The 72,089-nt window shown below is 44.4% G+C and overlaps 1 protein-coding gene across 1 annotated transcript; it reads right to left on the reverse strand.

Annotated features, from left to right (window-relative positions):
• Positions 1-16,942: 16,942 nt before the first annotated feature.
• PRSS23 (serine protease 23) lies at positions 16,943-57,587 on the reverse strand. The gene is made up of 2 exons (XM_066587173.1): positions 57,337-57,587; positions 16,943-18,480 (listed from the first exon to the last, which is right to left on the reverse strand). The coding sequence occupies exon 2, from the start codon at positions 18,463-18,465 to the stop codon at positions 17,338-17,340; it is 1,128 nt and encodes a 375-aa protein (XP_066443270.1). The 5' UTR covers positions 18,466-18,480; positions 57,337-57,587; the 3' UTR covers positions 16,943-17,337.
• Positions 57,588-72,089: the final 14,502 nt, after the last annotated feature.

A 72,089-nucleotide genomic window follows, 5' to 3' on the forward strand; every position in this document is an offset into this window, starting at 1 on the left:
GTTCCCAGTTGCCACTACTTTTCCCGATGTGCCGTCCCAGCCCTGCACGACCACGTCTCCCGCAACATTGTACGCGCCCTCACCAACGCGGTTACTGCCAAGGTCCACTTAACAACGGACACGTGGACAAGCACAGGCGGGCAGGGCCACTATATCTCCCTGACGGCACATTGGGTGAATTTAGTGGAGGTTGGGACAGAGTCAGAGCCTGGGACCGCTCACGTCCTACCCACCCCCAGAATTGCGGGCCCCAGCTCGGTGCTGGTATCTGCGGCGGTGTATGCTTCCTCCACTAAACCACCCTCTTCCTCCTCCTACGTAACCTCTGTCTCGCAATCAAGACGTGTCAGCAGCAGCACGTCGCCAGCAGTTGGTGTCGCGCGGCGTAGCAGCACAGCGGTGGGCAAGCGTCAGCAGGCCGTGCTGAAACTACTCAGCTTAGGAGAGAAGAGGCACACGGCCCACGAACTGCTGCAGGGTCTGACAGAGCAGACCGACCGCTGGCTTGCGCCGCTGAGCCTCCAACCGGGCATGGTCGTGTGTGACAACGGCCGTAACCTGGTGGCGGCTCTGCAGCTCGGCAGCCTCACGCACGTGCCATACCTGGCCCATGTCTTTAATTTGGTGGTTCAGCGCTTTCTGAAAAGCTACCCACACTTGTCATACCTGCTCGGAAAGGGGCACCGGGTCAGCGCACATTTCCGCAACTCCAAGATGGACGCTGCCACCCTGCGGACCCTGCAACATCGGTTTAATCTGCCAGTGCTCCGACTGCTGTGTGACGTGCCCACACGGTGGAACTCTACGCTCCACATGTTGGCCAGGCTCTATGAGCAGCGTAGAGCTATAGTGGAATACCAACTCCAACATGGGCGGCGCAGTGGGAGTCAGCCTCCTCAATTCTTTACAGAAGAGTGGGCCTGGTTGGCAGACATCTGCCAGGTCCTTGGAAACTTTGAGGAGTCTACCCAGATGCTGAGCGGGGATGCTGCAATCATTAGCGTCACCATTCCTCTGCTATGCCTCTTGAGAAGTTCCCTGCAAAGCATAAAGGCAGACGCTTTGCGCTCGGAAACGGAGGCGTGTGAAGACAGTATGTCGCTGGATAGTCAGAGCACCCTCATGTCTATATCTCAGCGCGTTGAGGAGGAGGAGGAGGGGGAGGAGCATGAGGAAGAGGGGGAAGAGACAGCTTGGCCCACTGCTGAGAGTACACATGCTGCTTGCCTGTCATCCTTTCAGCGTGTATGGCCTGAGGAGGAGGAGGAGGATCCTGAAAGTGATCTTCCTAGTGAGGACAGCCATGTGTTGCGTACAGGTACCCTGGCACACATGGCTGACTTCATGTTAGGATGCCTTTCTCGTGACCCTTGCGTTACACGCATTCTGGCCACTACGGATTACTGGGTGTACACACTGCTCGACCCACGGTATAAGGAGAACCTTTCCACTCTCATTCCCGAAGAGGAAAGGAGTTCCAGAATTATGCTATACCACAGGGCGCTGGTGGACAAACTGATGGTAAACTTCCCATCCGACAGCGCTAGTGGCAGAAGGCGCAGTTCCGAGGGCCAGGTAGCAGGGGAGGCGCAGAGATCAGGCAGCATGTACAGCGCAGGCAGGGGAACATTCTCCAAGGCCTTTGCCAGCTTTATGGCTCCCCAGCAAGACTGTGTCACCGCTCCCCAGTCAAGGCTGAGTTGGCGGGAGCACTGTAAAAGGATGGTGAGGGAGTACGTAGCCGATCGCACGACCGTCCTCGGGGACACCTCTGCCCCCTACAACTACTGGGTGTCGAAGCTGGACACGTGGCCTGAACTCGCGCTGTATGCCCTGGAGGTGCTTGCTTGTCCTGCGGCTAGCGTCTTGTCAGAGAGGGTGTTTAGTGCGGCTGGGGGAATCATCACGGATAAGCGTACCCGCCTGTCAACCGACAGTGCCGACAGGCTTACACTCATCAAGATGAACAAAGCCTGGATTTCCCCAGACTTCTCTTCTTCACCAGCGGACAGCAGCGATACATAAACAATACGTAGGCTGCACCCGCGGATGGAAGCATCGTTCTCTATCACCATCAAAAACGGGGAAATTTTTGCTTCATCAATCTGTGTATTATATTCCTCCTCCTCCTCCTGCTCCTCCTCCTGAAACCTCACATAATCACGCCGAACGGGCAATTTTTCTTAGGCCCACAAGGCTCAGTCATATAATTTTTGTAAACAATTTATATACGTTTCAATGCTCATTAAAGCGTTGAAACTTGCACCTGAACCAATTTTTTTTTTGTTACTGGGCTGCCTCCAGGCCTAGTTACCAATTAAGCCACATTAACCAAAGCGATTAATGGGTTTCACCTGCCCTCTTGGTTGGGCATGGGCAATTTTTCTGAGGTACATTAGTACTGTTGGTACACCAATTTTTTGGGGCCCTCGCCTACAGTGTAATCCAATTAATTTTTTGCCCACCTGCATTATAGCTGACGTTACATCAGCTGTGCTGGGCACTGCAATGGGATATTTTTATGTACCACCGGTGGGTTCCAGGGAGCCACCCATGCCGTGGGTCCACACGGAGTTGTAACTACATGTGTCCACTTCTAAAGAGCCCCAGTCTGACTGGGGCATGCAGTGTGGGCCGAAGCCCACCTGCATTAAACATGACATTACCTCAGCTGTGATGGGCAATGCAATGGGATATATTTATGTACCGCCGGTGGCTTCCTGGCACCCACCCATACTGTGGGTCCACATGGAGTTGTAACTGCATGTGTCCACTTCTAAAGAACCCCAGTCTGACTGGGGCATGCAGTGTGGGCCGAAGCCCACTTGCATTAAACATGACATTACCTCAGCTGTGATGGGCAATGCAATGGGATATATTTATGTACCGCCGGTGGCTTCCTGGCACCCACCCATTCTGTCGGTCCACAGGGAGTTGTAACTACATGTGTCCACTTCTAAAGAACCCCAGTCTGACTGGGGCATGCAGTGTGGGCCGAAGCCCACCTGCATTTAATCGGACGTTACCTCAGCTGTGATGGGCACTGCAATGGGATACATTAATGTACAGCTAGTGGGTTCCAGGGAGCCACCCATGCTGTGGGTGCACACGGAATTCCCATTGCGGAGTTGTACCTGCCTGTGACTATTTATAAAAAACCGCGGTCTGACTGGGGCATGCATACACCTTGACAGAATGAATAGTGTGTGGCACATAGGTTCCCCATTGCTATGCCCACGTGTGCAGCTCCTGATGGCGGTGGCACAGGATTATATTTCTCATTGCTTCTGTACAGCATTGTGGGCTATCGCCCCGCCCCTTTTAAAGAGGGTCGCTGCCTAGCCGTGCCAACCCTCTGCAGTGTGTGCCTGCTTTTCCTCTGGCAGACGCACTTATAAATAGACATGAGGGTGGCGTGGCATGAGGGCAGCTGAAGGCTGGGCAGGGACAATTTGGTGTGCGCTGTGGACACTGGGTCGTGCGGGGGGGACGGGGGGGGGGGGTTGGGCAGCATGTAACCCAGGAGAAGTGGCAGCGGAGTGTCATGCAGGCAGTGATTGTGCTTTGTTGGAGGTAGTGTGGTGCTTAGCTAAGGTATGCCTTGCTAATGAGGGCTTTTCAGAAGTAAAAGTTGTTGGGGGGGGGCCCACTCTTGCCGCTATTGTGGCTTAATAGTGGGACCTGGGAACTTGAGATGCAGCCCAACATGTAGCCCCTCGCCTGCCCTATCCGTTGCTGTGTCGTTCCCATCACTTTCTTGAATTGCCCCGATTTTCACAAATGGAAACCTTAGCGAGCATCGGCGATATACAAGAATGCTCGAGTCGCCCATTAACTTCAATGGGGTTCGTTACTCGAAACGAACCCTCGAGCATCGCGATAATTTCGTGCCGAGTAACGAGCACCCGAGCATTTTGGTGCCCGCTCATCTCTAGTCCCTACCCTTACATGAGCTGACATCATGACAAACAACATCTTACCCTGCCCGATTCCGCGGGTAGCATGCACCTGCTCCCTCCTGCTCACTCCTGCAACACACCGCTCACCCCCGCCAGCACCCGAACCTTTTCTCACGAGCGGGCAGGTACTCGAAAAGGACAATACTCACTCAAGTATTTGTCCTTAGCAAGTACGCTTGCTCATCGCTAGAAGCAACGAATCTGCCTATAATATAGATACACGTTCTGTGCATGTGCCGGTCCATGAACTTCCATCGCATGTGTGATGCTCAAAGCCTACTCAAAATGACATCACACAGCAGTAGCAGGGTTGGGCGGGCGTATGCTAAAACCTGCGCCATCATATACAATCCACCTGTTACACTATCAATGAAGTTCTTCTAGAGAGGGGAGTCCTGCGCAGGCTTCAACAAGCAGGGCTGAGACCCCTCTCATCAATGGCCCGATCGCCGCATGCTCTGCCTCTACGGTACCTATGGCCTTGACTGCACCAAACTAAACTAAAGTGCACTAAACAAACAGTTAAAGAGAAAAATCGGCTCTGCTATATCAATAGTTCAATGAAATGCAAACCGCGGTTCAGAATGTGTGGGAACTAGTGGTTTGTTTTGCTGTGTCTTCAAGCTGCATCTAAATGCACATAAAAAAACAGACAAGAAAACGGTTTTAATGGAAGGATATAAAAATAGAACCTGAAAGACTCATAAAATTACCCTGCTAAATGATGTTCCAGAACTTTCCTTTAATTAGAGAGAACGCATTTCTGAGGAGAGAATTGGGCTGCCGAGTTCTACATTCAACTTTGGTGAGAGTTCTTAAAAAGGAAAAAAAAGTTGTCTTGTTGCTCGTTTTGCTTGTTTTTTTAGGCGTGTTGGGAATAATGATCAGTGTCAGCGTACCCTCATTTATAGGAATTTAACGGAACGCCATGAAGTTCTAACAAACCTCCGCAGGAAGATCCAATTTGCTGCACAGCATCCGGGCAAGCAACAGAGAGGCACCAACATACAGAGATCATCATCAAAAAAGTTGAAGGGAAACAGATCTTTTTGAAGATAAGTGGAAAAAAACGTCCTCATCTCAGTCCATGGGGCAAGAATAATCCTTATGTATTAAACATATTGGTAACGACTCACTTTTTTAAAAGTATGTGCACCCAACCAAAAGTTTATGTCCTTGCCTGAAAAGTATGTGCGCCCCTGAAAAGTAGGCATATTCTGCTGAAAAATAGCTGCCCAATAGAGATGAGCGAGTATACTGGCTAAGGCACATTACTCGATCGAGTAGTGCCTTAGCCGAGTATCTCCCCGCTAGTCTCTAAAGATTCGGGGGCCGGCGGCGGGCGGGGAGTGGCGGGGGAGAGCGGGGAGGAAAGCAGGGGAGATCTCCTTCTCCCTCTCTCCCGCCCGCTCCCCGCCGCAACTCACCTGTCACCCGCGCCGGCCCCCGAATCTTTAGAGACGAGCGGGGAGATACTTGGCTAAGGCACTACTCGATCGAGTAATGTGCCTTAGCGAGTATACTCGCTCATCTCTAGTGTCCACCAAAAATTATGTGCACCCCCATTAAAAAGTATGTGTGGGCACTCCCCCAAAGATATGTGCACCCCTTCCCCTAAAAAGTATGTGCAGCTCCCTAAAAAAATATGTGACCCCCATGAAAAATGTGTTTTCCCCCCAAAAGTATTTCGGGCACCACTCCTAAAAAGTATACCTTGATGATGTAAAAGTTTTTATTGTCCATGGATCAGAGTAACAGTCCTTTTGCATGGGCCAATCATCAGGCCACAACATTCCTCCAAACGCTCCTTCGCCTGATGATCAAACCACATAAGAGACACAGCTGATCGACTCATTTATGCGCGCATTAATGTGCTCACTGCTCAGCGGTACATCTCTCTATAAATACGGAGATGTACAGCCGGCCTATGAAGATGAACAATTAATTTTGGTGATCGCTTGTCCCCATAAAGCTGATTCTAGGTCCGTGTAAAAAAAAATTGATTTGTGTGCCGATCGGCGCTCATTACATCATCCCTATATGTAAAAATACCATCAGGCAAATTGCTTCTCAATCCTGTCTCACGTCTCTTGACCCGGGAGGATTGTCATCCTGCAAACGCTGGCGCATTTCGTATTTTAATGTTTCATGACAAATGATGGCCATGATGGATGGTTTTCTGGAGCTCGCTGTATTTTTTTACATAATAGCCTTCATTGCTAGTTTTATAATAAAAGCATGAAAATTCAGGTATCTCTCCAGTTATCTGAATGTTTCTCTCCTGTAATGTAATGCAATGACTTACAGAGGAACAAGAAAAATGAGGAGATATAAGGTGCAGTTCAGTGAAGTCCTCAAATGGGGGAGCTATCTTAGCTGTGCTTGCGCCTGCCATAAAGATAACATGGTGGTCACTGATGATTGTCTTTCTTGGCCCATCTAAGAGCACAAATATCCAACTATGTTACCCCTTAATACCAAACATTTATGTCCCAAGCTGACATTTTCGTGGGGTGAACTGGGCAATTGGTTAGGGTCCCCATCCTCAAAGGAGCAACCTCCCTTCAGCGCCGCTGCTCTTCATCTGCAGTGCTGCCCGTTCTGAGCAATCGGGAGGTGCGTAGCTGAAAAGCAAGCACACCTCATTGTAAGCAGGAATTGGGTGGCGGGCGCAGATTTGCAGAGGAGGTCAGGACTCACTCACAGACAGCCTGGCCCTGGGTTCACTTCCCTATGTGCCAATACCGCTGACTTGCTGAGAAGAATTGTGTAGACTTGGCTCAGGCCGAGGATCCACCTCCTCCAGACCAGCTATCAAGTCATAAAATTCTTATTTATCATCATCATTTAGTGCTTAAATCAACCCTCCAGTCGTCCCGGGACAAAAAAAGGAATTGTTACAAAATTCGGTCTGGGGACTGGAGGGGAGGAATTGTATTACCTGCCACCCTTCCTTTGTGCCATTGTCCCTTGGATCCGCCATTTTTATGGCCCTATTTCTATCTTACAAGATGACCACCACAACATTTTAACTACCTAGGCATTTCTGTCCAAGGCATTTCACAATGCTTCAGTCTAATTGGCCAACACTGATCACATGAGCAGTGCTGGCCAATCAGAGAGCAAATGTAGTGCATCGTTAGTATAACATATTAGCAATGCACAATGTGTATTAGGTAGTCAGAAGATTGCAAAGACATCTTGAAAGAAGGAAATGCAGCCCGGAAACGGCAGATCTGAGGGACAACGGTGCACCGGCAGTAGGAAATCAACTGCCTCCCTTAGTCCCCGGCAGAATATCATCCTGGGCCAGGAGTACTGCACTAACCATTCTTTACGTGGCCTGACCTGGTTCTGGATGGCCAATGGTCCTAAGAGTAGACCGTTTTGAACGGTCTGTAGGGTTACGTGACAGTTCGCGATGACCTATGAGGTGCAGAAAAATCACGACCATTGATTCCACATGGGCGCTAGATCGAGAAATATCTTGCCACTATTGTAACAATTCCGGTGGGATTTTCCTGACGATTGTCACATTGAGGTAGTTAGCCCGGGCTTAAGCGTGTGTCAAACACTGGCAACAAATTAAACCCTGCACTAAAGCAGTCAACCACGAGACTCCCGCAATGTGTTTGTTTAGCATTTTCTCACTTTGTACTCCAGATCTACTCGGACATGACTTGCATCAATTTTTATGAGTCTGCCACATGGTGTTTTGTGCACTTTTTGTAAAGTTTTGCTTTCGCTTGCACATCTCGTCCGGTTGCAGGGGGGCTGTTATTTTCGCAAACTTCTATTAAACATTCTGTAGCTGTTTTCTTGTCACATAGTTGTAGTCTTTGCACTTTTCTCCGAGATCAATGTTCTGCTTCTTCCTCATTTTCGTAGAGCTGGAAATAAATGTCCTCATCCACAAGAGTCCGGGACAATGGCTCCTTCTCAGCGCTGGCAGCTGTGTAAGACAAAGTGAGGGCATGTGACTCCTGGCATTTAGTGACTTAACAATTCTTTACTCCTTAAGAGTGACATTTTCTTCCCACTCCCCCTTCTGAGTACAACTTTTGTCAAGCTGCAGAACTGAATGTTGTATTTTCTCCTCAAGGTCATGAGGAATGGAAGGTTTCCCAGTCTTCTCAAACAGAGACTCGCTTGCAGCCTTCTGGTATTGTGTAACAATACTGACTGATTATATAAACTGTCTTGTTGCTGGAATGTTTCTGTCCTGGTGCAGATTTTATTTGGTGTCCACCATATTTACATGGCCCCATGTGAAGGTAATGTAAGTACAATACCATATACAGTATATAGTCAGTCATAGAGGTACAGTACATAAGGCACCATAATAAAGGAAAGTGATAACACAAGACATCAGAGAAAAGAAGTATAATACCAGATGCAACCTGGGATCAGTACATGATAAGTAATGCATGTATACAGTGACTCCACCAGCAGAATAGTGAGTGCAGCTCTGGAGTATAATACAGGATGTAACTCAGGATCAGTACAGGATAAGTAATGAATGTACACAGTGACTCCACCAGCAGAATAGGGAGTGCAGCTCTGGAGTATAATACAGGATGTAACTCAGGATCAGTACAGGATAAGTAATGAATGTACACAGTGACTCCACCAGCAGAATAGGGAGTGCAGCTCTGAAGTATTATACAGGATAAGTAATGTATGTACAGAGTGACTCCACTAGCAGAATAGTGAGTGTAGCTCTGGAGTATAATACAGGATAAGTAATGCATGTACACGGTGACTCCACCAGCAGAATAGTGAGTGCAGCTCTGGAGTATAATACAGGATAAGTAATGTATGTACACGGTGACTCCACCAGCAGAATAGTGAGTGCAGCTCTGGCGTATAATACAGGATAAGTAATGTATGTACACAGTGACTCCACCAGCAGAATAGTGAGTGCAGCTCTGGAGTATAATACAGGATGTAACTCAGGATCAGTACAGGATAAGTAATGTATGTACACAGTGACTCCACCAGCAGAATAGTGAGTGCAGCTCTGGTGTATAATACAGTAAGTAACTCAGGATTAGTACAGGATAAGTAATGTATGTACACAGTGACTCCACCAGCAGAATAGTGAGTGCAGCTCTGGAGTATAATACAGGATGCAACTCAGGATCAGTACAGGATAAATAATGTATGTGCACAGTGACTCTACTAGCAGAATAGTGAGTGCAGCTCTGGAGTATAATACCGGATGTAACTCAGGGTCAGTACTGGAAAAATAAAAGAATATGTCTTCCTATGTAGATGATATCTATTTGTAGACTGTAAAATTGTCTTGACAGCGGGACACACCCCATAATATTCTGTTGCACTGTACTTGTCGAAGCACAAATACAACTAGCATACTAATTTGTATGTGGCAGTTTTAGTGAAGCCCACAAATTGAAACCTTTGTGAAGGAGATACCCAGTGCCCAAGGCAGAAGACCGTTTACTACAGATAAGAGGCAGAATTCTCTGTGTCCATCTCCCCAGGATGACTTCTGATTGCCCCAGTTCTTCCGACAAAGACGCGATGCAGACTGCGTGGAATTTGGACAGGAGGTCTAAGAAAGGACAGATTAGGTGAAGAATGGAGCAGGAATCTCAAGCACGCAGCACACTTCACGGGGCGATGATAAAAGGAGTGTAAGCTCAGACTCATTGACAGTGAGAGGCCACGGTGACCATTCCAAGATTTTCGCACATTTCAAGATCTCTAATCCACTGTGTAGAACTGTCATATTCTTCAGCTATCTTTACCCAAGTCTCTTAAGATGCCAGTCTTTTTCTCTGCCAAGGTTTTGAAAAATTATATTTTACGCAATTGAATGAACTAAAAATAGGTCTTTTTCACCCAATTGGAACCTCTACCAATCAGATATTTATGTTATTTCCTGTGTATTTGGCTGGATGACCCTTTTAAGAAACAGTGCTCTTGAGAAGTTGCTTTCCAAATCCCACTGGGCACAATTGTCCCCTCTAATTAAAGGATCTTACTGGACTAATATTCCTGAACTGACCTCAGGATAGGTCATCAATTTACTATCTTTGGGGCTCCACAAATCAGGACCCCCGCCAATCAGTTGTTTTAAGAGACCATGGCACACAGGTAAGCACCGCTTGAACAGACAGTGGTACTCAGAAAGCACTGTAATTTTAAAAAAGCATCAAGAGGGCACTATAACTGTGTGGTCACATGGGGGCACTATAACTGTGTGGTCACATGGGGGCACTATGACTGTATGGTCACATGGGGGCACTATAACTGTGTGGTCACATGGGGGCACTATGACTGTGTGGTCACATGGGGGTACTATAACTGTGTGGTCACATGGGGGCACTATGACTGTGTAGTCACATGGGGGCACTATAACTGTGTAGTCACATGGGGGCACTATAACTGTGTAGTCACATGGGGGCACTATAACTGTGTGGTCACATGGGGGCACTATAACTGTGTGGTCACATGGGGGCACTGTAACTTTGAGGGACTACATCTAACTTGGAATGGAACAGATGGAAAATTGTAACTTTGCGTGATCACAAAAGAGTCACTGTAACTTTGATGAATCAGAGAGAACTATGACTTTGAAGGTCACAGTGGGGGAACTATTGCTTTACGGGGCTACAGAGAGGACTGTTATTTTGTGGGGCCACAGAGCAGGCACTTACTTTGAGGTGTACAGATTTTCACATTTAGTAATGGAGCCCCATGAGTTCACAGCTGATTACATTAGTTCTATTCAGAGACTTTGACTTTTCAAGTTTCTCTCCTAACAAGCAATGTCATAGGACAGCGCCAGCTTGTCTGTCCAAAACCATTGCAATGCCCCTTGTTCTGCTTGTACCCAATAAGACACAAAATCAGCATTGATTAAGGGTTTTTGTTAATCACACTCATCCGTCTGTGGGTCTGTGGATTTATGCCCAAGACATATGAGTTGGCTCTAGACCTAATATTACACCGCCCAGGATCACTACCCAAACATTTTAGTTGAGTACTTTTTGCCTTGTTGCATAAAAAGACCTCGCACACAGGAGACGGATTTCTCTCATTTTATCATCACTTTTATCCACTGGTTTACATTCAAGAAGAAAATCCTTTATATTAAGCGTTATATCCGAGCGCCGGCCCGTACAATTATGTACAAACAAAAACATTGGAACACATTTTTGAGAACTTTTTCTCCAGGACGACAATGAACAGAGGAATCAGCATACAACAATACAACGAGTCGGCTGTGGAGCTACACAATAAGTGGGGAACTCAATCAAAGTTGCTCAATGCCGTGACATGTACAAAAAGATAATAAATATAAAAGCACCATAAACCGAAGAGGATTATATAACACAATACGCTTATTAAATAGTGTTAGGAGCCTCACCATACACTTCCCTCTACCATTCCTTGAATCTTCTTCTATCCAGCTCTTTCTTAAAGGGTGTGTAAACTTTTGCAACCATTTCTTTTTTTGTTTTTGCCCCAGTGCAATGATAAATGAAGTAAATCTGCAAATAGTCTTGATAAAAAAAATCTTCTACTGTTTTTTCTATACGGGTCATATGCAGACGTATATGTCTCTATGGTTACGGATTACAAACAATCCCTGTGTAGTCTGTTCCTTCAGTCATCTGCCCTAGTTGTTGGTAATCTAGCAGATGTATGTATGAAGGCGGCTGTGTTTAGTGAACCAGTAGAACCCTGTTTCGGGTCAAACTTTATTGAAAGTTTGGTTCAACATGAGCCCAAACCAAACTTTAGCAAAGTTCTACCCAAAACAAGGTTCTACTGGATCGGTTCACTCAACATTAGTTATGAAGACTGGTGTATAACACTAAGAGCCATAAAGCATTCTCAGAGGGTAATGCAGGGCGTTTATGACTCTTGGATAGCGTTATACCCTAGTTTTAGGGGTTCTGGCAAATTTCCAGTTTGGTTCAAGCTAATTTGGACCAAACCAGACTTTTTTGAAAAAGTTCAGCGAACCGGCTGAACCAAACTTTTCAAAAGTTTTCTCATCACTAGAAGGGAGTTTAACTGCAGGTCAGACTACATAAGGTTTGTTTTGTAGAGCATAGCCAAGGCAATATATAGTTCTGTATATTAGCTGTATAGAGTTTCATTTCGGATGCATTTGAGACATGAAAAAATGGTTGTAAAGCTGTGCATAGCCTTTAGTCAGAAGTTTCTGGGAAATCTGGGTGACAACCAGTGTACAGTAATTTCCATTACAGTGGGCACAGTGGATGTCACTCAGCTCTCTCAGACTCCTGTATAGAAATGGTATAGACAAGTGAACAGGGGATATATGGCTGCATTTCTAGACAGATCTGACATTTGGGAGTATTCAAAAGCTGAATGACAATTCCTGTCGGAGTGACCACATTGTTGCAAATCTCTACAGGACCACCATTGAGCCACAAGCTTTGGCGCCAAAAGGAGGTTGATTAGGATGGACATATGGCCCATACAAGCTGAAGTGAGGCTGAAGGCTCCTAAGACACCTTTACATTTACAATCTGCTTGACTCATAGGTAGGAGCCAGTTATGTCTCAGTCACTCACATACTGCATTCTACACTTTGGTCAGTGTATACAGCAGTTTCCATATGGATGCATCTGTATGCAGTGATCTGGAGCTGAGAAATGCGTTGAATGGCTCATGGTTTTAGCTAGTGTATGGGGGTGTTAAGTAAGGCACATCTTGACATTAGAAGAACATGCTCAAAAAGACCATAAAAAGGGGTCCTAAGGAGGTCATTTTATCTAAAGCAACCCTCCAATTTGAGGGCAAAATTCTAACCCAGGACAGGAGTGGGAGAGGGGTAAACGACCTGCACTGCCGCCTTCTCTGCCGCCCCTTCAATCCCTCGATCTCAGTCCCTATATTCGACCAACCAAGATAGCTACAGCAGTTTTCTATTTACCTAATGTACACTGTGCACTGCTCACTGATTGACCAGTGTTGATCACATGAGCGGCTCTGGCCAATCAGAGAGCAAATATAGTGCATGGGTAGTCTAACGTTACCAATGCACTGTAGGGTTTAGATAGTCTAAATATTATGTTGGATATCGTGAAGGGTGGAAAACATGACCCAAAACAGCAGAGACGAGCAACTGTAAGGTTATAAACCCCCGCTGGTCCTGGGACAGAATTGTGTCCCGAAACTAGAGTGTCACTTTCACCAATTGGCCACCATTTACAAGCGAACTATCTGAGGATCACTCATACTTATAGGCACTTTGTTGGGGGTCAATGGAAAATATGTAATCAATTTTCCCTGTATTAAGACCCTTTACTCAGGCCAATAACCATGAATCAGTGTTGATAAAAAAAAAGCTCTTTCAACCAATCATTGCTCCGTGTAAAGAAAATGCTCATTAATTGGATGATCACATCAATCTTTGCAGCACGACGTCCCATCTAAATGATGGGGATACACTATGGGGATAAATGATCATAATCAGTCATCCTCTATAGAGTCTGGATGAGCCTGTGCCAAAGTGTTGTCAACGAGTGACGAGCTTAACGGTCGGTGCTCATCCAACATATATATATATTGTGATGCGTAAAGGAACCTTAGGTTGGGATGACTGTCTGCTTAATTGGGTAATATTGTATCATTATACAGGTAGAATGGATCAATTACTGTGTAATCCGTCATGCAAAATCCTGTCCTTTGTGTTGGTGAGTCAGGAGGTCAAGTCCAAACTTGAGGTGATTCCACAAGTTCAGACGAGAATGAAGCTGTGATGACCCTAAAGTAACGTTCGCCAATCAGCGACCGTCTCGTCCCGTCAGAGAAGTATGTCTGGAATTTTAATGTGACAATACAAAGTGCTCAATGTTTATCTTGACCTGTTCGCGGAGCGCGAGGTCACGGCTCATTCTATGTAATTCCATCTTTAATAAACATTCACATCGGTGACATTTCTTTACATTCATTTTTCATCATTTAGTGTAACTTTTTTAGTATTCCACGATGGGGAGAATACTTCAGAATAAATAGATAAAATATCTGGTGGGGGAGGAAAATGCATACAGGTTATCTGCTAAATCAACCTTAACACCGCATGATAAAAGCGTAGAATGAGAAGTGCAATTTTAAAAAAAAAAAAAAAATGAGTTTTTCAAAAAGATTTGTAAAAAAAAAATTTAGTTTTCCTGCAATATCAACACAATGAATATAAAGTCTGCGGAAAAGCACAAAAACAATAGGAAATTAGCTTTAAACGTAATTTTTATAAAAATGGTCTCACTCATTTTTCCATTTTGTGTCCAAATTAATTAAATTCGGACGTTTGCGATTATTTTGCACAAATTACTAAACGTCCACTAATTTGGTAAATAATTTTAGCAACAAAAATTAAATTGTTTGCCCTGCTGAATTCACTTCCAATATTATTCTGACGTATGATTATTTGCTGTACCTTTTACAACCACTAGGAGGCAATGTAGAACTATTACATTCAAAATATGAATTCACTGTTCTTTGTAGTTTGTAGGTTACATCAGGGCTGGATTTGTATGTACTAGACTTTGAGAGGGGGGAGACTAGGGGCTTTGAAAGCAATTAACACGCTTACAAGTGGTTCAGTCACTTTCAAAGTCTTATTGCCCTACTCTGTGTAGTTAAATGTAACTTGACTGATAACTTTCTGTAACAAGTTATCTTATATTAAGCCATTAAAAAAATATTGCAACATAAGCCATTGTAAAGCGATTTAAAGGGCAAATAAACTTTGGCACAGAAAGTTATCATAACTTTAAGAGTCAAGTTAAAGGAGATTTCTGGGACTAAACTACTGATGACCTATCCTCTGGCTAGGTCATTAACAGTCGATCAATGTGCGTCCGCCGCTCAGAATTCTTGCCGATCACCTGATTGAAGTGAACACCGTGGCTTCTTCTCAGGCTAGTAACGTCACATTCATTCATCACGTGGTCAGAGACCATCTCCATCCCATACAAGTAAATGGAACAGAGCTGCAACGCCAGGGCCCAGCTGCAATGTACAGCGCTGTGCCCGGTATGGACTGAAGTGTTAACGGCTCTCACCTTACTGCTGCTGTCACTTCAATCAGCTGATTTCCAGAGATCCCAAGTGAGGAACCACCACTGATTGACTGATGATGACCAGTCCAAAGAATGGGTTATCTGTAGTTTAGTTCCAAAACCCCCTTTAGACTTGGTTACATCAGTATCTAACAAGAGAGCTGTGCCATTGTCATTCCCCCATCACACACACATAAAAATGATTCTTGAAAATAGAGAGTGTTACAAGATTAAATACCCCAGGCGATTCTGCGGTGCTCCGTTGTGTTGTAATTACATTTCCAAATTCTAGTTGGCACCCATTCAATGTTAACTTTAATGCCTTTTTAGCTGCAGACGTCTATCACACTTTATACAGCTTACATCGGGTGTAATCCCTGAGCCCATGAAAGTTTTTGAAAGTCTTTATGTCAATGTTACTATATCACACCTTCTTATGGTAAAGCTGTTGCTTAGTTTGAGCCTCGCTACATTTACGGATTACTTGGAAGGATGGGGGTCACCTTGCTGTTGGAACCCCTCCAGTCGGTTATAATTTTTATGCTTGACAATGGATGGCCATTATTTGCTTTGGGCATCTATTTGGCATTCAAGTTCCAAGAAAGGTTGGGAATTGACCAAAACTTTATGGAGCATTCCTCTATGTGAATGGCACTAATTGAGCACAGATTGACACAGGTTTATTAATTGGGGCTTGTTACAATGGGCCACTTCTTGGGACCCGTAGCCAAAGGATTAACTAATGTTTGGTGTGCTACATTTGTTATGCACCGAACATCATAACGCCTCGAACACTGCACCATACAGTTGCTATCAGGCAGAGCAAATCGCATAAGCATGCTACATTGATGGCATAGGGCACTCAAAAGCAATTTGGGAAGTGCTACACCTGTAACTTTAATAAGATAGCCCTAAACATGGGAATTTAATTTAAAAGCTACCTACAATGTTCTCTGACAGAATCTTAAAGGGATTGCCCATGGTTAGATAAACATGGCTGCTTTCCTCCAAAAACTGTACCACACCTGGTGTTAGTGCAGCTGAACAATACTCACCGGAACTGCAATACTGGATGCAGTCCCATAATGGGTGTGGCACAGTTTCTGGAAGAAAGCAGCCATGTTTTTCTAATGGTGGTCAACCTCTTTAAATGTGGTAGATGAAAATGCAACCAGTAGAACTGTTGCTCCTCCACAGGAGCCGTTCAGGAGGGTTTTGAGGAGTCCTAAAGTTACCTTACCACCCCTGATCTGTTGGCTGCATCTGTGGCATTAGATTTAAATTCCTTTTGGCAAACAATAATATGTTCAAAGTTCGAGGTACCCTTTAAAAAACTTTTAAAGCAGAATTAGTGAAGAACAGGCAACCCTCTTAAGTAGTGATATAGCTGCTGCCTATCGTAAAGAACAAACCATTTACGGGGAAACAAAAATGTCCACTGTCTCATAAGGTTGGAGACAAAGTTTCAAAGACCCCCGTGTAGAGAACATTGGAAGGATGTTGTGGCAGCCAATTGAATTATAATTTTTGGCATAAGAGGGGTCAAAACATTGAGATTCAACATTTCCTTCTTCCTAAGAAAAAAGAATTATTCATCGAGTCCTTTGTTTTTCTACAGACAAGGGTTGATAAATTTTAATTCCTGTTCTAGTCTTATGAATTTCTTTTGTAAAGCTCCTTCCAAAGCGCCAACGAGAATTTGGTTCCCTTTTCACAAATCCTGAATGCGTTGAATAGGAAAAGAAATATATAAAATACAGCGAGCTCAATGAATTCGATGAAGAATGACATTCTAATAATACATTTAGGCTTCCATCTGCTTACTTTGTACATCCTGAGATTAAAAGCTATTCGAGGTGGGAAAATGGATAGTGTGACAAAAAAAACAACAAAAAGACTCATCGACAACAGTAATAAAAAAAATCAGTAGGACAATGGTAATTTATAAGAGACACATTAACAGTCTTACAATGAAGCCAGGAAAAGTGCATATTATATATTATGGAGCAATGGACAACCGACGGAAAACTTTCCAACTCTCAGTCAACCTTAAAAGAAAGCACCGAGTCAATATGTGACTTTATCTGACAGTCTTCATTAGCTATGCTGATGCTTTGAGGGGAGAAACCAAAGGCAAAAACTCCATTTGTCAATACACGTCTTGTAGACTTGGTTGAATTATTAGTAGCGTGAAAGAAGCTAAACGTTACCATTGTCCTAGGTGGACTTTCACGTCTCAACGAGCAAGGGTAGAAAGAACAGTACATTCATACGTTGGCTTTTCATATAACCAAATGGTTACATTTTGGTTATCCGTCCCTGCAATCTATATAGTTTCCTTTTATCCAGAAGCAGATTTGTGCATATTTAAGAGGCGTTATACGGACAGCTACATTAAAATCCTGCTTGTCACCATTTTTGTCCACCCATTGGTGTCCGGAGAAGATTCCAATTATCTTCCGCTCCCATCTCTGCTTGTCTCGTTTCCACATCCTGACATAAACTCCAGAACCACTAGCTCCGGGCTGGGCATCGCATTGCTGGTAAAGTAGGTCATACGTTTCTTCCTTGACATCACAGAATCGATACACCAGGTTTCCCGGTCTATCATTGTCAAAGCCGGAGAAGTGGATTCTTCCACTAGGCAACTGTCGGCCACTTGGACTTACACCGATCATCATGAACTTTCTTTTGTGAGGTTTTTTGAGTTCTAATAAGGCATAGTCGTAATCCATGCCAATATCATTGGCATTGCCTTTAATCCATCCTTTTGGTACATGGGTTCTTTTGACCCGAATCCATTGGAATTTCATTTTTTCGCTAGGTCCAGAATTGGTTTGGTTGACGCTTTTACCTCCATCTTTAAATTTAGGCTTTAAGAATCCCACTCGGAGCTTCTGTGCTCCTTTGACATAATTTTTGCCATCATGAATGCAATGGGCAGCAGTAAGGACATGCTTCTCGGCCACCAAGGTGCCGGTGCAACCGGTGGACAACTTTACAGATGTTGAAAAAGGATAATTAAGTAAGAAGTTTTTTCCATATATACTAAACCTGCTGTCATATCCATAGATTTGTCTTTTACGACGGGACTTCCCATGGTTTCTTTCAGTGTCCGCCCTTTTGGGAATAACATAAATCCCTACTTTGGTCAAAGTGCGACTTCCGTTGGAATACAAGGTTTCGTATGCCATGTTGTCCTTCAGTTCATCCAAAGTAGGCATTGGGAAATGTTTGTGGCATTCTGGGCCACAGGAGTTTGGTACATCAAGCCTTGGTTCTGCGTCAAAGTGTGGTTTCTCAAGGCCAGTTGTCAATTGAGGAAGAACCACTGGAACATTGAACATTGGCCAAGTTGGTTTTGAACTAGAGCTACGAGACTCCACACAAGAGATCAGAAACAGGAGGGCACAAGCCGCGGACACTTTTTCAGCCATGATTGCGTCTTCAATCTAGACAAATACAAAAAGTAGTTGATGAATAAGTATAATAGCATTCTCTATAATAAGAAGAAAGACATTTTATAGAACACAAGAACATTTTCAACTCATGGACAGATTATAAGATGCCCCACCAAGGGCCCATCTCCAGACAGTGATAAGGTGCAGCTGGTGATGACTATGGATGATTGAAGAACAAGGCGTCAACACCTAAATGAGGTCCCATTCCAAGTTTTTGGACATAGTAACTTGATGCAGCCATGCTCTAGGTATTATCATTCTACTGTGGCGTTGAATTTTGCATCTTTTTTGTGTTGTTACGTTACTTGCTATATTTTTCTTAACTGTGCATTATCCCTATACCCAAACTTCACTCTATGTATTATCCCTACAGTGTGATCACTGTTAGCATCATTAATGTGCTATTATTTAGTTCAGTTAATTACCTCCGTGCTGTGACACACCAGCATGTATTAGCTCTATATTGTGACATCACTGTGTGTATTATATCTATGCTGTAACTTCACTGTGTAGCTTGCCCCTCCCTGTATGGTGACATCATTGTACATTATCTCTCTGATGTGGCATCTCTGTGTACATTATATCTGTACTGTGACATCACTGTGTGCATTATCCATGTGCTGTGACATCACTGTCGCCAGGATTGGTGGACACAAATCCACCGAACCACCAACAGGCTTAGCTTAGGGGTCATTCAAGGACAAATCACCCAAGGGGTAGCATCCAACCATCTCTGATTTTTATAAAACTTTTGTTCATTACTAGAATTTATATGAAAATCTCATTTTTTAGACCCATGAATTTTCCAAAGGTCACCACCAAGAACCATCATTTTTGATAATTCATATCTTAGTAATTATTGATTGTAGGAAGATGTGCGAGGTGTCATTCTCTGCGTAATGATATGTAGATATAGAACATCTTTTTCCTAAGACTGTAATTCTAATATAAGTTAAAGTAAAACCGGAAAAGAAAATTATGTATGTAGCATCACGGCACAGGCATGACATTTCGCAGAGATGCCTGGATGACACCTACTACCGTACGTCATCCGTGTAGGAGGAGGTTAGCAGGATGGGATTTTTGGCTGGAAACGCAGGTAGCAGAGATGGTCTGGCCCGCCCAGGGGACCACTGTGCCTGATTTACATGTCACATGGGACATTTTCTACATTCGGATACTCATGTATGCTTTTAGCCAAAGTCATAGCAAAAACAATGTTGAAAAGAGTGCTGCTACATAATTGTACCGCTGTTATTAGAAGACAGGTTCCTTTAAACTGCGAGGTATAGGCTCTGTCTGGTATTGCAGCATAGTCTATAGGCTCTGTCTGGTATTGCAGCATAGTCTATAGGCTCTGTCTGGTATTGCAGCATAGTTTATAGGCTCTGTCTGGTATTGCAGCATAGTCTATAGGCTCTGACCGGTATTGCAGCATAGTCTATAGGCTCTGTCCGGTATTGCAGCATAGTCTATAGGCTCTGTCTGGTATTGCAGCATAGTCTATAGGCTCTGTCTGATATTGCAGCATAGTCTATAGGCTCTGTCTGGTATTGCAGCATAGTCTATAGGCTCTGTCTGGTATTGCAGCATAGTCTATAGGCTCTGTCTGGTATTGCAGCATAGTCTATAGGCTCTGACCGGTATTGCAGCATAGTCTATAGGCTCTGTCCGGTATTGCAGCATAGTCTATAGGCTCTGTCCGGTATTGCAGCATAGTCTATAGGCTCTGTCTGGAATTGCAGCATAGTCTATAGGCTCTGTCTGGTATTGCAGCATAGTCTATAGGCTCTGTCCGGTATTGCAGCATAGTCTATAGGCTCTGTCTGGTATTGCAGCATAGTCTATAGGCTCTGTCCGGTATTGCAGCACAGTCTATAGGCTCTGTCTGGTATTGCAGCATAGTCTATAGGCTCTGTCAGGTATTGCAGCATAGTCTATAGGCTCTGTCTGGTATTGCAGCATAGTCTATAGGCTCTATCCGGTATTGCAGCATTGTCTATAGGCTCTGTCCGGTATTGCAGCATATTCTATAGGCTCTGTCCTGTATTGCAGCATATTCTATAGGCTCTGTCTGGTATTGCAGCATAGTCTATAGGCTCTGTCCGGTATTGCAGCATAGTCTATAGGCTCTTCCTGGTATTGAAGAATAGTCTGTAGGCTCTGTCTGGTATTGGAGAATAGTCTATAGGCTCTGTCTCGTATTGGAGAATAGTCTATAGGCTCTGTCTGGTATTGCAGCATAGTCTATAGGCTCTGTCCGGTATTGCAGCATAGTCTATAGGCTCTTCCTGGTATTGAAGAATAGTCTATAGGCTCTGTCCGGTATTGGAGAATACTCTATAGGCTCTGTCTCGTAATGGAGAATAGTCTATAGGCTCTTTCTGGTATTGCAGCATAGTCTATAGGCTCTTTCTGGTATTGCAGCATAGTCTATAGGCTCTTTCTGGTATTGCAGCATAGTCTATAGGCTCTGTCTGGTACTGCAGTATTTCACTATTAGAGTAATGTTAGACATGATGTGTCGCCTAACTCTTTCGTCAGCATGGTGAATACACATAATAGACAGGACTACAATGCAAAACACACTAATCCAGAGTCTACATATGTAGAATTTATGAGTCACAGTCCTTTCCGTCAGGATACTCGCTCCTCGCTGCCAGAGAAGATGTTTTTGTAAAAATCATTACAGGACAATCACCTCTCAGAGGAGACATTTCATCGGCCATGACCCTTCATAGAAAATACTAGGAAAAAGTTATCCTACAGCCCCCTCATGCCTGGATGAGTCATTCCACTTCCAATGGGAAGATACAGTAACAATGCCTATGTGAAATATGATGCAAATTCCCCTTGTATATCTGCTACCAGTGCATACAAAAAGAAGGGCAAAAAAAGTCTTTGTGAATCTAGTTATAGTCAGGTACATAGGGGACAGTATTATAGTAGTTACATTCTTGTACATAGGGGGCAGTATTATAGTAGTTATATATTTTTGTACATAGGGTCAGTATTATAGTAGTTATATTCTTGTACATAGGGGGCAGTATTATAGTTGTTATATTCTTGTACATAGGGAGCAGTATAACGGTAGTTATATTCTAGTACATAGGGGGCAGTATCATAGTAGTTATATTCTTGTACATAGGAGGCAGTATTATACCAGTTATATTCTTGTACATAGAGGCAGTATTATAGTAGTTATATTCTTGTACATAGGGAGCAGTATTATAGTAGTTATATTCTTGTACATAGGGAGCAGTATTATAGTAGTTATATTCTTGCACATAGGGGGCAGTATTATAGTAGTTATATTCATGTACATAGGAGGCAGTATTATAGTAGTTATATTCTTGTACATAGGGGGGCAGTATTATAGTAGTTATATTCTTGTACATAGGGGGCAGTATTATAGTAGTTATATTCTTGTACAGAGGGCGACAGTATTATAGTAGTTATATTCTTGTACAGAGGGGGACAGTATTATAGTAGTTCTATTCTTGTACAGAGGGGGCAGTATTATAGTAGTTATATTCTTGTACATAGGAGGCAGTATTATGGTAGCTATATTCTTGTACATAGGGGGCAGTATAATAGTAGTTATATTCTTGTACATAGGGGGCAGTATTATAGTTGTTACATTCTTGTACATAGGGGACAGTATTATAGTAGTTATATTCTTGTACATAGGGGGCATTATTATAGTAGTTATATGCTTGAACAGAGGGGGCAGTATTATAGTAGTTATATTCTTGTACATGGAGGCAGTATTATAGTAGTTATATTCTTGTACATAGGGGCAGTATTATAGTAGTTATATTCTTGTACATAGGGGGCAGTATTATAGTTGTTATATTCTTGTACATAGGGGCAGTATTATAGTAGTTATATTCTTGTACATAGGGGGCAGTATTATAGTAGTTATATTCTTGTACATAGGGGGCATTATTATAGTAGTTATATGCTTGAACATAGGGGGCAGTATTATAGTAGTTATATGCTTGAACATAGGGGCAGTATTATAGTAGTTATATGCTTAAACATAGGGGGCAGTATTATAGTAGTTATATTCTTCTACATGGGGGGCAGTATTATAGTAGTTATATTCTTGTACATAGGAGGCAGTATTATAGTAGTTATATTCTTGTACATAGGGAGCAGTAAAATAGTAGTTATATTCTTGTACATAGGGAGCAGTATTATAGTAGTTATATTCTTGTACATAGGGGGCAGTATTATAGTAGTTATATTCTTGTACATAGGAGGCAGTATCATAGTAGTTATATTCTTGTACATAGGGGGGCAGTATTATAGTAGTTATATTCTTGTACATAGGGGGCAGTATTATAGTAGTTATATTCTTGTACAGAGGGCGACAGTATTATAGTAGTTATATTCTTGTACAGAGGGGGACAGTATTATAGTAGTTCTATTCTTGTACAGAGGGGGCAGTATTATAGTAGTTATATTCTTGTACATAGGGGGCAGTATTATAGTAGTTATATTCTTATACATAGGAGGCAGTATTATAGTAGTTATATTCTTGTACATCAGTGGCAGTATTATAGTAGTTATATTCTTGTACATGGAGCCAGTATTATAGCAGTTTTATTCTTGTACATAGGGGCAGTATTATAGTAGTTATATTCTTGCACATAGGGGGCAGTATTATAGTTGTTATATTCTTGTACATAGGGGCAGTATTATAGTAGTTATATTCTTGTACATAGGGGGCATTATTATAGTAGTTATATGCTTGAACAGAGGGGGCAGTATTATAGTAGTTATATGCTTGAACATAGGGGGCAGTATTATAGTAGTTATATGCTTGAACATAGGGGGCAGTATTATAGTAGTTATATGCTTGAACATAGGGGGCAGTATTATAGTAGTTATATTCTTGTACATGGGGGGCAGTATTATAGTAGTTATATTCTTGTACATAGGAGGCAGTATTATAGTAGTTATATTTTTGTACATAGGAGGCAGTAATAAAGTAGTTATATTCTTGTACATAGGGGGCAGTATTATAGTACTTATATTCTTGTACATAGGAGGCAGCATTATAGTAGTTATATTCTTGTACATAGGGGACAGTATTATAGTAGTGATATTCTTGTACATAGGGGGCAGTATTATAGTAGTTATATTCTTGTACATAGGGGACAGTATTATAGCAGTTATATACTTGTACATAGGGGACAGTATTATAGTAGTTATATTCTTGTACATAGGGGGCAGTATTATAGTAGTTATATTCTTGTACATAGGGGGCAGTATTACAGTAGTTATATTCTTGTACATGGGGGGCAGTATTATAGTAGTTATATTCTTGTACATAGGAGGCAGTATTATAGCAGTTATATTCTTGTACATGGGGGGCAGTATTATAGTAGTTATATTCTTGTACATAGGAGGCAGTATTATAGTAGTTATATTCTTGTACATGGGAGACAGTATTATAGTAGTTATATTCTTGTACATAGGGGGGCAGCATTACAGTAGTTATATTCTTGTACATAGGGGGCAGTATTATAGTAGTTATATTCTTGTACATCAGCGGCAGTATTATAGTAGTTATATTCTTGTACATGGAGGCAGTATTATAGTAGTTATACTCTGGTACATAGGGGCAGTATTATAGTAGTTATATTCTTGCACATAGGGGGCAGTATTATAGTTGTTATATTCTTGTACATAGGGGCAGTATTATAGTAGTTATATTCTTGTACATAGGAGGCAGTATTATAGTAGTTATATTCTTGTACATAGGAGGCAGTATTATAGTAGTTATATTCTTGTACATAGGGGGCAGTATTATAGTAGTTATATTCTTGTACATAGGGGGCAGTATTATAGTAGTTATATTCTTGCACATAGGGGGCAGTATTATAGTTGTTATATTCTTGTACATAGGGGCAGTATTATAGTAGTTATATTCTTGTACATGGAGGCAGTATTATAGTAGTTATATTCTTGTACATAGGGGCAGTATTATAGTAGTTCTATTCTTGTACATAGGAGGCAGTATTATATTAGTTATATTCTTGTACATAGGAGGCAGTATTATAGTAGCTATATTCTTGTACATAGGAGGCAGTATTATAGTAGTTATATTCTTGTACATAGCTGGCAGTATTATAGTAGTTATATTCTTGTACATAGGGGACAGTATTATAGTAGTTATATTCTTGTAAATCAGTGGCAGTATTATAGTAGTTATATTCTTGTACATAGGATTAGTATCATAGTAGTTATATTCTTGTACATAGAGGGCAGTATTATAGTAGTTATATTCTTGTACATAGGATTAGTATCATAGTAGTTATATTCTTGTACATAGCTGGCAGTATTATAGTAGTTATATTCTTGTACATAGGGGACAGTATTATAGTAGTTATATTCTTGTAAATCAGTGGCAGTATTATAGTAGTTATATTCTTGTACATAGGATTAGTATCATAGTAGTTATATTCTTGTACATAGGAGGCAGTATTATAGTAGTTATATTCTTGTACATAGGATTAGTATCATAGTAGTTATATTCTTGTACATAGGGGGCAGTATTATAGTAGTTATATTATACATAGGGAGCAGTTTTTTTAGTAATTATATTCTTGTACATAGGAGACAGTATTATAGTAGTTATATTTTTGTATATAGGGGCAGTATTATAGTAGTTATATTCTTGTACATAGGGACAGTATTATAGTAGTTATATTCTTGTACATAGGGGAGCAGTATTATAGTAGTTATATTCTTGTACATAGGAGACAGTATGATAGTAGTTATATTCTTGTACATAGGAGGCGGTATTATAGTAGTTATATTCTTGTACATAGGAGGCAGTATTATAGTAGTTATATTCTTGTACATAGGGGGCAGTATTATAGTAGTTATATTCTTGTACATAGGGGGCAGTATTATAGTAGTTATATTCAACATAGGGGGCAGTTTTTTAGTTATTATATTCTTGTACATAGGGGGCAGTATTATAGTAGTTATATTCTTGTACATAGGGGGCAGTATTATAGTGGTTATATTCTTGTACATAGGGGACAGTATTATAGTAGTTATATTCTTGTACATAGGAGGCGATATTATAGTAGTTATATTCTTGTACATAGGGGACAGTATTATAGTAGTTATATCCTTGTACATAGGAGGCAGTATTATAGTAGTTATATTCTTGTACATAGGAGGCGATATTATAGTAGTTATATTATTGTACATAGGGGGCAGTATTATAGTAGCTATATTCTTGTACATCGGGGCAGTATTATAGCCGTTATATTCTTGTACATAGGAGGCAGTATTATAGTAGTTATATTCTTGTACATAGGGGGCATTATTATAGTAGTTATATTCTTGTACATAGGAGGCAGTATTATAGTAGATATATCCTTGTACATAGGGAACAGTATTATAGTAGTTATATGCTTGTATATAGAGGGCAGTATTATAGTAGTTATATTCTTGTACATAAGGGGCAGTATTATAGTAGTTATATTCTTGTACATAGGGGGCAGTATTATAGTAGTTATATTCTTGTACATAGGGCGGCAGTATTATAGTAGTTATATTCTTGTACATAGGGGCAGTATTATAGCCGTTATATTCTTGTACATAGGAGGCAGTATTATAGTAGTTATATTCTTGTACATAGGGGGCATTATTATAGTAGTTATATTCTTGTACATAGGAGGCAGTATTATAGTAGATATATCCTTGTACATAGGGAACAGTATTATAGTAGTTATATGCTTGTATATAGAGGGCAGTATTATAGTAGTTATATTCTTGTACATAGGGGGCAGTATTATAGTAGTTATATTCTTGTACATAGGGGGCAGTATTATAGTAGTTATATTCTTGTACATAGGGGGCAGTATTGTAATAATTAGATTCTTGTATGTAGGGGGAACTATTATAGCTATATTTTTGTACACTCATTTAAAAAAAATCAAGCAGCTATAAGGGGTTGTTAGAATCGAATGAATCTTTCTCTGTGTTATTGCAGCGTTGATGTAAGTGATAATAATATCAGTGCAAAAGGATCATTTATTATGGAAAACTGACCTCCTGAACGGGGGGGGGGGGGGGGGGGGGGGCTCCAGTACTCTGGTTTACCGCCTCTAGCTTGTATTTAAGATGTAATACGGGGGAGCATGGAGGCTTACAGGTCATATTTTTCTTTCTAAGCGACCTTTCACACGGGACGCAATAGGCCACGCGAAGCACCGCACTATGCAATAAATTTAGCACCAAAATTCACAGGCTATGTGCCAATTTTCTTGCGGAGTTAAACATGGCTTTAAACCTGCCTATAATTCTGCATCAAAATCTGCAGTTAGACCTGCGGTTTTGCGTGTGGAATTCCTCAGCTCCAGATTTGGACGCATCCTGCTGCATAATTCCGGCCGATGTGAACTGTCCCTAAAACACCATAGTCCGTAGGCTCTGTTTGGTATGGCAGCATAGTCTGTAGGCTCTGTTTGGTATGGCAGCATAGTCTGTAGGCTCTGTCTGGTATTGCAGCATAGTCTATAGGCTCTGTCTGGTATTACAGCATACTCTATAGGCTCTGCCCGGTATTGCAGCATAGTCTATAGGCTCTGCCTGGTATTGCAGCATAGTCTATAGGCTCTGCCTGGTATTGCAGCATAGTCTATAGGCTCTGTTTGGTATGGCAGCATAGTCTGTAGGCTCTGTCTGGTATTGCAGCATAGTCTATAGGCTCTGTCTGGTATTGCAGCATAGTCTATAGGCTCTGCCCGGTATTGCAGCATAGTCTATAGGCTCTGCCTGGTATTGCAGCATAGTCTATAGGCTCTGCCTGGTATTGCAGCATAGTCTATAGGCTCTGTCTGGTATTGTAGCATAGTCTATAGGCTCTGCCTGGTATTCCAGCATAGTCTATAGGCTCTGCCTGGTATTGCAGCATAGTCTATAGGCTCTGCCTGGTATTGCAGCATAGTCTATAGGCTCTGAATGGTATTGCAGCATAGTCTATAGGCTCTGTCTGGTATTGCAGCATAGTCTATAGGCTCTGTCTTGTATTGCAGCATAGTCTATAGGCTCTGTCTGATATTGCAGCATAGTCTATAGGCTCTGTCTGGTATTGCAGCATAGTCTATAGGCTTTGTCTAATACTGCAGCATAGTCTATAGGCTCTGTCTAGTACTGCAGCATAGTCTATAGGCTCTGTCTAGTACTGCAGCATAGTCTATAGGCTCTGTCTAGTACTGCAGCATAGTCTATAGGCTCTGTCTAGTACTGCAGCATAGTTTAAAGCCTCTGTCTGGTACTGCAGCATAGTCTATAGGCTCTGTCTGATACTGCAGCATAGTCTATAGGCTCTGTCTGGTACTGCAGCATAGTCTATAGGCTCTGTCTTGTATTGCAGCATAGTCTATAGGCTCTGTCTGGTATTGCAGCATAGTCTATAGGCTCTGTCTGATATTGCAGCATAGTCTATAGGCTCTGTCTGATACTGCAGCATAGTCTATAGGCTCTGTCTGGTATTGCAGCATAGTCTATAGGCTCTGTCTGATACTGCAGCATAATCTATAGGCTCTGTCTAGTACTGCAGCATAGTTTAAAGCCTCTGTCTGGTGATGCAGCATAGTCTATAGGCTCTGTCTGGTATTGCAGCATAGTCTATAGGCTCTGTCTGGTATTGCAGCATAGTCTATAGGCTCTGTCTGGTACTGCAGTATTTCACTATTAGAGTAATGTTAGACATGATGTGTCTCCTAACTCTTTCGTCAGCATGGTGAATACACATAATAGACAGGACTACAATGCAAAACACACTAATCCAGAGTCTACATATGTAGAATTTATGAGTCACAGTCCTTTCCGTCAGGATACTCGCTCCTCGCTGCCAGAGAAGATGTTTTTGGAAAAATCATTACAGAACAATCACCTCTCAGAGGAGACATTTCATCGTCCGTGACCCCGACTTGAAATTAGTAGGAAAGTCTTATCCTGCAGCCCCCTCATGCCTGGATGAGTCATTCCACTTCCAATGGGAAGATACAGTAACAATGCCTATGTGAAATATGATGCAAATTCCCCCTGTATATCTGCTACCAGTGCATACAAAAAGAATGGTAAAACAGTCTTTGCAAATCTTGTTAGTTACTGGTTTTCCCTGAAAGTAAGACCTATCTCAAAAGTAAGCCCTGTCCTGGTTTTTGTGAGAGGCTTGAAATATAAGCCCTCCCCTGAAAATAAACCCTAGCAAAAGTACATGAAAAAAAAAAACATCAATACTCACCTGGCCCGCAGCATCTGAGTTTCCTGCGATGGTCCCTGGCAAGAGCTGTGATTGGATCGAGTGCCAGCCAATTAGGACTGGCGCTCAATCATTTACAGCCATTCAGTGAATTATATCACTGAATAGCTTTGATTTGCTCAACGAGCGCCGGCACTGATTGGCTGACGCTCGACCCAATCACTGCGCTCGCTTTGCTGGAGGTGGGGTATTTAAAGCCCCGTCACCAGGAAGTAGAGGATATCTCAGCAGGGAGGACACTGCAGACTGCTGCATCGCCGCTGGAGACCAGGCTCCCATAGGAGCCCATGCAGCGGGCGATCTATTCCGGCCGAAAACATATTTCCAGGACTATGTTTCGGGCCCGATGTAAAAATGCCCGGCGCTATATTGGCTTGGCTGGGCGTTTTTACGTCTCAAAAATATGCCCACGTGATCTGATGCACTGGAATCCAATGCATCAGATCATAGCGCATATTGGCTGGCCGTGCAAACGGCTGGACAATATGCGCTCATGGGAAAGTGCCCTACAACTATCACCCATCTTCCCGAACACCTCACCAGAGTGTTGTAGAGAATGCGGCCTCAGTGGGTCACTATTTTATATCTTTCGGGAGTGTCCCCTAAACTCTAATCTATTAAACTCTAATCTATGGGTAGAGGTGTTCCAATTGCTATACAACTTCTTCCCATTAACAGCTAAAAGCAAACCTGGACTGGCCCTTCTGTTGCTGGGGATAGACACATACCCTACAAACCTTAGAACCATCATCTGTCATATCCTATCCGCAACTCGACTGTCAATAGCACGGCATCGGAAAAGTCCAAAGTTTCCTCTTCAGAGGAAATAATATGTATTGTTTTTCTAAACTGTACCTACAAGAAGATGTCAGCAAGCAAAACTGGCCAACTAGACTCATTTTTAGATGGAATCCCTGGCTATCACGTTACCCCTCTCCCATATAACACGTCACAACTAGAGATGAGCGAGCACCCAAATGCTCGGGTCCGCGTTATTTGAGTCGAGCTTTTCATAAAATTCGAGAGCTCTACTTGAGTAACGAATCCCATTGACTACAATGAGAGACTTGAGCGTTTTTGTATGTGGGACGCCGGGTCCTGAGCTTTTTTTTTTTTCTCTTGGTCTCTCTCTCTCTCTCTCTCCCTCTCTCTTTCTCCCTCTCCCTCCTTCCCCCCCTCTCTCTCCCTCCCTCCCTCCCCCTCTCTCTCTCCCTCCCTCCCTCCCTCCCCCTCTCTCTCCTCCCCTCTCTCTCTCTCTCTCTCTCCCTCCCTCCCCCTCTCCCTCCCTCTCCCCTGCATGCTAGACAAAAAATTTGCCATTGACGCATACTGCGTCGCGGCGGGGAGGGGCCAAAACAGGCATGTCACAGCGGGGAGGAGCCAAAAACTGGGGCGGGGTCGAACATGGCTTGATGCTCATTCGAGTAGCGAGCACCATTGAGTACGCTAATACTCGAACGAGCATCAAGCTCGACAGAGTAAGTTCGCTCAACTCTAGTCACAACTAATCATGGAGACCATGATATTTGGTTGTCTTGTTGATACTTCTAATCTGAATTCCCCTTAATGTAGAATTCTCATTTCACAGTCAGTACACAGAGGTTAGAATGTGCCGGAAGATCTTATTCCAGACTTGTTTTCCGTTACTTTATGGATAGCTTTTAGTTATGATCTATGGTTGAAGGAAGTAAGATTTCTACAAGAGATGCATTGGTGAAAAGAAGCTAAAGTAAGAATTTGTTATGGAATCATAAGTTATATACCAATTCTGTTATATATGGGAAATCTTTTGGATGTTTACTATTCTAGAAATGATTAGAAAATCTTCATGAAGAGCAGGCGGGGATCGGCAGATACTTGGCAAAGAGGCCAAATGGATTTTCAGGATGAAATCGACAGCGCTATTTGGTTTAGGATATGGGTTTATTTATTAAAGGTTGCTGGATATTGGGCAGAAATATACCCTTACAACGTTCTATCTGTCATATAGTGCGCTTATTATTGCTGTCACCCTTTATGGGACATTTGCTAACCTACTGAATGTCTGTTCTATTCAGAGTTACTATTAAATTGACTATTATATGACTATTATACTCGTATATCATTTGCTATCATGTTTATACTATATTGGTTTTGCCCTGATTGGATATCATCTATTGGCATACATAATATGACTCCACCATGCCCATATGTTTATATCACTTCATTGATACATGAAGCCCCTTGCTGCATGTACGCACGTCGAATTGTGCGCTAGAGCGAGCGCTATTACGTATTATCTAGGGGATATTCGCCAATATTACGTATTAAGTCTGCGCAGATGTTGACATCTCTTCATGCATGTGTGCTTTTATCGGACAGGGTGTTTCTGTAACACAAACATATGCATGTTGGAAGGTAAATGTCCATAGGCTGTATGAGTATACGCACAGGTAGGTAAATGTCCATAGGCTGTAGGTACGTTGAATAAGGATGCTGTAAGTTGCAGATCAATCTGTGCGGAGGTGGATATTTCCTATACATGCGTATGCTTATTAAGGAGGGTCTTGCTTTACCATCAACATATGCATGTTCGAACATAAAAGTGCGTACGCTCTATGATTATACGCACATGTAATAACATCATTAAAAGATGACGGAAGTTGATACGTGCAGTGGCCCTTTTCTCACCATTCTCGTTAGCCCAATGGAACGAGCTGGTGACGTCATCTCTAGCTCATTTGCAGTCGAGCAGCCCGTTTAGGGCTTATTCATATGAGCATATGCATTTTTACATGTGCCCGCTGACGCCGTGAAACCGTGTGAACGGGCACACAAATCTGCCATTTGTGCGCCCGTTCAGAAAGCCCGGGCAAGACACATATACGCCGAGCCCAGATTGCCGTTGGGCAGGGGAGACAGTTTAGCTCTGCTAAACTGCCTCCCCCTCTTCGCCCCATCGCCAGGCTCTCGGCAAGGAAAGGGGGTGGGAGCTAGTGTGCTATGCTCCCGCCCCCTCTCCACCCCTTGCCAGCTGCCAGTAATGGAGGTGGTGGGATGGGGCGGGGGCTTAACAACTAGCTCCCACCCCCTCCCATTGCAAACTGCCAACAAGGAGTGGAGAGAAGGAAGGAAGGGGGTGGGAGTTTCGCTGCTAAACTTTCTCCCACCGCTTTTCTCCGGCAGCTACCATAGGCTCTTATAGGAGTCTATGGAAGCCACCGCCGTATTCTGGCAGCAAGATAGTTTCTAAACTATCTTTCCTGGCTGGTGTAATAGCACCGGGCTGAAATGCGCTCCAATGCGCTATTTTGGCCGTCCGGGCGCTTTTATGTGGGGAAAAAAATCGCCGGTCTGATCTGATGCATTGGAAAACGGCGGCCGATATACGTTCATGTGAATAAAGCCTTCATTCATTGCTGGACATTCCTCTGTGAAACAGTGAATGAGCAATGTTTAAGGGGTATGGGCTGGCGCTGGTACGTATGCACGATGAACAAGAACCTCACGATTCCTACTCATCGTTCACTGGTTAACCCGCGTTGAAAATGATTATTATTGAGTTTCGTTCATTTGAATGATTTTCTGGCATAAACCAAGAAAAAGTATAAGAAGTACATTTCAGACTTGTTTGCCGAGTTCAAACAATCTGTTGTACCAAATCATTGGAACTGATTGAAGTTTACTTTGGAACTCAGCATTCGCTGTACGTACATCTCTGTGGACATTGCATCGGATGTTGCTAAGTAAACTTCACGCCTATTCTATGCAATAAAGGTACCTTAATGCCATCTCCTTTAACAGAGACCTACTATAACCCAATCACCAGCTGCCAGGAATCTGCCAGGCCGCAGGAATTTCCCTTGACTCCAAGCACATCGAATCACTTCTCTACCCTGTTGCTTTTCTGCTGGACACAATTGCTTTGTCTTCCCGCAGAGTGAAATGTTGCACAAAGTTATCCCGACTTCACTGGCAGAACAGATGGTGGGCACTAACGCCTCGGGTGCAATCTGGTCCCTTAGACAGACTGGCAATGTGGATATTAGCATTACGACACCGGTTCAGGTCAACTGGACTAGTATGGACAGCCTGCAGCCTGTGGCCCTCGAGTTGTTGCAAAACTACAACTCACAACCTGCCCTGACAGCCTGCCAGGTTTAGCTTTTCTCAACGACAGTTTTCGGAATGGGTCACTAGTTTTTTTTTCTCATTTTCTAATTTTAAGCAATGCGGAATAAGTTAGCGCTATACAAATAAAGATTATTATTATTATTTTAAACCTTTTATTCTCTTTTCCGTCACATAAATACGGGGTCGGCCATCTTGCCTGAGCAGTTCCATAGATTTTTATTGTGCTGCGACCTCCCTCCATACATCGCAGAAACAGCTGACACCCGCAGGCAACAGCCCCGATAAGCCATGCGGACCGATTAACCGTGCGGCACTGTTAATCCTTTAAATGCCGTTGTCAATTCTGACAACAGTATTTAAATCCCCCGAAGAATGTTCGGGGGTCCCATGCAGCCCCCCTGTGATGAGATCGCAAGGAGTTGTGGGGGTGTCATGGCAGGCGGAGGCCTTCTGAAAGGCCCTAGGGCTGTCATGGCAGAATGCCTATCAAGCCATCCCCATGGGGTATCTTGATAGGATGCCTGTCAGATTGCAGTATGATGTAATGCTATGATGTAAGGCATTACATCATACTGCAGGAGAGATCAAAGCATCGCATGTTGTGGTCCCCTAGTAGGACTAAAAGAAAATGTAAAAATAAGAATAAAGTTTTACTAATTCTTAAAAAATAAGCAATAAAAGTTCAAAAACCCTGTTACCATATTTACAATGAAAGAATCTAAATAATAAAACAAAAATACATATTTGGTATCGCTGCATCCGCAAAACACCCGATCTATTAGAGTATTGCATTATTTACCCCGCACGGTGAACATCGTCAGAAAAAAAAAAGAACTGCAGAAATGCACTTTTTTGGTCAGCCTGTCTCCAAGGAAAAATATAATGAAAAGCGATCAAAAAGTCATATGTATTCAAAAATGGTACCAATGGAAACTACAGGGCATACTGCACAAAATGAGCCCTCACACGACTATGTCAACGAAAGATAAAGAGATATTGTGCGCAGAACATGGAGACAGAAAATAATTTTTAAAAAAATTAAATATATTTTAAAAAAATACAAGCAGTACAGCAAAAAAAATAACTATATAAGTTTGGTATTGTAGTAATCATACTATTACTGACCCATAGAATAAAGTTATCATAACATTTTTGTTGTTGTTTGTGCGCCGTAGAAACAAGACGCTCCAAAAGATGGCAGAATGTCTTTTTTTTCCATTTCCCTCCACTTACAATTTTTTAAAAGTTTTTCAGTACATTATATGGTATATTAAATAGCAACATTGAAAAATACAACTCGTTCTGCAAAAAACAAGCCCTCATACAATTAAATAGATGGATAAATAAAGGAGTTACGATTTTTTAAAAGGGGGGGGGGACAAAAATAGAAAAAAACAAAAAAGCTTGGTCACTAAGGGGTTAATATAGGTTCGTCGTGGAAAATCGCAGTGACATTAGTGCTCCCCCCTGGGCGGACCATCGCTAGCAATATTCCATCCTGCCTATGGACACTCAGCCTTAGCCTCTTGTCTGAGTCTCAGTGCCGTCCTGTTCTCAGGGATAGTATTTTAGGTAGGATTTTATCTATGGGGCCAATTTAGGGCTGCTTAAGGACAATTAGAAAGAAACATAGGGTGAGTCAGTATTAAGGTCAGCATTTCTCTGGCTATTATTTCAGTTCCATGCTGTCTTCACTGCCAGTTCGATTATATTTATTGTGACCATCATCATCATTTGGTTACCATCAGCTTCTGCCCCTGTAATCTAATGCTAGGGCCCTAGTTACATTTGTGTTTTAACAGTGTTGATACTTCCTTCGTATCTATTTCTTGCTATGCCCTGCTGTTGCGCTTTTCAGCTCTACTATAAATCCTGTAGGGATCTGAGCATTGGTACCCAGGAAAGGCAAGCGCTAAAGGTGAACACCAATTCTTTCACTTAGCATCTAGATGGCTTCATGACACTACCCACTATTAATTATGAGATGATTGCTATTGCAAACCCCAATCTACACAGCACAAGCTAGCTCTAAACGGTCAGGAAGCGTCGGCCTATTGTGATGCTTCAGTGACCAGTTTGAAAACTGCACTATTTCAGGATTATTTATTTCATCCTATATAGTAGATAGTGACATGAAAAGTTAAAAAACACCAACAATTAAAAGTAAATAATTAAAGCTGTATGATCTACACCTCAGTGCATTTACCTGCAGCACCCCCGCAGGGAAAATGAGGCATTACATAGTTTTCAAATTAAATCATCGGGCCGTATATGTAATGTACAGTCATACTGGGTCCTCCAGAGGGAGAGACATTTACTACTTGTGCTTGTTCTTTGCTCTGGCCAATAAATGAAGGTTCTCAATAGAGTACACCCCCCACCTTCTCTTAATAACTCAGTATTCCCTAATAGGGTATTTGAAATGGATTCTCTGGTTTAGAAAATCAATTTTCAGTGTCCAGCAGCTATAAAGCTGTATGATTCTCATGAGAAATGCATGTCAGTGAACGGCTTAGATCATTTATAGGTTTGTTATTGCTGTGAAGAATGCTAGACCAACAGGTAGGGAGGATATAGACGGTTCTAGATATTCAGCAAGGATATCAATACTGATGTAACATTATCAAGGTCAGGCTGTGTAGTTATTGTGTGTTATCAGCAATGTACAGGGCACAAAACAGATTTACAGAACACAAGGCCAAAGACAGGCTGACTTTAACACTTTCAAGGCTGTTTTTAAAATCACCATAACAACATTCTATTATACTCTACACATTATACCTCCCAGCACAACATGACCCCTGGACATTGCTATTGGCATTTACATTGAATTTCACGATTGCAGCGGAGGGGTATGGAAATTAGAACCGTGACCTCGTAGCATGAAATAAAAAAAATATATTGAAATGAAGAGTCACTGCCTTCCTCAGGATTAGCTCACATCTATTTCCTTCATCAAGATGTCCTCTGGATGGCACAGGTTCAGAAGTGAGCCCGTGCCACCCTGCAGAGGGAGCCAGCTGTGATGGGGATCGATGGATGAGAAGACTGATTCTTGCTCTTATCCTCTGTAGGAGTGCAGTGTACAGACGACCTATCGTTAGACAGGCATTCTGGTACCTGCAGAAAAAGAGATAAACCCTGGGTGTTTATCTGTAAGATAAAAGGTCAGTTCCTGTCACACTCAGGAGATAGATGGCTGCTAGCCAGAGAGGCGGTGAAGGAGCCGCGTCAAGAACTTGGAGCCTGAAGTCCGATACTGACCAGTTTGGGACCCGTCATCCAGTCTGAAAGATGAGCACACCCTCCAGACTCCCCAGGTGACTCAGTGACGGGACCCTGTGGGTTTGTGAACCGTGAATTCTGGACTGTGTGATATGCTGTACTTTGCTGTGCTCTGTGCAATAAATACTGGCAGTTTTAAAGGAAAGCCTGTCTCTGGAGATTTGTCTACATGTGTGGTGGCCATTTCCGGTCCGAGAGGTTGGCGATCCACAGGCAAGAAACCCCACTTGCCACACCCCTTCTATGCCATGATCAATGTACATCGCGGCATGCAAAGAGTTTACAGAGCTCCCTCTGTGATATTATCGTCCCTCCGCCATGTAATCCCAGATGGCTGATAAGTTGCCATTGTAATCGGACACCATACAGTGATGTCCGGGCCTGCCATGGCCAGTGATTGCTATTGTGAACGATAATGCATTGCAATACAGAGGTACTGCAATGCATTATAATAGCGATCAGAGCTTTTAGGCTAGGTTCACACTGAGCAGATTTGCCGCGGTTTTGCTGCGGTTTTTCCATTGCGGTTTTGCTGCAGAAGATTCACTTATGCAGTAAAACCGCTTCAAATGTTGTTTTTCGTTTGCGCATTTTTGTGCGTATTTTGGTCGCTTTTTTGGTGCCGCGTATCTAAGTGCAGATTTTGCTGCATCCATGCAGGCTATGGGCAAAAAAGCACTAGAAAATTCCAAAAGAATTGACATGCTGCATATTCTAAAACCACGCCGCAGCTGCATTTCCACACTGAGTCAGGGCGAAAAATTCCCCTGTGAGAACAGCTTTTTGGCCAAACACATTTGCACTGCATTGCATTGCAAACGCAGCAGTTTTGCAGCACTGCGGATATGCAACAGCAAACGGCAACAAATCCGCCCCGTGTGAACCTAGCCTTACGGTTCAAGTCCCCTGCATGGACATGAAAATTGTAAAAATAAATAAATAAAAATAGTGTAATTAAAAAAAACAAAAAACTTTTCTGCACTTTCCCGTTTGTATAAAAAAAACCACATATCATTGTATCCATAGCGACCTTTACAATAAATTGAACACACTATTTTTCCTGCGTGGCAAAAACAAAATGAACTAAAAAAACGCTTATTTTGTCCATTTCGCCTCCCCCCCACAAAAATGCAATACATGTCATTAAAAAACCCATACGTACCCCAAAATTGTACCAATAAAAACCCCAGCTCGTCACACAGAGCCCTGGCAGAGCTCCATCCGTCCATGATAAAATAAAAAAAAGTATGGGACTTTGAATGCAACGATGTAAAAAGTAAATACATTTCCATAAAGTTTTTTTTATAGTACAAAAGTGGAACTCCTCCCCCAAACAAAATGTTGGATTTCGTTGTGATCGTACCAGCCCCAAGGAAAAAAGTATCATGTAATTTATGCTGTATGATTAAGGGCTTATTCACAGGAGCCTATATTGACTGCCTTTTTCACAGCTGGCCGATATACACTACCATCTGGGTTCTCCCCCCCCCCCCCATCCAGCTGTTTGCAATTGGAAGGGGGCGGGGTGGAGCTAGGCTCCCCCCACCTCCTCACCCTTTGTCCGCAGCCAGCAATTGGACGGGGTGGAGTTCAGCTCCGCTCCCGTCCCGCCCCCTACCATTGCAAACAGTCGGAGGGGAGAAGGGAAGCAAGGGAGGCAGCGACGGGGGAGAAGACAGCTCATATGGTAGCGTATATCGGCCGGCCGTGAAAACGGCGGCTAATATACGCTCCTGTGAATACGTCCTAACGCTGTAAAAAATAAATAAAAACAACAGAATTGATGTGTTTTCTCTCTTTGCCCGACAAAAAAAAGTTATGAAAATTTCATAGTACAGTAAATGTACCTAAACATGGTTCCAATAAAAACTACAATTCGCTACGCAAAAAACAAGCCCTCATACAGCCGTGTAGGTGGGAAAATAAAGCGGTTATGGCTTTTGAAAAGTGGAAATTAAAATCTCCCAAAAATCATGGTGTCCTTATGACTAAAATAGGCCAAGTCCTTAAGGAGTTAATTCCCTACCTACTTCAAACAGTCTTGACCTAAGTAACATAAACACACTAGAGGAAAGATCACCGTCTCCAACAAGATCAGCGCTCCCGTACTACTGCTGCCATAGTGCTCAGATTCTCAATAACTCCCGCTCTCTTGCTGCCTACTTTATGTCTCTGCAGTCCTGAAACTTCCCAACTGTCATCTTATAGGAACATAGGTCACTGCCTCCCCCCAAGGTCAGCTAACTCCTCTCCTGCTGCTGACTCCATGGCCATAGAACAATGCCATCTTCACCTATAGCAGTCCCCATGAACAGTGCCTCCCAGTACTCAGATAACCCAAGGTATTACAGTAGAGACGAATTATGGAACAACTAGACAGTCAAATGAGCAATGATATGAAGCACGTATGAACACGGGTAGAAACAAGAATGCCCAAGTACATGTCAGGAGCAGCATGGTGGTGGTAATCAGAAGATGACCATATCATGTAATGGAGCAGATGGATGTTGGTGAACAGATAATAAACTGACAATAACTCACCTAGCTCTAGCTTTTCCTAAGGCCCAATGCCCACGGACGGCGTCTGGCCCAATGCCAGATACCCACCGCGAATTCCGCAGCAATGTCCGTCAATAGACATGCTATATTGAAAGTTTTTCCCTGCCCACAAACGCAAATCAACTGCGATTTTCCGTTCACAGGGTAGAATCGCAGCATGCTGTATTTGGTGCAGAAAATCGCATGGACGGCTTCCATTGCAGTGAATGGAAGCCGTCTGTCCCACGGGCACTTCCACAGTGGGCACTTGCCGAAGTATAGTGGGAATTTGCATCATAGCCCAGCGACACATGCGCAGTGCAGGGCATGACGTGCCGGCCAAGACTATCGTGGCGGATCCGGACAGCTGAGTATGGGTCTCTTGGGGGGTATTTTTGTATCTTGACGCCACCAGGAGCTATGGGTTTGACAGGGGAACGCCCTTGTTACACTCCTAGCTTCCAATTGGCTAGTTTCAAGATGGTCCTAGGAGCAGCGTCTGGAAAGCTTTTAGCGTGCCCTGGAGGGTTAGGGATTGGTGTTCCGGACACGAGTACTAATCCCTAACCCTAAAGGCCAGGGTAAAAGCAATGCGCAGTTTTGTCGGAGAACATGGACCCCGTCCCTGCTGCTGAACAATTCCTCCACTCTTCACAAGGCAGACCACGGCCGCTTAGCACCGCTCACATGTCGCACTGTAGCGCTGGCATGTGCCGAGCGCCAGCTGCCAGCAAAATCCACGGCCACCGAGCACATCTCAGGACCGCCAGCTCTCACCTTCCTCCACGCTGTCACACTGAATGTGAAGGGAGGTGTGAGAAGAAAGCCGCCTGGGAGACTCACTGATGGCCCGGTAAAAAGGAGCGCAGCCCATGCCATTTACCACTGCTGCGCAGCCTCCGGCACCTACAGCACCTGTGTGCCCCAGGAATGGGAGAACACTGCGGGACCTGTAACACGGAGCTGGCCACAGAAAATTCAGCTCTGCTGCTAAGCCGCCAGCTGCAGGACCTGTGAGGCTGAGCAAGAGGACAAGGGGTGTGACCCCCCTGTCAAAAACCCTGTATCTTGATAAAAGGTACTTGACTCCACCAGTACTTCCGGTGGTGTCAAGATACAAGTATACCCTCTGGGGGTCTCTGTCAGAATACCAGGTCTGATTCCACTGTGAGATTTCGCAGTCGGAATCCGACCCGGCCGTGGGCATGAGGCCTATATCTTGGCAAACAATGAAAGGGCACTAAAGCTAAGAGACAAGCAAACCAAAACCTCATTAGAACTGAACCAAGAAACAGGTCAACACAGATGCAAACAGGGAAAAGAAAACAACAAAGTACAAGACTAAGGGCCCATGCCCACGAGCGATGCGGAAAACGCCCGTGGATTTACGCAGCGGACGTACTGGGAATCAAAACAAAAAAGTGCCAGAGAGTGATCGTGTTTTTCCGCAGTTTCATACCAATGGAGACCTCCCGCAGCAAATCCGCAGTAAAATAGAACATGCCGTAATTCTTTCACGCTCGTGGAAATCCGCAGTAGAAATCCGCATGTGTGTGTTGGCAGGCAGAAAGCTATTAGCTTCAATAGAACCTTGCCACTGCGGAATTTACGCGCAGATTTCTGCCGCAGGAAACGCGATGCAAATCTGTCCATGGGCATTTACCATAAGAAGCCAACACTGGACTAGAAGTAACAACAGGAGCAATACTACACCGAAAAGAAACAAAGCTAGACTAAACACAAGATACTAGATCTAAACAAGGTTAAGCAAATTAATATGCACATAGCTTACGCTATAACCAACAACACACTGCAGAAGCCAAGAAAAGAGGAACTTCTCTTAAAATGAGCCTGAGGTGCAGCAGTGTGGTCACCTGACCCACTCTAATGGGACAGTAATTGTCTCAACAACAAACTTGAAGACAGAAGAATTCCTGCCGATCTTAGCACCCCATGATCTAGCCACAGAATATTCTGTTAACATCCAAAAATTTGAAGTGCATTTTAAAAGTCAGAAACATTGAATTAAATTTCTGTCAACAGCAATTTAAATAAGTCTAAAAATAAAGGAAGCCATTCAGCAACCCTTGCAAAACAATACAAGTAATATACTTTTCTGGCAGACTTCACAGAGGATCGGATTAGCAGCCAAGGAGCTGAACAATACTGTAGAAGAGAACAAAGGTTTTTGGGGAGACAGGTTGAGCTGTTACTTAAGATGTGGAAATCCATCCCCGAGGCTCGAATGTGGCACAACAGGGTACATATACTCTGAGGTAACACATTCCGATCCCTTATGATGAGTCACAATCCTCTCCTCAGAAGGCTAATCATAGTGCAAAAACAACTGCATTTAAAGGGGAACTCCACTTTAAAATTACTTTTGTATTGTATTTATACATTAGAGAGTCCTTGGGGGGCAAATGTGTAAACTTAATTGGCGTGGGAAAAACCTTTTTTGATGCAACTGTCCAGTTTCCAGCATTTTTACGACCCATGAAGTCTAATAAGAACACGTAGGGGCTAAATAGAAAAACATACACTCCTCTTCCAGTTCCATCATAACTTCTCTTTCAGCTCCTAGCTTCAGAATGGAGAAGGAAGGCAAAGTCTGATAGCATCACAATTGTGCCTGCTTTCTTCATTCACTTTCCCCTAGTGGTGGGAATTGGTAGTCTGAAAGTTAAGATGTCATTGGGATCACAGTAGAGGCTAAAGGTGTTTATCATTGGGATAGGTTATGAACAGCAGATTAGCAAAGGTCCGCAGACTGGGTCCCAACAATCAGTTATTCTCCCAGCCTGGTATCTCTGTATTGGCAGCTTTTCTGCAGCAGGAAGCAGATACCTCTGTACATTGTGCAGTGGCCCAGGTTGGTATTGCAGGCTGAATCCCATTCAATTCTAAAGGACTCAGCCTGCATAACCAACCATGCTTCCTGCAGTAAAACAGCTCAAAGACACCGGCCCAGGGGAACAACCGATTGCTGAGTTTCCCAGGTGGCGGATCGGACCCCCTTTAACTATCCACTAGGGTAAAAAAATGTTGGAGCAGAGAAATAACATGATTTTACATTTTGCCTCATGCTAGGGTAAGGGCGGGGTTAGGGTGGTGGAGTAACCTCTCTTTTCTTTCCCAAAGTCCCAACCAACATTATTGATGAGGTTTGTTAAATTCCTGTTTCTGTGCCTACAAGCAGGAGAAGCGAGGAGACATTGGTGCACTTGGCTTGGGTCGGGTGGTTAGGGAGGAACCTATGGCCAATTGGGAAGTGCTATGCAGCATGGACAGAAATGAGTACTGAGAGAATAACTTTGACGAGAGTTGATGAAAAACACGCAAGTCCTTGAATTCTTCACCATAGCAACACTATCAAGTGAAGGAGATTCAAAGCGTTGTTACCTGGGCCAGGTTGCATCAAGTCTGTTGTCTACCCTTTTATGCGGTACTTCAAATAGTTTGATTGAAATTTACAAGCATTCCAAGGTGTGGTCGTCCTCTGATCTAGTCGATGGGTTGCGGCAATTACCCTTAATCTGTGCCGAAGATCGTCTACAATACCGTCCGGCGGTGGCACTATCCCCTATGGATGCACGCTACAGGTGGTTTCTGATGATTAAGCCGTTGAGTACCCTGCAGCCTAATGAGATGCTGGTCATCACCATGCCCTCGCTCATAGCAGAAGCTATGCGCCCTGAGTCCTCAAGGGACTGAGCCACTGAACCTGGGGACAATTTCACACTGGTTACACCCATTATATGAGGGGTTTTGTTTAGCAAGAGACCCCAAAGCTTGGACCCAATATTTCATATTTCCAATAGCTGAACATATGGGGATATGGGCCCCTACTAGAGATGAGCGAGTATACTCGCTAAGGCACATTACTCGAGCGAGTAGTGCCTTAGCCGAGTATCTCCGCGCTCGTCTCTACAGATTTGGGGGCTGGCGGGGGGCGGGGAGCAGCGGGGGAGAGCGGGGAGGAACGGAGGGGAGATCTCTCTCTCCCCCCCGTAACTCATCTGTCACCCCCCGCGCCGGCCCCCGAATCTTTAGAGATGAGCGGGGAGATACTCGGCTAAGGCACTACTCGCTCGAGTAATGTGCCTTAGCGAGGATACTCGCTCATCTCTAGCCCCTACTGATCATGGAGGTTGCCCCTCTTTAGAATACAAAAACGCTCTATGAAAACCTTTTTATAGAAAGTCAGCTAATCCTAAATGGAAAAATACTAAGTATAGTTAGGGCGACGTGTTAGCACATTGTATATTTTTGGCATAAATGGTGTCATTAAAAAGTCTGTGTAGTTCTAGGGTCGGAAGGGTGTATTTTGGGACCTTTGATGTGATGGAAACAGTCGAGTTTGGCACTAGTTGGTTTAATAAAAGGAAGCAGAATATTTTCTTAGCATTAACAATTTCCAGCAGGGGCGCTGCTTTGTTTCCATTACTAAAAAAGGTATAATTAGCCATTTTCACACTTCTGACCCATTTCATTTTTTGCCCCAGTTCTCAGTGTATTCACTGTCAGAAATCATTGGCTGCTACAGTCATTCCTTGAAGAGCCATTCCAGAAAGCTCCATAAATTGCTGTTAAAGATTAATAACGGGTACAGAAAGGGGCTTTTGGTAAACAGTCATTTTTATCAAAAACACCAGCTTTTTTGTTGCGTTTTTGGGGGCAGCTGATATTTGCTGGAAATCAATAGCAAGATATAAAATGCTCTGCAAACATTGAATTTTTTGAGGCATTTTTCCATAGGTGTCTCTATGGGAAAAGAGTGCCAAAAGAAAGAAGTATGTGTCACTAAAAAATACTACCAAAACATGGCATCATCCAAAAAACATTTGAGATTTCTTTTGCATTTGTTTCTCATTTTCAAAAGCCCCCCCCCCCCTCCCCCCCAAAAAAGACAATCGGGCATATGTAACATTTTTCTGGAGGCAACAGATTTCTGGAGGCAAAAAGTTTCAATATTGGCACTCTGAGCCCGCAACTTTTATAAGGAGTGGCCAGGGCTTTGGATTAGGGCCATTAGATTTATTATAATTTATGTCAGAAAGTGGCATAAATTATAGCTGAAACCTATGCCAATTTATAGTTGGCAAGAGTTTCATACTGAAAAATATTTCTAAAAATGTAATAAATAATACTTCCTAAATTAATCCCAGAAATAGCCTGAAAAAACATCCCCAAAAATAATTTCAAATATACGCTCTTTGTGAAAAAACTGAGTCTGTAGATTGTGCAAACTGGCAGGCTGTTGAAGTTGGCGTCCCAGATGGTCCCATACATGTTCTGTTGGTGGTAAATCTGCCAACTGGGCAGCCATAGAAGTATCAATGTTGTGGGGGCTCCCCGTGACCCTCTAGTGTGTGCGGCCGAGCATTATTCTGCTGGAAGCCGCCATGAGAGGAACACATGTGGCTGCAGGATGTCCTGTACATATCGCTGAGCTGTCATTGTCCCTCGTATCACTACTAGGGGTGACCGACTGTTGTATGTGATGGCCCCCAGACCATCACACTAGCAGGGGACAGTGTGCCGCTCCACAGCAAAAGAAGGATTGAGGCGCTCACCCCAAGGTCTTCAGACAGGAACATGGCCAAACTAAACCTGGATTTGTCTCTAAGACAACCCGGTTCCACTCCGTAGCGTCCAGTTTCATTGTTCACAACACCACTGCAAAAGAAGGCAACGGTGGGTGTCAGAGGCCGTAACTGTAAAGGGTGTTGTGAGACCAAATGTCCTGCAGCCAAGCACCTGAAAATGGTTTCCACAGAAACAGGGGTGTAATGATGGCGCCCCATGTCTCTGGATGGTAGATAATGAGATAGTTGTAGTTATTTTGCTTGTTGGACAATCAGACGATCCTCTCTATTGGTGGTCTGTCAGGGAATCCTGAGCCAGTCACCTTGTGTGCCCTCACACATCCACTGGTCCCAACCCCTCCTAACAGTCTGGTCAGACGCTCCTCTCTATTGGTGGTCTGTCAGGGAATCCTGAGCCAGTCACCTTGTGTGCCCTCACACATCCACTGGTCCCAACCCCTCCTAACAGTCTGGTCAGACGATCCTGTCTACTGGTGGTCTGTAGGGGGTGTCCTGAGGCCAGTCACTTTGTGTGCCCTCACACATCCACGGGTCCCAACACCTCCTAACAGTCTGGTCAGATGCTCCTCTCTACTGGTGATCTGTAGGGGGCATCCTGAGGCCAGTCACTTTGTGTGCCCTCACACATCCACTGGTCCCAACACCTCCTAACAGTCTGGTCAGATGCTCCTCTCTACTGGTGATCTGTAGGGGGCATCCTGAGGCCAGTCACTTTGTGTGTCCTCACACATCCACTGGTACTAACACCTCCTAACAGTCTGGTCAGAACGGCCCGGTGGGGAACAATTCATCGCTATGACCATCCAGCTTCTCACATCCGAATAAAGCGCCCCCTTTCAGACTCTAGTAATGGGGTGAAATCTCTTCTCTGCGTCGTAGAGGCATCTAGTGGTCAACAAACTCTTCACAAGCAGAAAAAGAGGTCACTACACACAAGGAGCCTCCGAGAGCCTCTTATAGGCCAAGGGGGGAACCAATTTCAGGGATTCAGGTGACCAGACCGTCCATCTAATCACCACAACTCTCATCATTTGTACATCTGCCTGAGATGGAACTGCAGGACGGGTTTTTACTTTGAGGAATTGTCTTCGAAAACATTTTGGAATTTGTTTTGATACATTTGCAGACATTCTTGCAGTTATCTTGCTCCGGTCTTAGGCAGGTGCTGCTGATTCTTTCCTAACATACAATTCATCAATGTTAAATTATTATGAAGCCACTGAATAGCACAATTTATATTCTGTTTAGTTTTTTGGCCACCCAAAAAAGTTGATATTTGTTTTGAATGTTCTGTGAAAAGGGACATTTTTCAGAAAAGAAGGGCAAGAGGACTGTTATCTAAAGACTTGTACTTTGGGTTTAAAGAGCAGTCCTTGAGCAGGACTATTTCACATACAGATCTGCCTTTCACAGCTTTTCATTTTGCACCAGATTATTTTAATACAAGGATGTCTACATAAACATAATGGTGCAACAGGGTCCTCCTAACCAATCAGGTGTGCTGGGATGGCTCGCTTCTTGGCTCCTTGAATCATAGACTGTTAGAGTTGGAAGGGACCTCCAGGGTCATCGGGTCCAACCCCCCGCTCAGTGCAGGATTCATTAAATAATCCCAGAGATATTTGTCCAGCCTTTGTTTCAACACTTCCATTGAAGGAGAACTCACCACCTCCCGTGGTAACCTGTTCCACTCATTGATCACCCTCACTGTCTAATATCTAATCTGTGTCTCCTCTCTCTCAGTTTCATCCCATTGCTTCTAGTCTTTCCTTGTACAGATGAGAATAGGGCTGATCCCTCTGCACTGTGACAGCCCTTCAGATATTTGTAGACCGCTATTAAGTCTCCTCTCAGCCTTCTTTTTTGCAAGCTAAACATTCCCAGATCCTTTAACCATTCCTCATAGGACATGATTTGCAGACCGCTCACCATCTTGGTAACTCTTCTCTGAACTTGCTCCAGTTTGTCCATGTCTTTTTTAAAGTGGGGTGCCAAGAACTGGACACAGTCAGACCTTATCTGGAATACTAAGGAAGAGTAGAGGGGGATAATGACCTCACGTGATCTAGACTCTATGCTTCCCTTAATACATCCCAGAATTGTGTTTGCCTTTTTGGCTGCTGCATCACATTGTTGACTCATGTTCAGTCTATGATCTATTAGTATACCCAAGGCTCTGTGTCATCGGCAAATTTGATCAGCTTCTTATGAATTCCCTCCTCCAGATCATTTATAAAAATGTTGAACAACACTGGGCCTGGGACAGAACCTTGTGGTACCCCACCTGATACATTCTTCCAGTTGGATGTGCAGCCATTTATGACCACTCTTTGAGTACGATCACTCAGCCAGTTGTGAATCTACCTAACAGTTGCCCTGTCAATCCCATATTTGGTCATTTTTTCAATAAGATACTTTGTCAAATGCTTTACTAAAGTCAGGATATACTATATCCACCACATTTTCCTGATCAACCCAGTCAGTGATTCTGTCATATAAGTAAATTAGATTAGTCTGGCATGACTTGCTTGTTACAAACCCATGCTGGCTCTGGTTAATCACTCCATTGTCATCCACGTACTTCCATACATACTGTTTAATAATTTGTTCAAAGATCTTTTCCATCAAAAATGGAAACATGACAGAATGGAAGCAAACATAAGCCCTTCCGTTTGCTTTCCGTTTTTTTTAAACCACATTGAGATCAATGGGGAAAAAACGGATTCGTTCTTTTTTTTGTTTTATTTCAGTTTCTCTTCTCCAAAAATTGAGCAGAGGGACGGAAACCCTGAACTGACCCTAACGCAGGCGTGAAAGTAGCCTAAGCTTTTTTAGAACAAGGCTTTAAACTTTGGTCAGTTTCCTTGAAGCTTTAAGTGATCTCTAACCATAAAGTGTGTTGTGTGTCAGCTGGTGGAAACCAAGGTGGCTGACCTGTCAGAAACAGTCAGTGGTGGCAGCGAGGTGTGTTGGGCATGCGGGGTGGGATTTGGGTTCCATCCTGCATGAGTGCAGGATCCGAGAAGCTAGAAATAAGTCGACCCAGCGGTCTCCCCTGGGTGCTGTACATCATAGGTTGGTGACTGTCGGACCCGTAAACCCCGTTACCATGACAGACTAGTAATCAGTTCCCTTTCTGTTTGAGTGATCGCCCTATAAAGCTTCAGGGCTCATTTACATGACCAGACTGCGTGAGCCAGGTGAAAGTCGGCTATCACCGCGTGTGGCAGCGTATCTCACTCACGTATCTCACAGTGGTTTTACATCTGCATTGGAGCCTCAGAGGTCCCATCCCAGGTACAGCCCAAAATACCGGAAGAAAAGGCGCTGCATGCAGCTTGGAGGAGCCCGAACGGCCGCCAATGTACAAGGCCCATGTGCTACGGCTTGAATACAGTTGCAGAGACGCTCGTACCCTTCCAATAATGTGGAGGAGTTCCTGGTGCAGTAAAGTGGGCTGTAAGACTCTGATCAGTCCACAATTCTCATTATCGGTACGAGGATCTCATTGAGGCGCTACGGCTTTAACTTGTCGTCTACCCCAACATTATAAACAGTCCGAATAGACTCGATAACGATATTCACTGCCCTGAAAGACAAACGTATAAAAGGTGCCGGGAAGATTGATTGACAGAGACCCAACTCTGCAAACAAGAAAACCGCACAAAAGAGTCTTTTAAACACAAAAGGCCGAATAGCCAAAAAGCTTCTCCATTGTCGGCCGGGCGACTGCTGCAGCGAAGCAGAACGGTCCCCACAATGGCCGAACGATCGCCCGTCTCCATTCCCTGATGAATAGTTTTAGTGCATTGGGTTGTGTGTGAATAACCCGCATTCTGCACCAGGTATTCAGCAGCGCCACTGTGAGAGGGGGCGACATGCCAAGGGGCTGACTGAATGACAGACCGGCCCTTTAAGAGGTTTTTCAGGTAAGCCAAGCAGCCTTTGGGGAAAGAATATTGCTGTGAGACCTTCCAGTGGCTAATTAAAGGAGACAGAGTGTGCGGTGTGCAGGGGTTGTCCTTTGAAATCTGACCAGGTGGAACAGATAGCTTTAAGGTCACACTTACAAAGTCCTTGAACTAGGATTATTTAGGGACTGAGGGAAAATACCACTATAGTGACTCCACCAGCAGAATAGTGAGTGCAGCTCTGGAGTATAATACAGGATGTAACTCAGGATCAGTACAGTATAAGTAATGTATGTACACAGTGACGGCATTATATGAACCCTCACCCTAAGCCTGCAGGGTCGGTAAAAAACAATGCACAGGCTGCTAGGACCTTCAAGGCTTGACCCTATCGGGAGCTAGGGGTGTGACAGAGTTGTTCCTCCATGGAAGCCCTGTCAAACCCCTAGCTTCTGGTGGCATCAGGATACAATAATACCCACAGTGATTCCAGCAGCAGCAGAACAGTGAGCGCAGCTCTGGAGTATAATACAGGATGTATCTCTGGATCAGTACAGGATAAGTAATGTATGTACACAGTGACTCCACCGGCAGAATAGTGAGTGCAGCTCTGGAGTATAATACAGGATGTAACTCAGGATCAGTGCAGTATAAGTAATGTATGTACACAGTGACTTCACCAGCAGAATAGTGAGTACAGCTCTGGAGTATAATACAGGATGTAACTCAGGATCAGTACAGGATAAGTAATGTATGTACACTGTGACTCCACCAGCAGAATAGTGAGTGCAGCCCTGGAGTATAATACAGGATGTAACTCAGGATCAGTACAGGATAAGTAATGTATGTACACGATGACTCCACCAGCAGAATAGTGAGTGCAGCTCTGGAGTATAATACAGGATGTAACTCAGGATCAGTACAGGATAAGTCATGTATGTACACAGTGACTCCACCAGCAGAATAGTGAGTGCAGCTCTGGAGTATAATACAGGATGTAACTCAGGATCAGTACAGGATAAGTAATGTATGTACACTGTGACTCCACCAGCAGAATAGTGAGTGCAGCCCTGGAGTATAATACAGGATGTAACTCAGGGTCAGTACAGGATAAGTAATGTATGTACAGAGTGACTCCACCAGCAGAATAGTGAGTGCAGCTCTGGAGTATAATACAGGATGTAACTCAGGATCAGTACAGGATAAGTAATGTATGTACAGAGTGACTCCACCAGCAGAATAGTGAGTGCAGCTCTGGGGTATAATACAGGATGTAACTCAGGATCAGTACAGGATAAGTAATATATGTACACAGTGACTCCACCAGCAGAATAGTGAGTGCAGCTCTGCAGTATAATACAGGATGTAACTCAAGTATGGCACATAATAATTAAAAGGGTTGTCCAGTTATGAGGCATTGATTGCCTCACGTTTGGTTATAAGCAGCAGATAGACAGGAGTCCGCCTGTTGTGACCCCCGCTGATCAGCTCTTTGCCGAGCCACTGATTTCTGCAGACTACATTGTTCCTACTGTAGTGGCTCTGCTAAGCATTGCAGGCCACGTTCCGATTGACATAAAGTGCTGTTCACTGAAGTCTATGAGAGTTATGGGTCCATCTTAAAAGAGAGAGACGAACACAAACATGGCGATCTCTTCACCTCCCCGATCTGCTGGAGACCCCTTGTATCAGAAACTTTATCTAAGTATTTATAAAAGCCTAAAAAAAGAAATTTCTCCAGAAAGTAGTAATTGAAGAATAGGGCCATTTGCATGAGAACCAGCAGAGCAGGCTTGAGACGTCTGGTCGATGACAATTACGGTTCCCTAACGCTTGGCGTAGCTATATGAAAGGCATACGTGTTAGTCATCAGGGGGTTTTTGTGGGTAGTCTCAGTAGTGCCGCCCCGTGGCCCTCAGACTTACACTGTTTAATAGAAATGAAGCGCATCAAAGTGAAATCCTCTTCTAGTCTTCTCTCTACCTGTCAATTAATGGGGTCCATGGCTTCACTCGTGACTCCCGGCTCATTCAGAATGCAGAAACGAATTGGAGTGAAAGGGACGCAGAAATACAAAAATATTAGCGAAAGCTTTCCAACATGACGTTAGCTGTCTGCGGGCGAGATTACAGGTTGTCAAGTAACGGGAGGAGAAGAAAGACGATGGGTCTTATTACATCTTAGGTTACCAACTACAGCTACATAATGCCAATGATCCGTATAACTGCACGGCGAGAGTGAAGAACGCTGATGATGATGGCATCACTTTACCATCCCACAAATATAAGAACAGATGTTACTATCAAGAGCCTAAATGTGATAAAAGAGTAATAAATAAGCATGGGGCACAAAATGCTACTACAAGGGTCATAGGTCATACACTGCCCCCAACCACTGCCAGGAATAATACATCTACACTGCCCAAATATCTACTGCCAACCTCCTTACATGCACTGCATACTCATGTACTGCCAACATCTCCACATACACTGCCCACTCATCTCTATCACCCTCTCCACATACAACGCCCACTCATCTACTGCCACCCGCTCCACAGATGGTGCCCACACATCTTCTGCCACCATCTCCACATACACTGCCCACTCATCTGCTGCCACCATCTCCACATACACTGTCCACTCATCTATTGTCAACATCTCCACATACACTGCCCACTCATCTACTGCCAACTCCTCCACATACACTGCCTACTCATCTACTGTCCACATCTCCAGATACACTGCCCACTCATCTGCTGCCAACATCTCCACATACACTGCCCACTCATCTAATGCCAACATATCCACATACACTGCCCACTCATCTACTATCACCATCTCCACATACAATGCCCACTCATCTTCTGCCACCATCTCCACATACACTGCCCACTCATCTCTATCACCCTCTCCACATACAACGCCCACTCCTCTTCTGCCACCATCTCCACATACACTGCCCACTCATCTACTACCAACATCTCCAGATGCACTGCCCACTCATCTACTGCCACCATCTTCACATACACTGCCCACTCATCTAATGACAACATCTCCACATGCACTACCCACTCATCTACTGCCAATTTCTCCAAATACACTGCTCACTCATCTACTGCCAACATCTCCACATATACTGCCCACTCATCTAATGCCAACATATCCACATACAATGCCCACTCATCTACTATCACCCTCTCCACATACAATACCCACTCATCTTCTGCCACCATCTCCACATACAATACCCACTCATCTTCTGCCACCATCTCCACATACAATACCCACTCATCTTCTGCCACCATCTCCACATACAATACCCACTCATCTTCTGCCACCATCTCCACATACAATGTCCACTTATCTACAACCAACATCTCCACTTACACTGCCCAGTCATCTACTGCCATATCTCCACATGCACTGCCCACTCCTCTATGGCCAACATGTTGACATATATTGCCCACTCATCTACTACTAACATTCATCTACTGCCACCCTCTTTGGAAACACTGCCTATATATCTACTACCAACATCTCTACATACACTGCCCACATATCTACTGCCAACAACTCTACATACACTGCCTACTCATCTACTATTACCCTCTCAACATACGCTGCCCACATATATACTGCCATATCTCCACATACACTGCCTACTCATCTACTAGCAACATCTCCACATACACTGCCCACTCATCTACTACCAACATCTCCACACACTGCCCACACATCTACTGCCAACATCTCTACATACACTGCCACTCACCTACTACCAACATCTTCACCTACATTGCCTACTTATCTATGCCCAACTTCCATATAATGCCCACTACTCTACTGTTAACCCTCCCACATATGCTGCCAACTCATCTACTGCCACCTCCTCGACACACACTGCCTACACATCTACTACCACCTTTCCACATACACTGCCCGCTCATCTACAACCAACAACTACACCAACACTGTCCACTAATCTATCCCCAACTTCCATACATTGCCCACTCATCTACTGTCAACACCTCCACATACACTGCTCACTAATCTACTGCCAACACCTCCACATACACTGCTAACTCGTCTATGCCCAACTTCCATACACTGCCCACTCATCTACAACAAACATCCCCACAAACATTGCCTACTCATCTATTACCAACACCTCCACATACACTGCCCACTCATATATGGCTAACATGTCCACATACACTGCCACTAATGTACGGCTAACATGTCCACATACACTGCCACTAATGTACGGCTAACATGTCCACATACACTGCCCACTAATGTACGGCTAACATGTCCACATACACTGCCACTAATGTACGGCTAACATGTCCACATACACTGCCCACTCATATATGGCTAACATGTCCACATACACTGCCCACTCATATATGGCTAACATGTCCACATACACTGCCACTAATGTACGGCTAACATGTCCACATACACTGCCCACTCATATATGGCTAACATGTCCACATACACTGCCTACTCATCTACTACCACCCTCTTGACATACATTGCTTACATATCTACTACAAACATCTTCACATACACTGCCCACATATCTAATGCCAACATCTTCACATACACTGCCCACATATCTAATGCCAACATCTCCACATACACTCCCTACTCTACTACCACCCTCTTCAACTACACTGTGCACTCATCTGCTTCCAAAAAGTCTGTATACACTGCCCACGTATCTACCACCACCCTCTCTACATACACTGCTCACTCATCTACTACCAACATCTCCTCATATACTGCCCACTCATCTACTACCAACATCTCCTCATATACTGCCCACTCATCTACTACCAACATCTCCTCATACACTGCCCACTCATCTACTACCAACATCTCCTCATATACTGCCCACTCATCTACTACCAACATCTCCTCATACACTGCCCACTCATCTACTACCAACATCTCCTCATACACTGCCCACTCATCTACTACCAACATTTCCTCATACACTGCCCACTCATCTACTACCAACATCTCCTCATACACTGCCCACTCATCTTCTACCATCCTTTCTACATACACTGCCCACTCATCTACTGCCAACACCTTCTCATACACTGCCCACTCTTCTACTACCGACATCTTGATATACACTGCCTACACGTGTACTGCTAACACCTTGTCATACGTTGCACACTCATTTACTGCCAACATCTGTACATATACTGCCAACGCATCAACTACCAACATCTGCACTTATACTGCCCACTCATCTACTACCAACATCTCCTCATGTACTGCCACCCTCTCAACATACACTGCCTACATATGTACTGTCAACACCTTCTCATACATCGCTCACTCATCAACTGCCAACATCTGCACATATACTGCCAACGCATCTACTGCCAGCATCTTCACATATACTTCTCACTCATCTACTGTCACCCTCTCCACATACACTGGCCACTCATCCAATGCCAACATCTGACCATACACTGCCCATTCATCTACTGCCAGCATCTTCACATATACTGCCCACTTATCTAATGCCAACATTTCCTCATACCCTGCCCACTCATCTACTACCAACATCTCCTCATACGCTGCCCACTCATCTACCATATTCACATATACTGCCCACTCATCTATCATATTCATATACACTGCCCGCTCATCTACTACCAACATCTCCTCATACACTGCCCACTCATCTACCATATTCATATACACTGCCCGCTCATCTACTACCAACATCTCCTCATACACTGCCCACTCATCTACCATATTCACCTACACTGCCCACTCATCTACTACCAACCTCCCTACACATACTGCCTTCTTACCCAGTGGAGTGGTCAATCTGAAATTACTCGGATTATTTGCCACGTAGTGCCAGTCATCTGCAATCCATATCTACATACTGTATATGTCCTACCTACAGTATGCCCACCCTTCACTCCACTACCCACAGCACTAGATCTGCAGGGGGCGCCAGCGCCTCCTTCCACCCACATTCCTTCCTATGAAATGTCCCTTCTCTGCCATCCCAGCATTCCATTTTATAGTCTGTTCACCCACTAAGTTGCCGACATTCCTCCTCATAGACATATTTAATCATCTGCCTCCCCTGTAGGGTGTGATCTACATATGTAGCAGAGCTGAGCTTGTCATCTGGCAAAAGTCATGGCCAATCCTTTCTTTTACAGGCAGATGAAGCAGAGCCGAGTTTGTCATTTAGCATCATGGTGTTATCCCTGTTGTCGCATACTTCTGCACATTGTTATGATGCACAGCCAGTGCCAAGACCTAGTGGAGTTGAGTTTGTCTTTTGGTATAACTAATGTTGATCTGTCGTTTGCACATGCTTCAGGTAAAACCTACCACAAAGAGTCACAATGTACTATCAATGCACAGGTGTAGCAGAGTTGAGCTTGTTACTTGGCGTATTTTATGCTGAGAAACATATTGCAGATATCAAAATCCATTACCAGTGCAAAGTGGTGCTGAGTTTGTCATCTGGCACGCCACACAGCGATACTGCCCTACAATGCTTAAGATATAGCTATAGCCTAAAAATCTACTGTATTATCTGAGATAGCGATTAATGCAAAGGATTAAATGACAAATTCAGTTCTGCTCCATCTGTACGCTGGCCAGTCCTTTTCATCATATACAGATGTAGCAGAGTCAAATGTATCATCTGGCATGCCTCACGAAGATATGATAATGTATCATTTATGGCTGTATATAGACTACAGTCTTAACGAGTGAAGTGACAAACTCAGCTCTGCTCCATCTACATGCAGTCCAATCCTTAGCATTGTATAATGATGCACAGAGCTGAATTTGATACATGGCACAACTCAGCTCTGCTCCATCTGCATATTGTTCAGGTCTTATGTTACAGACATAGGTAGCAGAATCAAGTCTGCCATTTGACACGACTTATTAAAAGTCTTACATAGGACTGCAGGTAATGTGAATACGCGGCGTCTGCAGCAAGGTGCGCCAGAATTCTGGCTCCAATGGTGCAAAAAAAGTGGCGTACATAACATGAGACAAATTAGTATGTGTTTTAGACACTTTTTAAGCCATTCTATGCTTAAAAGTGTCTAGAAAAGTAGGTGTGGCTAAGTGGCACCGTAAAGTGCGCCGGATTTATTAATCGCCCGCGACATTAATTTAGTGCACAAATATTGGTGGAAAGTAAGCAGCCAATGGATGGCGCAAGGAAAGCTGCGCCAAACCTATCACACAGCATGTGCCACCAATTTTGGCGCAGTTTCTGCTTTTTTACCCCGTTTTAGGGCAGTGGTAATAAATCAGCTGAATTTGCAAAGCTATTAGGATGTGGAAAAGATACAGTTCAACGGCAACACATTGAGCTCTGCTACATCTGTACTTATTTACAGCAATCTGCACTGCAGCAAGGAGAGATTTCCAAAATGACGTCAGTAAATAGTTGAGTTCTCTCTTTCCATCCCCCCCCCCTCCTCCCCCCCCCCGTACGGTAGTCCCTAACGTGGACCAGTATGTACATACATCACGCGTGATCTCTCAGCACATACGTTTTACATGTTATCTATAGCCTCCAGAGATTCCTCAGCTGCCAATGTGACCTTCATACGTGGTTAATCTATAGGTTCCTCTCCCTCGCCCATTAGCTGTAAATAGAACATTCCACGAACATTCCTCACAAGACTGTACAACGTTCTATGATCATGAGATGTAGCAGAGCTGAGTTTGTCTGATGTCAGGATAACTATCAGGATAAATAAACCTATTTGTATCATCTGAACTCATAACGTTATGCAGAAAAGAAACAGCGACGCAGCCGGCTCTGCTACATTTCCATACCTACTCTACACATTTTTGTTTTTTGCATAGATCGCAAAGTGATGGATGCAACTTAAAAAAATGTCTGCCAAAGGTTCAGCAATCATCATTATGGATATAGGGGCCCATGTACGGTGGAAGCAAGTAATATCAGCATCGTGGTGGCACGCTATGGCGATATCACAGTGCGTCTATGCTATTTGAGCAGCACGCTGGGCATTCAAAAGCAATGGCAATTACAATAGAGTAGAGATCATGGCACGCCTCCATTACCTGCGCAGCGTACCGGCTGGACAACTGGCACTTGTAAATGTAGCAGAGCTGAATGTGCTACTTAAGGCTGATAATGACACACGATTTCTGCGCAACTGACTCGCTTTTGGAAATAACCCAACATTTTCAATAGGTTCATTTACATCAGCGATTTTCCGCTCGTTCTGGTAGTGCGAGATTGAAAATTGTAGAATGTCCTATTTTTGGGCAATTCCAAGACCTATTTTGCATTCGCGCGTGTAAATACAACCATACTGATTTGTGGCTGCATGATTTGCGCAATTCTCGCAGCGAAATGGGGTGTCTGTTGTTGAGGCTATGTACAAAAGTAACGACGACGAAGTCAGCTCTACTACATCGGTACACATACACTTTGTTGCACAGTCAATCATCCCACAGCAATTTATACATGAGTATATACGTACAGGTGTAGCAGAGGTGACTTTGTCATTTACGTCTTTAGTATTTGTGCAGCCCTCTGGGATAAATGGGGTGATGAGTGTTCAGAGATTGAGCCCCCCTCTCACACGCCCTATGGGGGCTACGTCTCTGGTGCACCGCAGGAGTCCGCTAAATACAAAGAACCGTCATTGATTTCAATGTGCATCTAGCAATGCTTTGTCTTCCCGGATCCATCGCGTTGACAATGCGGCCCCCTCCTTGATGTCAGCTGATCCGTGGGGCTCGAGACCCTCTACAATCGTCTGCTTAAGGGGGGAACAGCAAGGGTTTCTAATCCCGAAATGCATTTACCTGTAATCCTATGCATGCTACCATATGACAAACCCAGCTCTGCTACATCTGAGATGTACAGTAACTGCACAGCTGTGTTGGTCATAGTCAACATATGGCAACAGAGGTTACACTAAGGAAAAAAGCAATTCATGACACATTCAGCTCTGCTCCATCTGCACTTCTTGTCTACAGGCTGCGCCCCTGGTAGTGTGCCCACTGCTACTTGGGTGCCAGATGTCACATCTAGGACTCACCAGCTTTAATCTCAGTGCAAGGAACTCCGCAGGACAGCCTGGATCATGTCTCCAGATCCCTCCAGTGCCAGGCAGATTTTATTCCAGGTCACAGCCCCTGTGCTGCTGAATGTCCATCCAGAGGCTGGCAGTGCCCATAGGGCTGGATGAACAGTAGCTGAAGCCTGCAGGGCAGGTGGCTCTGTGATTCTGACCCCTCTCTGCTGCTGCAAAACTTTACTGAGTTGCAAGGAAAACTTTTTCCCTGTCTCTCCACAGGATCACGTGATCCCTCCCCCCCTCCAGTGGGAGCAGCCTGTGTCCCTGCAGAGGGCCCGCCTGACACTTGTGCAGAAGTGCTGCCTGTAATCTGCCCCTTCCATCCCATACAATGAGACCCCCATTGGTACACAGCCGGGGTCGGGGACAATGCAGGGCACACAATGGAGCGGGCACATGGGAGCGCAGGGCTGCGCACTCTCTCAGACTCCTAGATTGTGATGCATATGGTGCTACTACTGCAGCCATTGTCCGCCGGGGAGATGCTGGGAGCAGTGGTGCAAACACGTAGGGCTCATGTATGGAACATGTCGCTGGTGCCCGGGCATATATGACGTATTGGCATCTCACGGATATAAAGTTTCTACACTTTAAGTCCGGATTTAGATGGGTAATAACAAATTCCGCCCGTGATGCTCAGGTGCAACCCACATCGCACAACGCATAGACGCTGCGTCCGTATGCCGGAGACCGCACATTGCAAATGTGTAAATTAACCATTGGAAATAATGGGTTAATACAATACGCAAGTTCTGTGCGTGTCGCAAACATACAGAAGTCACGTGATTTTAACGCCCGTGTAAATAAGCCCTAACAGTAAGGAGTTGTCAAAAACTTTTAGAGAGGATAGGTCATCAATAGTTAATCGCCAGGGGTCCGCCGGTTGTGATGCCCACCAATCAATGGATCAGCGGACGCTGCAGGAAGTGGCGCGGTCCGTAGTGGGTACTGCAGGCAAGCTCCCAGGCTGTATTTACACGGAGGAGCGCGATACCGCTCCATGATTTTCTATGTGAGTGCGATGTGTTTTGCGATAAAAATGCCTTGCACCGCGGTACATGCGACGTCCGTGCTTGCGAAAATAGCTTGTGATTTTTTTGGGGGGGTTCCATAGAAAATAATGAACGATATCACCCCAAACATAGGAAATGCTGCAACCTTTCTATCACATGACTACTACGGCACTGTTATGGGGGCATATTGGCTGTCAGCACTATGGAGGCACTGTGGCTGCCCTCGTGTAGTCGCCTCTCTTTGTGGCTGTCACCACTATGGAGGCACTGTGGCTGCCCCTCGTGTAGTCGCCTCTCTTTGTGGCTGTCATTACTATGGAGGCACTGTGGCTGCCCTCGTGTAGTCGCCCCTCTTTGTGGCTGTCATTACTATGGAGGCACTGTGGCTGCCCTCGTGTAGTCGCCTCTCTTTGTGGCTGTCACCACTATGGAGGCACTGTGGCTGCCCTCGTGTAGTCGCCTCTCTTTGTGGCTGTCACCACTATGGAGGCACTGTGGCTGCCCACGTGTAGTCGCCCCTCTTTGTGGCTGTCATTACTATGGAGGCACTGTGGCTGCCCTCGTGTAGTCGCCCCTCTTTGTGGCTGTCATTACTATGGAGGCACTGTGGCTGCCCTCGTGTAGTCGCCTCTCTTTGTGGCTGTCATTACTATGGAGGCACTGTGGCTGCCCTCGTGTAGTCGCCCCTCTTTGTGGCTGTCATTACTATGGAGGCACTGTGGCTGCCCTCGTGTAGTCGCCTCTCTTTGTGGCTGTCATTACTATGGAGGCACTGTGGCGTCTATATATTTGTCAATGTCTGTTTGAGTATCACGCACAAGCTGCACGACCGACTGACATGACATTTCGCACGCGGTATAATCCCGACCCGGAGAAGCTTATTGGCTAAAAAAATTCAGCAATGTTGCTGTCTTGGCACCTTATTGGCCTTAGTTTGCCTTTGCTTGAATTTACAGCAACCCCCAAATCTGCTCTCACCAATGGATTCTATGGACTCGATTTAGTATTCCTGGTTATTTCCAAGAAGTAATTCCCACTAGAAGGCTTTATTCCCATGAGCGTATATCGGCCGCCGTTTTCACGCCCGGCCGATATACGCCACCACGTGAGGAGTATACACTTGTGAACGGGCGCACAAATCTAATGTTTGTGTGCCCGTTCAGACGGCATGGGCCCGATGCATATATGCTAAGGCCACCATGCCAATGCCCCTTCCCTCGCCGGCTCACGTCCTCTCTCCCCCCCTCCAGCTGATTGCAATGGGAGGGGGCAGGACAGGGTGGAGCTAAGTGCCGTTGCTGACTGCAGGCAGGGGGCGGGAGCTTAGCTCCACCCTCGTCCTACCCCTTGTCTGCAGCCAGCAATAGGAGGAGGTGGGATGGGGCGGCACTTAGCTCCGCCCCCATCCCGCCCCCTCCCATTGAAATCAGCCAGACGGGAGGAGAGAAGAGGAAAGGAATTTAGCAGTCACGCTGCTAAACTCCCTCCCTTCTCTGGCCGCTGTCATTGGCTCCCATAGGATGGCGTGCAGCGGCCGATGTATTCCGGCCTAAAAGATAGTTCCAGGACTATCTCTTGCGCCCAACGTAAAAACACCCGGCGCTATATTGGCCGGCTGGGCGCTTTTACGTCACGGGAATACGGCCATGCGATCGGATGCGTATATCGTGAAAATTTGTGCTTCACAACTGCCTTTCAGCCCCAATCTAACCCTGGTGGAGCCACCAATCATTGACCTATTTTGTCCTTCCTAATTCCGCCTTGGATGTCCGTGTGGATAACAGTTTGCAAAAATGACCCTGAGACAGGAATACATGGAGCAAAAGTATGACCACCGGCCCTCATTTATCAAAACTGTCTAACAGGAAATCAACAAACCGTAAAAAACTGTTTTTGTTGCCCATAGCAACCAATCACAGAGCAGCTTTCATTTTACCTCAGCACTAAGAGGATTAAATACTGTTGCCCATAGCGACCAATCACAGCACAGCTTTCATGTTACCTTAGCAGAATAACAAACGAAAGCTATGATTGGTTGCCGATGGCAACAAAAAATGCCAAATTTTCCTTGAATCGGACCAGAACTGAAGATTTGTGTCCGACACAAACAAACAGATCTTGTGTTGTAGATGTCTCATTTTGTATGGCACGCGTTCTGTATCGGGGACCCGGCTCGTCTCTACTATACGAGGTGCATTCAACTTCTAAGGTCTCCGAATTCTTATGTCAGGAATAGGAGTAGATAGAAACATAGACGCGGGCATGCTTCGGGGATGAGTGAGACAAATGGCGGCATTGTCCAGCGCACAGAACCCGCCTGACAGCGGCTGGAGGCAGAAGCGGTTTCAATACTTAAAATTTCGCCACTCAGGTTCCAAGAGCTGCGCATAATCATCCGTTTTCTTCACTGGCGTGGAGTGACACCCATCGACATTCAGCATCAGTGGTGAGACATACGATGAAGGTGTCACGGAAAATGTGCGTTTGTGGGTGCGACAGTTCAAAGAACGAATATTGTGTGAGAAGAAACCTAAGGAGCCACGTCGCCCACGCCAGCCCGTCGGACAACATAAATGGGCTAATAGAGTAAGTGGTTATGGAGGAACGCCGCTGGACGGCAGAAGAGATTGTCTGCAATGTCAGCATTGTCGTAGGATCTGCGCACACCATCCTACGTTAACGTTTCCTCCAGGTGGGTGCCGCGAATGCTGGCCGATGATCACAAGGCTGCGTGCGTTACAATGTATCAGGAGATAATTGATGATGGCAGGAGCGATGCCCTCATCCCATCAACTGTCACAATGGATGAGACACGGATGAAGGTCGCTCTCCGTGGTCGCGTGTTAGCGGTGGCCGTGCAGTCATGGCGCCGACGTTCTGAGGAAGAAGTGACAGTACTTTCTGGGGAAAGTTTAAAAAAAAAAAATGAGGAGACCTCAGAACTTGAATGGACCTCGTAGGGACATAGAGAAATAATTGCCCCCTCATCAGTAAGCTTTCAGATGTAACCAGGGATTGTGTTTGGATTTTCAAACACAAGAGGGCGCTGCTGTGAGGGACCGCTTGGATACAACGTATACACCCCGATCTACTCCACTCACATCCGAATCTACACAGCAGTGAGAACATCTAGGGTGGCTTCACACATACAGAACATTCCACCGGATGCTGCAGAATAGCCCGATGTCAAAATCCACACCAAAATCTAAAGTCTTCGTTCAGATTTTGACTGAGATGCAACAACTGGGATAAGGGTTTTCTAACTTTTAATATTTTATTTTTATAATCATGAAAACAATCTTTATTTTATCTTCATTTTCATTTTTAACTCCTTTTTTAATAGTCCCCATACTGCAGTTGAACTTGTGATTGTTTGTTCGCTTATATAGTATAATGCAATACTATGATATTGCATTCTACTGCATTTTAGCAGTCTGCCAATTAACCCCTTAAGGACCAGACATTTTTTAGGGATTTTACCCATGTGGTAAAAAAAAACTAAAAAATATATATATTTTTAAAAATGTATAGCTGTTTATTATAAGAATTTGTATATTTACATTAAAATAAAGTACGGGAACAGATTCCTCATATTGTTTTGGACGTTTTGATATATAATATGCGGTTTCTTTATTACAAGGTGCATACAGCGTCTGTTTCGGTTGGTGTCGGCTTTGGGTGATTTTGCTTTTTATGTATATATTTTTATTTTATTCTGTAAATTTTTTTTACTGACTTTTGTAACTTTTTTTACCATCTCTGTCACCATGATATCATATAAGATTTCTGGGAGTCGTTCACAGTGTCTTTTTTTTTAATTCATACTTTTCCACTGTAACTTGGGCATCCGTTGGAGCCCCAGTTACAGGGAAAACATCCTCCTGTAGTGACAACAGAGCTGTTCAGGGTCTGCTAGGACTCTGCGGATCTGCTCTAACAGGGAGACCTGGCAGTCACGTGATCGCTGGGTTGCATAGTGGAAGTAATACTTCCACTTTCATGTGTTAGTACAGTGGTGGCGAACCTATGGCACACGTGCCAGAGGCGGCACGCAGAGCCCTGCCTGCTGGCACGCGCCGCTGTCGGCCACTCACCACGTTAATTAATACCGGCAGGGGCCGCGGCTCCCCTGCCGGCATTCACTCAGCAGTGCTGCTAGCGGCACTGATCCCAGCACACACTGTGACGTTAGTGTGCAGCCGGGATCCTCCTCCTCTCTCTCCCCTGACGTCTCCTACTTGGTCCCTCAAGAGCAGGAAAGGAGGTGTCCGGCAGCACACCGACGTCACGGTGTTTGCCTGGGATCAGCGCTAGCAGCAGCCCAAAGCAGAGGAGCAGTGGCGCTTCCACGAGGAGGGCGCTATTACCGTTGGGGCCGCTATGGGGGGTCACTATTACTACTTGGGTATGTTTACACGTGGTGGAAATGCTGCAGAATGTCCTCAGCGGAAATTTCCGTGGAAAATTCCACAGCATTTCCGCATCCAAAAGCAGTCAAAATCTGCACCAGGTCTATTTTGAAACAGCCCTGTCCTTTTAAGAATGACAGAGGTAAAAATCATACGCCATGATAAGCCCCGCCCCCTGACATGTTGGCACTTTGCGATAAATAAGTAGGTTTTGGAATGCAGTTTGGGCACTTGGTCTCTAAAAGGTTCGCCATCACTGTCTTAGTACATAGCACTCATTGAGCACTATGTACCTGGGAAATGAGAAGGCAGCAAGCAGTTAAAAACTTCTCCTCCGGGTCATCAGCTGTGATTGACAGCTGAGGACCCAACCTGCTCCTTCTTAATTGTAGAAGCAGAAGCTTTATTCCCGCGCCATACATCTGCTATCACCTGGAATTAAAGCCCAGGACCAAGCGCCGTAAATTTACAGCACTTGGTCCTTAAGGCGTTAATGATCTACCTTCAGAAGCCCCCAGGCTGCCATGATAACAAGACGGCACTCCTATGATCTTATCATGCAGGGGTCATTCGGGACATTTAAATGGCGCTGTCAGACCTACACTGTGTATGGGGTAGGTTCGGCTCTTGAGCTCCCTCCATACACAGCATAGGCTGTAGATGACTATTTACGTCTTAACTTCACAGGGAATGTGCAGTCAGGGCGTAAATAGTTGCACACGTGTCCCCAAAGGGTTAAGCTGTCTTTGTCCGCAGCAGGTGCATGGTGGCCCCCACAATGCAGCGCTGCGGTCTCTACCTCTCCCCTCTATAAAGAGGTTTCTTTCCAGAGTCAATATTTGAAGAATCCACTTCTGATGGAGGTAAACACTGAGGTTTGTTCACAGCCGTCCGCATCTCATACGTGTGCCTAACAGAAAAATGATAAGTCCATTGCATGAGCTTCTAGAAAGCCTTTGATGATGTGTAACCACCATTTATGAGGCAGTCATGACTTTAGAAAAAAAGGGCCGCATATTGACTATGTGCTATTCATGCGGCAGCTGGTACACCATCAATAGAGCGCAGACTCCAGGCTGCCAGAAACAGTTTCAGGTTAGTCAGTTCTAACAACTACTCTTATGATGTTGTTGTTATCCGTTTAGTCGTTCACGGCCCTTGGCGACCCTAAAGGCGAGCTCCCTTCATGTTTTCTGGTTTTGTGCTGCTTCTTTCAGCTGTGTGATATCCATGCCAGTATCAGCTTTGACAGTATCGGCCATTGTGCTCCGTGAGCCCGAGTCCGGTCATCTTGTCCTCCGTGAGCCCGAGTCCGGTCATCTTGTCCTCCGTGAGCCCGAGTCCGGTCATCTTGTCCTCCGTGAGCCCGAGTCCGGTCATCTTGTCCTCTGGTGATATATCAGGTCCTATACGATTCAGGACAGCTCTGTTTGTTACTCTCACCGTCCAGGGCATACGCAGCAGCTTTCGCCAGCAGCTCAAAAACATCAATCCTCCTTCTATCAGATTTTTTCGCAGTTCAGCTTTCACATCCACACATGGCTATGGGTAGAATGGTGGTTTAACTGTTCCTCATAGGACTTGATTTGCAGACCACTCACCATCTTGGCAACTCTTCACTGAACTTTCTCCAGTTTGTCTATGTCTTTTTTTAAAGGGAAGGGCCCAGAACTGGACACAGTATTCCAGATGAGGTCTGACTAAGGAAGAGTAGAGGGGATAATGAACTTTTATGATCTAGACTCTATGCTTAATACATCCCAGAATTGTGTTTGCCTTTTTGGCTGTTGCATCACATTGTTGACTCATGTTCAGTTTATGATCTATTAGTATGCGCAAGTCTTTTTCACATGTTCTGCTGCTTAGCCCAATTCCTCCCATTCTGTATGTGCTTTTTTCATTTTTCTTTCCCAGATATAGGACTTTACATTTCTCCTTGTTAATACCATTCTGTTAATCGCTGCCCACTGTTCAAACTTTTCTATATCTTTTTGAATACTCTCTCTCTTCCCTAGTGTTAGCTAATCCTCCTAGCTTTGTGTCATCGGCAAATTTGATCAGTTTCTCATCAGTTTCCTCCTCCAGATCATTTATAAAAAAATGTTGAACAACCCTGGGCCTAGGACAGAGCATTGTGGTACCCCACTTGATACATTCTTCCACTTGGATTTGTAGTCATTTATGACCACTCTGAGTATGATCACTCAGCCAGTTGTGAATCCACCTAATAGTTGCCTTGTCAATCATTTTTTCAATAAGTATGTTATGAGACACTTTGTCAAATCCTTTACTAAGGTCAAGATATACTATATCTACCGCATTTCCTGATCAACCCAGTCAGTGATTCTGTCATAGAAGGAAATTAGATTTGTCTGGCATGACTTGTTTGTTACAAACCCATGCTGGCTCTGGTTAATTACTCCATTCTTATCAAAGTACTTGCATACGTGCTGTTTAATAATTTGTTCAAAGATCTTTCCTGGTATAGAAGTCAGGCTCACAGGCCTGTAGTTTCCTGAATGCACCTTCTTCACTTTTTTGAAGATAAGGACAACATTTGCCCTTTTCCAATCTTCTGGGACTTCTCCTGTTCTCCAGGAATTTTCAAAAATTATGGCAAGTGGTTCAGCAATTACCTCTGCTGCTTCCTTTAGTATCCTAGGATGTAATTCATCTGGACCTTGAGACATGAATTCATATACGTTAGCTATGTGTTCCCTCGCCATCTCTCTGCTTATAGATAGTCTGCATTCTTTTATCCCCCCAATAGCACAGGGAAGATCAGTTGATGTTCCATCTACTTTCTGAGAGAAAACAGATACAAAATAGGAATTTTAGGCCTTCTGAACTTCATTCTTAACCAATTCACCATTTTCACCTTGTAAGAATCCAACAGCATCTTTGGCTTTTCGTTTGCTTTTGAGATCCCCCCAAATCCTTTTTTATTGCTTTTCGCCTCTGTTACAAGCCTCAATTTATTATCAGCTTTAGCTTTTCTGACTCTTGCCCTACAGTTTCTGTAGACCGCATTATATTCTTCTTTAGATATTCCCCCCCTCTTTCCATTTGATAAACATATTTTTCTTCATTTTTAACATGTGTGCAACCTCTGTATTTATCCATCCTGGTTTCTTTAAATGCTTCCCATTTTTTTTCTTTTAGGAATTTTTAATGATTGTGCTTTGAGAATCGCATTTTACAATATTTCCCAACCTTCTTAGACATTTCTCTTTTTAAGAACATCCAGCCATTGGATTCTTCCTATCCTCTTTCTGAGTTCATTAAAATCTGCCTTTCTGAAATCCAACCTTGAGGTCTGAGTCTTCTCAGGTCTTCCTCATCTTTTTATACAAAAGTCAAGGATATCATGATCACTGCCTCCTAAGGTCCCACCCAGCTTTACTTCCTCAACCATTTCCACCCTGTTGGTAAGAATTAGGTCCAAGATAGCAGATCTCCTTGTTTTCTCTTCTACCTTTTGGAAGATAAAGTTGTCAGCAAGAGCGGATAAGAATTTGTTGGATCCATTACGTTTAGCTGAGAGAGAGTCCCAACAAATGTCTGGATAGTTAACATCTCCCATGATCACTATGTCATGCTGTTTTGAGAGCTTGGCCATCTGATATAGAAAGAGTTCATCAATATCTTCTGCTTGTCCAGGCAGCCTATAGTAAATGCCTACAATGGTGTCCTTCCTGTTGTTCTCTCCTTGTATTCTTACCCAAACAGTTTCTACAGGACTCCCAGCTCAGAAGCTTGAATCTCTGTGCAGATGAATGTTTTCCTAACATACAACACAACACCTCCTCCCCTTTTTTCGGTCGGTTTCTTATAAATAAGTTGTATCCTTCAGGGCTTGTATTTCAATCATGTGTATCATCCCACCAGGTTTCCGTGATGCCTATGACATAATATTTCTCTTCCTGTGTTAGGAGCTCCAATTCTCCTTGTTTGTTTCCCATGCTCTGTGCATTTCTGTAAAAACATGTTAGTTTGTGATCGGTGTCTCTTGCTCCTCTACTTTCCTTCATAATTTTTTGTCTTTGTTCTTTCTTTTCACTTCTAATTACAAAGTTCTCAAATGTATTAATTAGCTGTATATTTTTACCTGGCCTTTCACTTCCCTTCCCATCTTGTTCTAGTTTGCCTGACGACTCTCCTGACCGACATCTCTATAATGCATAACCGCCTCACTATATTACCACCACCAAAGGCATAACTAGAAGCTCGTTGATTCCAATGCAGAATGTATAATAGGGGCCCCTACAATTTATAATAGTAATGTCTTCTTATATTAAAGAGGGGCCTTTCAGCCTCTAGGGCTCCAGGACCTGATAGTGACTTCTACCTCTGCACCCCGTATAGCTACACCCCTGCCGCTATCACACCCTGCATTGCCTACCATCCTGACCACTACCTCAGTACCACATACTCAACTCTACTACAGTACATTATCATTATCAATCTCTGGATTGCCTGACTACCCTCCTGACCACCAATTCTGTACCACAAACCCGACTCTGCAAAATCACTATTACCAAAACTGGGGTTGCCTGGTTATCCTCCTGACTACTCTTTTGGTACCACATACCCATTTCTACTACATAATATTAATAATAATCTTTATTTGTATAATGCCAACTTATTTCACAGCGCTTTCAAAGCATGGGGGAACACAAACAATATGACAATTGCATGTGGTATACAATTATTTGTAGGCAGACGGTGTGGGGGTGATATGGGAGGTGCATGGGCAGGAGATGAGGCACGGGGTGATGGTGATATGGGAGGTGTAGGTGCAGCAGAAGAGGCACGGGGGAGCACAGACAGTATGATAATTGGTATACAGTTATTAGGGAACAAGCGGGGTGGGGGTGATAAGGAGGTATGGGGGCAGAGGACATATACCATAGGCAGAGTGTAAGGGGAGGGGAGCCATAGGGAGGGACAGGGGGCATATTGTGGTTCTAGGGGATTGGATCAGGAGATTTGGTATGTCTCCCTGAAGAGGTGCGTTTTTAAGGCGCATCTGAAGTTCTGTGCATCAGGAGTTGTCCAGATGTTTTGGGGTAGAGCGTTCCATGGGATTGGTGCTGCTCTAGAGAAGTCCTGGATGCAAGCATGTGAAGATCGAATTGGAGGGGTGTTTAGTCTGCGTGTATTGACTAATTGGAGTGTGCGGGCTGGGTGATGTATGCACAGGAGGGAGGCGATGAATGCTGGTGTGGCACCGTGGAGGGCTTTGTGGGAGAGAATGATGAGTTTTAATTGAGTTCTGTAGTGTATGGGCAGCCAGTGCAGTGACTGGCATAGTACGGAGGCATCTGAGAAGTGGCAGGATAGGAAGAGGAGCCTGGCTGCCGCATTTTGTATGAATTGGAGAGGGCAGAGCCTGGTGTGGGGAAGGCCGATGAGCAGGGAGTTGCAGTAATCGAGTTGGGAATGGATGAGGGCGACAACGAGTGTCTTTAGCGTGTCTGTAGTAAAAAACGGATGGATTTTAGCAATATTCCTGAGGTGCAGATGGCATGTTCAGGACAGAGATTGGATGTGGGGGGTAAAAGAGAAGTCAAAATCCAGTGTGACCCCAAAAGCAGCAGTCGTGCTGTTTGGGGATTATTCTGGTGCCAGATACTTATATGGAGATGTTGGGGGAGGGGGGGGGGGGGGGTTGGCTAATTGGCAGAAATGCTAGAAGGTCAGTTTTTGAAAAGTTAAGTTTGAACAAAAGGGAGGACATAGTATAAAAGACAGCAGACAGACAGTCGGTGATGTTTGGAGGAATGGTGCAGAAATGTCATGGGAAGAGGTGTATAGCTGGGTGTCATCAGAATAGAGATGGTATTGGAGACCAAATCTATGGATGGTTTGTCCAATTAGGGCTGTGTAGATAGAGCAGAGGAGGGGATCAAAGACCGAGACCTGGGGGGATCCCGACAGGAGAGGAAGTGGAGAGGAGATAGAGTCAGTGAAGGAGATGCTGAATGAGCGGTCAGAGAGGTAGGAGGAGAACCAGGATAGAGCAGTGTCCTTTAGGCCAATAGAGCGAAGCATTAATCATTAGTGATCCCTGGATTGCCTGACTTCTTTCTTGACCCTCAGTTCTGTACCACATACCCATCTCTGCTATGTGGAGATATAGCGACAAAAGACTCAGGATACGATACAGCTGATGGAGTAACAAAAATACAGGCTCAAGTCAAAAAGCCGGATCCAGCGCTACTGGAGTCCTATAGTGAAATAACAGTAACAAAATTAAGATGGATTTTAATTTTGTGTTGTGGCCCCTGTAAGAGACAGAGAGTAAAACCCAATTACAAAGTTGAAGAGTAGCACGTGAGAAGCAGAAATCCACTTTCCATGTCTCTCTAAGTCCTGAGGGACCGCTGTTATGAATGAAGTAAGGGGAGTGTACTGAAAGTGGCCTCCTTCCACCCTAAAAAGTAGTTTTTTTCCTCTGGGTATTAGGACAAGACCACTACATTTAGGGCCCTTTTACATAGGTTGATATCACCATTAAATCATGCCTCCCAACTGTCCAAGGCGGCAGGAGGCATATCCCGCCACCTAGGTCTGACACAAAAAATAAATAAATTCTACTCACCTCTTCTCTCTGCTCACTGTCTCCTATCATCCTGCTGTTCTCCCTGCAGACAGTCATGCGCTGCTGCAATGCCTGGTCTCAGTGTTAGCACAACTGAGGCCAGTGATTGGCTGCAATGGTCATGTGCCAACAAGCATGCGACCGGTTGTCAGGACTGAGGCCAGGTGAGATCAGTGGGATTTAAAGGGACAGCGAGCGGAGATGGTGAGGTGACTGGGGCACCTAATGAGGGTCACTATTACTACTGGGGGTACTAACAGGGGCACTATTACTCCTAGAGCACTACCGTGTTTCCCTGAAAATAAGACCCCATACTGTGTTAATTTTTACCTCAAAAGAGGCACAGTGTCTTATTTTCAGGTGGTGTCTTATAATACTGACCTAGCAGCCGGCGTTCGGGTCCCTGCTGTGCTGCGGCACTTCTGCAGGCTGCCGTGTCCTCCTTCACGCCGACAGAGCAGTTCTTCCTGGTAGTGGGGCTTGAATACCCCGCCTCCAGCAAGCTAATGCTTTGATTGGTTAATCCAGTGCCAAATCAGCCAATGAAAGCCGGCGCTCAGTTAATCAATCATAGCCATTCAATAAATGACATCAGCCCAGCGTGAGGGACCCAAACGACGGCAGCTAGGTGAGTACTGTTTTTTTTTTTTTACATGTAGCCTAGCTGAGGCCTATTTTCAGGGGGCACACACACACTCCACCCCCAAAAATCGGGGTTGGTCTTATTATTAGGGTAGGGCTTATTATCAGGGAACACCGTATTACTACTGGGGACACTAAGAGGGGTACTAATACTATAGGAGTCGCTAACGGGGGCACTATTACTACTGGAGCAGCTAACAGGGCACTATTACCATTGGGGCGACTAACAGGGGCACTATTACTACTGGAGCAGCTAACAGTCAGGCTTCCAACATTTTACAAGTAGCACTGCATGCAGCACTATTTGTCCTGTACAGCCGGTGGTCTGCGTGATGACGTATCGCCCGCTAGAGCTCCGGTCCTGGCTGAGACCTCCAGACGACGGTGCGTACGCTCAAGGAAGGGAAACTGTCTGAAAATGAATGACAAGAGTAACAAGATAATGAGATACGGTGTATCCCTTTAGTCGTACAGTCACGTCTCTTCGCAGGTATATCCCTTTAATCGTACAGTCACGTCTCTTCGCAGGTATATCCCTTTAATCGTACAGTCACGTCTCTTCGCACGTAGCAGCTGATTACGTATGGAAGGCATTTGTGCGCTCTGTGAGGTCTCCGGCTCCGCACTGCTGAGAACCGCTGGCAGGCAGGAAGCATTGAGCTCACTGATGAGTCCGGCAGCTTCTCAGCGGAGAGCGGCGTCCCCGATGACTTGTTTCACAGCGAATGTCCACGGAACACGAGATCTGTAATTGGATGTGACGTCCTTTGTGAACATATGGGATGATGTAAGGGCTGCTGCCAGAGATACACTATACCCCGTGTTATAGGGCCGTAGGCGGATGTGACCTGCGATGTCGTGAACCGTCACACGTGTCGCAGTCTTAGGGCTCCTTCAGATGGGCGTCATTTAGTCCCGTTATGTGGCTGTGATAATCATTGATTTGAATGGTTTCGTCTTCACTAGCGGTATTCTCATCTTCTCGCCCGTTAATCGTACGGGAGAGAAAAGATAGGACTTTTTGGTTCCAAAATTCGAACAGAAATAGCATCAGAATGGGAGAACGCACGCGGGCGCTTTCTTTACGAACCGTCCGAGTAAAAAAATTAATTGCAGCACGTCATAATCTTGTCTGATTTTCGGAAGAGAATCGCACATGTCAATGTCCCGTGTTCAACACATCGGACAGCACACAGGCGGGAAGTCCAAGGACTGTCTGATGCGCGTTGTTGGGCACAGTGTATATACAGTGTATATATGTCACAGCCCAGAATTCCATTGGCCATCGGGAGAGAGTTGAGCAATGCTGATCGCAGCAATAGAAGCTCCCATAGAAGCCTATGGGAGCGGCCAGCAAATGAAGAAGGCAGGAGGCCGGAGGGAGTTTAACAGCACAGGTCGTGCTAAACTCCCTCCTTATCCCTTTGCCGGCAGCTCTAATAGGCTCCTATGGGAGCTGCTGGCTGCTCGCAGACAAAAGATAGGGAGAGACCTGTCTTTTCCAGCCGTGTGTAAAAGCGGTTGGCTGGAATTTGCAGCTTATTTGCTATGTTTTCCGGGGGCCAATTTTTTTGCACTGGAAAATCGCCCATCTGAACGAATGTATTGGAATCCAATGGTTTTGGGGCGGATGAAATAGCGGTAATACAAAGTTGATGGGGAAAAAGGTCTTAGGCTGTATTTACATGTAGGATCCCATTTACATCGGGGCGGGACACACCCGCTTCTCAGCAGCCTAATTAGTCCCCAGTTTTATCAATCAACACCTCGAAATTGTACCCTTACTCCCGTGATTTCATGCATTTGTGCACGCCTATAGACTCCTATTGAGCCTCAAGTGCGCAAATGCGGGCAAAGATAGAGCATGTCGCGTATTTTTCCCCCCGATGGAAATCTGCGCGCAAAAAACGCTGAATGTGAGGGAACCCATTGAAATCCGTGGGTTCTATGGTTAGAGGTTTGCGCCCGTGTGCAAGAGCCCTAAGGTGCAGATAATTGGGAGTGGGAATATACAGCAGCAGATTTAGGGCGGTTTCGCATGAGTGC

The sequence above is a fragment of the Eleutherodactylus coqui genome, chromosome 1 (assembly GCF_035609145.1).
Source record: "Eleutherodactylus coqui strain aEleCoq1 chromosome 1, aEleCoq1.hap1, whole genome shotgun sequence".
NCBI classification, from domain to species: domain Eukaryota; kingdom Metazoa; phylum Chordata; class Amphibia; order Anura; family Eleutherodactylidae; genus Eleutherodactylus; species Eleutherodactylus coqui.

Coding starts and splice junctions, on each gene's coding strand:
- PRSS23 (XM_066587173.1), bottom strand. CDS start 18,465: ATGGCTGAAAAAGTGTCCGCGGCTTGTGCCCTCCTGTTTCTGATCTCT.